This window comes from Sinohyriopsis cumingii, unplaced genomic scaffold, assembly GCF_028554795.1.
Source record: "Sinohyriopsis cumingii isolate HCF-2022 unplaced genomic scaffold, ASM2855479v2 utg000379l, whole genome shotgun sequence".
NCBI lineage: Eukaryota > Metazoa > Mollusca > Bivalvia > Unionida > Unionidae > Sinohyriopsis > Sinohyriopsis cumingii.
In genome coordinates, this window is record NW_028315894.1 from 1,219,579 (window position 1) to 1,291,667 (window position 72,089).

At 34.9% G+C, this 72,089-nt stretch overlaps 1 protein-coding gene across 7 annotated transcripts; it reads right to left on the bottom strand.

Moving 5' to 3' along the window:
• Positions 1-9,146: 9,146 nt before the first annotated feature.
• On the bottom strand, positions 9,147-43,412 carry LOC149774211 (uncharacterized). 7 transcript variants are annotated; one of them, XR_016416945.1, is made up of 11 exons: positions 42,653-43,001; positions 41,529-41,656; positions 40,888-40,967; positions 33,333-33,662; positions 32,566-32,648; positions 31,711-31,912; positions 25,337-25,462; positions 24,046-24,111; positions 20,056-20,209; positions 13,397-13,646; positions 9,147-10,917 (listed from the first exon to the last, which is right to left on the bottom strand). XR_016416945.1 is itself a non-coding variant. In XM_089945608.1 (10 exons), the coding sequence occupies exons 3-9, from the start codon at positions 41,546-41,548 to the stop codon at positions 24,086-24,088; spliced, it is 867 nt and encodes a 288-aa protein (XP_089801734.1). In that variant the 5' UTR covers positions 41,549-41,656; positions 42,775-42,848; positions 43,233-43,412; the 3' UTR covers positions 19,995-20,209; positions 24,046-24,085. The 7 variants fall into 7 exon arrangements, 5 of the variants coding, with proteins under 5 accessions (XP_089801734.1, XP_089801731.1, XP_089801733.1 ...); XR_016416946.1 differs by lacking the exon at positions 13,397-13,646; XM_089945608.1 differs by lacking the exons at positions 9,147-10,917; positions 13,397-13,646 and adding an exon at positions 43,233-43,412 and having other exon boundaries at positions 19,995-20,209; positions 42,775-42,848.
• Positions 43,413-72,089: the final 28,677 nt, after the last annotated feature.

Genomic DNA, 72,089 nt, shown 5'->3' on the forward strand with positions numbered 1-72,089 from the left:
ACACGTAGAATTTGCATCCATTATAACAGTATATTTTTACTAACTGAACTCCGACTTGAACATATTTTCTTTCAATGCATCTTCGGGAGTGTCCAGCCAGATGTGTGTTCCAACTGTAGGGAAACTTTGAAGAATATTTGCCAGACTGGATTTTGCCAAATTGTCGGCTAGATAAAAGGTTTGGGTACAAAGCATGCCTTATGAATACCTTATCTTTCGCATACATTTTAACTATTATGACCCTCTTTAGAGAGGTTTTACATAGGCTCTTTTTTGAAATTTTATATCTAAGGGTTAGCGTCAACCAACGACGAATTTCTCTCGTCAAGAATCAGCTAATTAAGTGTCAACCTTTGAGTACCGTACGTCTAATATATCAATAAGTTGATAGTAATTTGACCACTACGTAAATAACTTTGATTTCAACGCCTCTTAGATATTAACTAGCTCGTTATCTGTTGCAAGAGATTGAAAACATGAAAAGGTAATTCGTTGAGCCAATTTCGATAAATTCATGGCTAGATAGATGTATCCGTTTATTACGTCCCCTATTTAAGCATCTTTCACATGGGCCCCTTTTTCTCATTTCTTCTCCTTAGAAAGAGTCCACCCACGAAGGACGCCCTCATGAATTTGGTCGAGAGGATTCAGCGAAATAAGGTACGCTTTATAGCTATCCGATATGAAAAACACACCTTGTGCACCGATTATTCCAATACTTTGTACTGATTGTACCCCTGCTTAGAGGATTTTGATTTCGACGTCAATTTGACTGTATAGAGGTTTTAAGAAAAATTTCTCGAGCCGATAATGTGAAATCTGCGGCTCAATACATAACGATGCCCACTAGGATATTGCTTCCTCTGCCATTACTCGGATCCTACGGTTCTCCCCAACAATATTTCTGTGATTGATCTTTCTTTTGAAAGATTTGTACATATGATATTTTGACTCTTAAATGATATATTGACAGCATTCTCCGAGATAAATGGGTTAAATAGGAATTGATACACGCTGTAGTGAACCTTTGCAGTCCTTGAGCAGATTTTAGGCAAACATTTTGATGTGTGAATCCCTGATTATTCAGTTTTCATATAAACCTCTTTTCACAGTTCTTCTTTTTGGATATATTACAACATTATCCAAATATAATAAAACTTTTCGTCGAGCAAATGTAGATAAATATGGGGAAATATATGGGTGAATACCTGCATTAAACTAATTACATTGTATGAATTCTCATGGACTCTAGCATACCACTTCAAAAAGGTTTACATTGGCCCTTTTTGAGTTGTTCTGTCTGTGGATATGTTGGAACAATTAAATAAATGCAATATGGATCGATTGTATCAACATTATGCAGCTCCAGACACTGTATTTAGAGAAGTCTGATTTCAGCACCTCTTTGATGATTTCTGGCTATCGATATGTTCCATTACTGTATAGATTTATTGAGACTTCTAAGAGCAGATTTCTACAGATATGGACCTCAATATATGGTATGTATAGCACAGAACACAAGGTGACAACATCTTTAGTCCTTATGTGGACCCTAAAAATCACCCCTAACATTTTTACCTGGATCGCCTTTTAATAGTTTGTATATTGGGATATGTTTTATTCCCAAAAGTTGTATTGTCGAAGTTTGTCAGAAGCATTTGGGGAAATAGGAGTGTCTTTAAGAATGCCAGTAGCATGAAACCATTACTTTTTGTTCAAAGATTGCTGCCAAGCATTACGATGCGTTCACCTCTCCTTAAAATGATGTTATTGCAACCCTTTAGAAGCTACTTAGGGATTTGATGCTACTTTAGCAAACATTTGAGAGAATTTGTCTACCCGATTGTGTACAATATGTGGGTAAAATTTAAGGGTGTACAACACACGACGTACGTAGAATGTACCATCTTCCACCCACGTGGTCCCTAACATATCCTTGTCAAATACATTTGATATGGACCATCCTCTGAGATATTATATTTGGTCACATGTTCCATGCCAAGAAGTATAGAGAAAAGTAGTGAGAGTTTGCGGATAAATGTTATGGCCTTTATATTTGCAAACAGATATAGTGTGGATAGATTTTATCAATATTGTTCAGGAATTGAAAACTGCTTAGAGAATATTGTTTTCAACTCTCTTGTTTATTATTATAGCTCGAACGCTGGCAATTGTTTATGTCAAATTCATCTAGCCACTGCCGAGAAATTTCAGGGTAAATATATGACAATTACAAAACTAATCATCTTTTGAAATATTGCTTCTATTGGCTTAGTTTGCTCACATTTTACGTTGACGTCTTGTTAATGGCTTGATGATGTGGGTCATAATTGAGAGAAATCATTATAAGATCTGGTACAAATGCATCAGATTAAATAAGTGATCGGGGTACAGGCCTTTATGAAAATACTATGTTATTGTAGAAAGGAAGGTATTGAAAGTTATAAATAACTTGCATAAGTTATGATACTAAAGTATACATACAAGTAATCTACGGTGTAAATCAGGTCAAACTGGATTGGTTCAGGAATTGATTTGCATTTACCCAAGAAATTATATCCATACGTCTCGTTGCATTTAATATTTTTGTTAAAGAAGGAAGTTGCTAACTCTGTCTCAAGCTCAGGGTGAGAAAACTTATAGAATCGTTCTTACCGACAAAACGCTGCTTCTCACGTGGTGGAGAACTAATGACGGTTGTCCAAGCTTCCGCCGGAACAAAAGATTAGAAGCCCACCCATGGCACATACATGCATGCGATGCCCTGCAGAAAGACATTTTGAAGTCCTAACCCTCAAACAACTGGAGAAACTCGTCGCAGCCTGGACGATTGGCCGGCGTGTTAGACTGCAGCCAAGCTCTAACGTTTAATAATGCTGACTGATACTCTCCGCATGCTCATACGGGTGGCCCGCAAGACAATGTTCCATGCCCACATCGATCGCAAAGAAGTCGGTATCTTCCCGTTTCCCTTATTTGTCCCTCTCACGTTCCTGGCAATTGCTGCCAAGGCGGCTGTGACCGCGGAACATGTATCTAACTTCATTGACGCCACTAGACGTCTTAGCTGGGCTAGCCATAAATATCATCAACTTCAGCGCTGCAGGCAAGGTAAAGTTGAGGAAAGTCATAGGCCTCAGCCTGTGGCTCCAGGTGAGCGCCATTTCCAACTTTAACCGGCTGCTGCTCGCAGAACCCAAACACACTTATTCGGCGTCTACATGAGCGACGAGCTGGCGCGCATGTCATGGCGAGGTGTACAAAAGGCGTTGTAAACCTTGGCAGCTCGAAAAACTTCGAGACGCATTTGGGTAATTTTTATGGCTACTCCCTCCCGTCATCGCAGTGTTTCCTGGTGATCCCGAACGCGTGTCTCCGTCTTGCCCGATGCGTCGGCTCCTACTCTCCGCTCAGAAAATATCTGGCTGGCTGATCTGCGATGCTAAATGTTCTAGATTACGATCTGAAACCAGGTGAGCTGCTGTAGACAGCAAGCTGTTAATAAAAACCTATCGGATCACGTCATGGTGTAGGAGATGCCGGTGGAGAGCTTCGACGTTCGCAGAAAGATAGACAACGCCCTGCAAAACGGTATTGCGGACTCTGCCCAGTACATGAGCAATGTCGAGCTATTATACTGGAGCTATAGACCTGAATGACCTTAATGTGTATACCGACACCGCCAGTAGCTCATTATGCACTGCCGTATGTCAAAACTCTAAAAAGTGTCCAACTGTATACATAAGATATATTCTTCTAACAAAATGTATCGTATTAAACCTCTTATATTTGCCGCGAATTTCTCGAAATCGGCTCAACGAATTTTCTTCATATTTTTTCTACTTTTATGAAGGTTTAAAATTTTTCTACCGTTCGAATGGGTTCCTATTCAGATAATTTAAAGGAGACGTTGAAATCAACATTATCTAAGATGGAGTACAGTTAGTACAAACCATTGGTACAATCTAGTCACATCTGAGTGTTTTTCATACCCGGTAGCCATAGTGCACTTCATATTTCGCTGACTCGACAAAATTCGTCAGGACGTCCTTCGTAAATGGACTTTATCTCCTAGAGATAAACGATCACAGACGTGTCCATGTCAAAACTCTAAATAGGAGACTTAATGGCTCAAATTTATATGTAAGATGGAATATTCTTACTGCACTTGTTGTACCTTCTTTCTCTAGCAGCGAATTTCTCAAAATCAGCGCAACCAGATTTCTTTAAATGTTGTTAGAACGGTGGTCTATTTAGACTCCGTAAAAGATGGATTTAAATAATAATCCTCTATGTACGGGTTCAATTAGTACAAACTATTTATACAATCTATTAACATTTGCTTTCTTTTCCTACCCGGTACCCATTGCAAGCCCCCTTTTCAATGACTTCACTCAACGAAAAAAATTATCAGGACTTCCATTGTGGTTGGAATGTATCCCCTAGAGATAAAATAAGGGCTACTATCAAATCGCTATAAAGAGGGGACGTAATGACTCAAATGTGTACTAAGATATGATCTGCCCGACTTCCTTTATCGAGCCGCGAATTTGCCGTACTTGGTTCCACCAATATTTATTCAAATTTGTCCTACCGTATGAAGGGATGACTAACTAGACGCGTTGAAATAAAAATCCGTTTGGTAGAGGTTCAATTAGTACAAACTATTGATACAAATCTGTTAAGATTTGAGGGTTCTTTGCGTACCAGGTATCCATCAGATGACCATTATTTTGTTGTTACCTCTCGACGAGATTTGTCAGGACTTCCTTAGTAGGCTGACTCTATCCCCTAAAGAAAAAATATCAGATTAGGGTCCCTGAAGAAACGTATAAAGAGGGGAAGTAATGGCCCAAATCTATACGTAAGATATATTCTTCTTACGACATATGTTGTACCATATCTCCTTTATCTATAAGCGAATTTCTCGAAATTAGCTTGACGAACGTTCTTCGTGATTGTCCAAGAGGCATTGAAATCAAACTATTCTAAGTTGGAGTGTAATTAGTACAAGTTATTGATACAGTCTACATGTGTGTGTTCTCCATGGCCGGTACCTATACCGCGCCCCTTATAATTCTCATTCCTTTGAACGAACTGAGTCAGGGCTTCCTTTGTAGGCGGACTATATCCTCTGTAGAAAATTATAAATGAAGGGACCATACAAACTGTATAAAGAGGGAAAGTAATTACCCAAATGTTAACGTAAGATACAGTCTTATGACATGTAGATAGTCATCGACATTTCTGGTAAGATTCAGTAAGATATCAAGTTAATGCTTGCAAAGATAGTGGATAGTGATTGTGCTGTGCTTGTTAGGTAAGTTTAATTTTATATTTTTTAGAATATCTTTCGTCATCAGCCTTTACTTCATATGTCCAGTAGAAATGAAAAAAATATATGCAAACTGAATAGTCGTACAATATAGAGACCATGATTTAAATAATAAACGGCTGCAGAGGTCATGCAGTTTTGGTGACATTATATGATTATTCTCATATCGACCCCTCCCAGCAACTCCAACCATATTAAAAACATCATTTTGCCTGGAACATTTGACGGATAATTTAAGCATAAAGAAAAAGGCACGACAGTTTGAAACTCAATGTCATCTGCTGAGAGGAAAATGTTCATTTCGCTACTGAGATTTGCACTCGTTTTATAGAAAACGGTGTTGCAATGCACATAATTATTGTGCTCATAGGCGTTAGAAATTAATTAATATTCATATGACATTTTACAAAGTATGAAGTACAATAGGATGAAGACCGTTCGCTGAAAGGCCTCATAAACCAAGAACGTTGCTCTACAGAATGAAAACATGTACGATATTCAATGTATCATAGGAAGAAACTTCATATGTACTTACTATTGAATTCTGCACTTTTCTGCACATAAAACACAAACACTAACATGACTCCAATACCAACGAAATCCATTTTGTTGGCTATAGGATGCAAATCGAAACTGCTTTGTGTTAAACTCGTTTCCACTCGATGAGTCAATGTTCCATTTTTAGTGACATTTGTCGAAAGGTCAAGAAGTAAAAATAGTAATAAGAACATGATTAAGTGTTATTCGAATTCGAGTACAATTTATATTTAATACGTAGCTGAATATGAATTACATGATGTCGGTTACATTTGCAACGACAAAAACTAAGTGCATCCTAGATATTATTGGGAAATTATTTAGTTATCATCTACTATGAATACAAGCAAGGTATCGTTAAAATACATGTTATAAATTCTCAATCAAAGGACCTAAAATGTGCACTAGAGGGAGAAAACAACAGACAACACATATATGAACATTTGTTTTAAGTTTCACAGAATACAAATAACTTTGTTCTGAATATTTGTTTTATCAAACGTGACTAGAAATCTAACCCTAAAAGGATACAACCCTAACGGTACTACGACTTAAAATGAAACAGATAAACATCTCTGCCTGTTTTCGTTTTGCGTCAGGATAAGTGAAGTGAAGGATCTAGAGTAAATTTACTTTTCACACGCTCAGGTATTTATAAAGTCGTGTTTTTGTGTAGTTCATTGATGCCATTTGTTTATATGTTTCATGATGAGATTTTGATTTTGAAATATATCAGTTATGAAAATGATATCACCTCAGTGACAATAACATTTGTAACGTCACAATGGCGTTATCACATTTGGAATTAGTTCATATTCCATAGAGGATACATTTGTTGCCATGTATTAGCTAGTTAAACACGTATTTCCATGCCTAGATGTATTCTATTTTCTCATGCCTCACCTATTTCTCATTCCCGCATATCTTCCCTCTCACGCTCTCTCTCTCTCTCTCTCTCTCTCTCTCTCTCTCTCTCTCTCTCTCTCAATGTGAACAGATCATACAATGTGGCATGACTGTGGACCAGATAGATATAGAAAGGAAATACGTCTTACATTGCCTTGTTCCCGGTAGGCGTGTCAAAACTAGAGAAAGATCGCTGTTCTTTAATATAGCATCCATTACTTTTTATCTAAACATGAGAATGGAATCGTGAATCATGATTTCAGGGGAAACACATATATCTGAGGGAAATCTGAGAATATGTGTGAGATTAGGAACTGATAAATCTCATGAATACATGGCAGAAATGACAAGAACGAAACACGTGGGAAATTATAGCTTCTTCATGTGCAGAAAGTAAGTGATTAGATAAAATTATACCTAGAATAAGCACGTTTGAGAATATGTTAACTGACAATGATGATTTCATTTGGTCCTTGGAACTAGGAGAAACATGGAGCTCGAGCCAACTCACGCAGAAGGTAGTTTACTTGTGAGCGCAGGGGCTCGTATCATGGATTACAGCGTAACTATCAATCGTAGATGTACTATATAATACTGCACGCGAAGACCTTTCTTTCTCTTCTCACGTGACCTATTTAAGAATAATTGATGTTGATATTTCAAGCTTTGCTTCTTGTACTATAAACAATTTGGTACCGATTCAAACCTCAGGCATTCGACATTTTATGCCTATACAAAGTGTAACCCATTGCCACCGATATGGAAAGTCATGCCATTTCCCACTCTTTCGGCCGACATGATGACAATCGCGTGCACTTACTATGCAAGTACAAACTCACTGAGTGGAATACTGCCTCCTAACTGGTGGACTAAAATTTAAGGTGATTTGAAACAAAGAGTTTTAGAACAAAATGTATATTCCTGTCTTAAAACTGATTATGTAAATTGGTGAAGAAAATAATTATTTTCACATATCTTCCTGTCAAAATAAGTATGAGAACAAATTTAATAATTTGCCTTGAATTTAGATATTATTCTGAATTGTCCTTTTTATCCCTATCACTAGAGCTTTTTGAGAGCATTAGAGCTTCAAGATCTGGAAAAGCTGAAATCTTGTCTAATTTTGTCTGAGGCCACCGAGGTTACAGATTTGGTGTCAGATGTTGATTTATATTGATCCAATCAAACAAATGAAAAAACGCAATGTTGCAGTATTGCAATTGTATTAATAAAATGTTATCTAGTTCTCGAAAATCTAGTAGAGAAGCGAGTTGTTCATTCAGAGAAATGATACAATAATGAAATAAATATCTGATTCCGGAAATAATAGAGAAAAGGTTATATTTTCCGAAAAGAGTCTGTTTAGTCTTCCTACGAAATAACGGCGAAATAATGGCGAAAACCGATCCAAGCCTAGAAATCGGCTGGGTCTAGAGCTGCAAGTGGAAGCATGTCTTACGCCTGGAAAAAGATTCCGTCTAGAGCAGCAAGTCAAATTACGACCACAACCAAATATAATTTAGTATATTCTCTGGTAAACGCCCTACATCGTATACTTGTGGGTAATTACCAAATAATAAGCTAACCGATTTCACCATTTAACTCATTCTGTTTTAGCTACAATTTGGCAAACTACATAATACAAGTACACTCTTTAACAGGAATACATAACACAAGGGTAGAACAATTATGAACTGAACAAAAATTCCAAATCTAAATAAAAGTTGAATGGCAAATTAAAACTTTACAATTATCTTACGAACTTTGTGAATTAGCTTGCATAAATGAACTGATTGTCAATGAGGGTTCTAATATTCTTATCAAGACATTTACAGTTATAATATGTGTCAGCTAAATACTTTGAAGATAGTGTTTGTATAAAAAATGCATAATGACAAACGATAATTAAAGTCTACTTGCTCAACCTGAACAAATTTTATGAGAATAATATTATTGTTATTAACAGATGACGAAGCAATAATATTTCACTCTGTTTTGACTTTCGATGGAGAAAAATTTTTCAATTACCATATCTAAATTATTATTTTTTGAGTAGCATAGCAATATCAAAATAAGCTTGGGTGTTCATGACCCTTCACGTTTACATTTCTAATGATATACCAGATAATACATATAGACCAATTACTGCATACTGAAAAGAAAGAAAGTATGCAAATTAAGAACAAGCTTAACAAAACAGGCAATGTGTCAAACTTATACAACATTTCTGCTATTACAGTTTAGCTTATAAAAAAGCCACTTTCCTTGATTCTCTCCAGAGTCATTGCTGTCTTGCTTTTTAACTTCTTTTATGCTATCACATAATCTGGCAAAAGGTAAAGTATACACAATCAGAATCCCTCTAAAATGGATTGAAATTTGAGTTTATTTCATCATATGCCGAGCATTAAGTCGTTCCTAATGTTAATATTAATTCTTGCAAACTCAGTATCAGTAAATCATCAGTTGATTGTGCACAATAAATACAATTTAACTGTGACACAGCAAAGTGTACTTTTAATTGTTGGTCTCAATAAAGTTCGTCAACTTAGCATTCTTAACATAAACAATTTATTTTAAGTATTGTTAGGAGTATTTGATGAAATAATATTTAATCAAAAGTGATCATACAAATGTATGAAAAACATTTAAAACTATGATAAGGAAAATTAGAAGAAAAAAAGAACAGAAGACGTTTCAACGAGCGTTTGTAAGGTGAAATCTAGAACACAAGCATAATGATCTTAGCATGCTTAGAAGTAGATTCTCTGCAATATTCCTTAGTTTCTGGTCAGTTTTCAACCTGTGTGACACACACTATCTATTCCAAGTCAACATGAGCTAGTTATCAATATCTAAGGTATTTATACAACAAACGTGTTAGTCTGACCTTTAAAGTGCACAAACCATTTCCCAGTAATCGGTGAGAAGCCAGTGAATGGAAAGGTATAGGTATATTTTCCCCAGCTATGATGTCATTGCTAAAGCAATGTTAAGATTAATGAATTCCAAAATAGTCTTAAGTTAACTGAAACGGATACTAAAATAAGAATAACTATGTTGTAAAGAGGATGCATACGTCCATTTAGAATTGCAAAGGAGGCCAATAGACTAAAAAAATGGCCACGCTGATACAATTTGAACAGTTACCACCCCACAGTTCCCACGTGACTTAAAATAAAATTTTCAAGACGTTGTGACTTATGGAAGGATGGTCATACTATGGTAACACTACATGTTCTTACCCGGTTTCACAAACATGTCTACTGGTATTTGAGTTATGATCCTAATATGAAAGCAGCTAAAGTGAAGTTTGTTTCCACGAAAACATAACTTAATTTTCATCATCAAAATCTTTTTATTTTGCAGAATGAGGGAACAGCCTGATCCTTATTAATGCCCATGTACTATAACACACCTCAAACAGTGTTTAAATTATCATCTAAAAATGACATTGTGACAAATTCTTAGAAATAATTATGGTGGGCGGGTAGTTAATACTAGTTTCAGATATCTACTCATCAATATAGGACAACATAATATTTCTAAGTCTCAAAACCAGAAACATCAACATGATAGTTAAGGTTTCATGGTTATTACCTTGGGGAAGATGTTGCTTGTGGCAACGTTGTGCTAACACCTTGATATTCAACAAGATTGGACAGGCTTAGCTCTACTAGGGAGATTGGTAATATGTAGTTGTGCTTCACTGATGAATATGCACACTGGTCATGTATCTGAGACACTGTCAACGTTGAACATAGTACTTTACGGTGAAGTGGGAAATCATTATGTAACTGGTTTGCAATATCGTTCAGTGAAATATAACTCATGGACATTTTTGACTTTACTGGTACTTTTTATGGCCATTCTCAATTGCTGGGTTTGTTGAGTCTGCCCTATTTTGTTTTTCTATATTGTCACCTTTAGACTGCACAGTTGCTGTGTTCTTCCACTTTAACCTAAATTTCTTCTCCCACTTCCGGCTTTGTTTTATGTTCTCTGTTTCTTTGTGTTGTCGTTTACCATCAGTTTTGGTTAAATGTTGGAAAGCAAACGGTTCCCTTGGTATTTATATAAATGTTTCCTTTACTTTCTTTACAATCCCTCGGCGAGATCTGTGAGACAATTTTTACCTTCTGAAATATAAGACAATGAAGCATTGGATGAAATCAATTTAAAACTACAAAAAGAGCCAACATAATGCAGCTGCTTCAGTCTGCTAAGTATAAAAGCCTAACTGGTATATTTTCTTTTATTTTGCAGCGTGCTATTTTAGGACATTGTTTGAACCACACAATAGCATCATAGCTCAAACGACTTTAGAAATATACCCCACTACGATTTGCAAAAAGATTAAAAAATTAAGACATAACTATTACGTAACCTAAATTGGAAAGTATGAAGCAATTTTCAATTTCAAGTTGATAAAATGAAACTTGAAGCATTGAATAAAGCAGAAATGTAAAGGACGCAATATATTTTAGAGTTCTTGAAAAGGGGAATAACCTATATATTTTAAATAACACAAATCATCAGCGAACGGACCAGAAGCAGACATATCAAGATGCAAGTGGTGAAACAATTTAAACTGTATTCTTCGAAGACTATTTATGGACGCATTTTTGGATTTTGAAACCAAGCTGAGGCTTAGAAAATTTGTCCTAAAACACTAAATAAGACTGAAACAATAGTTGTTAAACAGAAGCGTAAAAATTAGCTGACGAACAGAATGTGCACTCTCATTATAAACTAGAAAATATACCCGATGAAGACAAGCTAGATACAATAGTAATAAAACATGACAATTTAGTGGAAAAGTAGACAATTGAGCAATCAGAAACAATAAAAAGGAGAAGAAAAAAAAACGTTAGGAGTGACACTTTTAGAAGAAATGAAAACTAAAGCGACTACAATGATATATGGTTCACTTTGCAACTATGCTAACAGAAAAATGTTTTGAACAGAGAGATAGAAATCGAAATCCAAAGAGCAAGAAAAGTCATAATTTTAGTAACAGACGAGACAGAATTAATATACATGAAGAACGCATGGGGACAGAAGTGCCAACGGCAAATACAGAAAGCTTTAAACCGATGAAGCTAAGCTGTCTAGAGAATGATACAGTATATTTAATAAACGTAAAAGTGAATGGAAACTGAGTTTCTTAGTTGTGTGAAGCAACAACACAAGTCTGACTAACAAGATTATAGCAGACAGACAGCAAGACAGCATTCTAAAATTGCTATTGCCTTTTTAAAGAATCACAAATGTGACAATATCATCAGTTGAGGTTATTTCAATTTTAAAGGGGAACAAGTACAACACAGTACGAAATCAGTTGAAGGGAATGACTTGTACTGTAGAATTGTTTTAAATGGCAAAGATACGTCTAACTCTGAAGTTAGTGTAAAAGGTAAACCTAACAAAGAAACAATATGTTTACCTAAACCATTTTCAACATTTTTAGAATAACTGGCTTACTAGTAGGACACATTTTAGTATATCCTAAAAATGGACGCATTCCTGTCAGAATAGAGATCGTAGGAGAAAACCATTAAAATAATGTTGCTGCGGACTTACAAGTAGTTCAAGCTGTACAGACTGAAAACGTTGGTGCAATGAATCAGAAAGATGGCTGTGTTCAACAATTGCCAGAACATATAAGATAAATGTTTGAAAGGTCTTCAAACTACCTAGATTAGGAAACACAAACAGAAAATATAAAATAAAATATTGAATATATTTTCTGCCCCATCAAGTGGCAAAAATCATTCAATCTTGATAAAAGACTAAATTAATACAAAAAGGTACAAAACCTTTTAACGCATATCCTTATCGAAGAATACATCCTAAAATATAAATAGCAAAAAATGAGATAAAAACATAAAAAGATGGAATAACAAACAAATGTCCACAATGTTTAATAATGCTCCGATTATAGTGTCGACTAAACCTGAATGTTTACTAAGGTTCATTTATGGGTTTTTTGAGAATTAAATATGTATTAATCACTGTCCATAACAGATGATAGCCTTCGTTCTTTATTTTGATCGCAATGGTGTGTTTTATTTCATATGAAATTAAGTTCTTAACAAGCTGAGATTTATAAAAAATATAGGTTTTGCAATGGAACAGTGTCATTTACCCGTCTTACCCAGATATGATATTTTCAGGTCTCTTGTGGAAAAAATATTTCTCCATTTTCGTGGTATTTACAAAACGTTTTGAACATCACCTCGCTAACCTGGATATATTTTTACAAAGATTAAAAATGCTAACTTAAAACGCAGTAAGGAGTTCTCTGTGTGGAATAATCATTGCAGTATGAACTGGTTGATAAACTTCAAAGCCGTATGATGTTTATAATCTAAATGTTTGAACTTTTTTGCTACCGATGATTTCTATTTATAAATAAAGCTGGTAGAACGTACACTAATGTAAATTAATTATCAATTTGTCCATGGGTCGATATAAATTCACATATTGTGAGAAAGTTCAAAATTATCACGAAAGTTAAACAAATAAAGAACTTGTAACTTATGTATCCAACATCCCAAATCCTATAGGTTTCTACCCTACAACGAAAATTCAAAGAAACATTCAAAAACAACAGACCTTTCCTGTGGCCTAGTGGTTTGAGAGTCTGCCTCGGATACGAGAGGTCGCGGTTTCGAACCCGGGCCGATTCGTACGAATGACTTATAACAATCATATGTGCAGCTACCTCGGTATACTGCTAGGATTGGTCGGCCTGGTTTCAAGATAATCTGACTGGGTGGGACATCATACTACATGTTTGCGGCATAATATCTCAGAACTCGACATCACCATAAACTGCCACACTGCATACACAGTAGCGATCTGACTGAACAATTATTAAAGCTACGTTACAAATCCACATCACAAAACACAAGCAAACAGCTGTAAATATAAAAGGGATATCATCTAATCACTTATAGTGTTTTACTATGCATAATCCCTGTTGGTCTGCTATATCTTATTTGGTTCATGTTAAGCATTTGTGATACTTGTATAATCTTCTTCAAACGAAGATACTATGATGAGATACACACAAAACACACACAGATATATATATATATATATATATATATATATATATATATATATATATATATATATATATATATATATATATATATATATATATATATATATATATATATATATATATATATATATATATATATATATATATATATATATATATCAGATATCATACATGCTAAATCAAAAAACTCAAGAGTATTAAGTGAAATCTATGGTCACTGAGGAGCATTAGTGTTAAACACTTCATGTTAAAAAAGATCTTAGGAAGAATCTCCCATCTCCAGACTTTAATATTAGTACAGAAATAAAAGTATCACCTCCCAAACATAATATGATGCGGCCAACTGAGATATATTGAAATTAACCCTTCATACAATTTTGATTTCGTTTTTAAAGTTTTATAGGGGGTTGTGACAAGCAAAAATAATTCTGAATGGGCAGATGGCTCGTCTTGTTGCCATTACATAAAATATTACTGGAAACAGGCTGATAGAAAATTATATCTTCTGAAAGAAGTGCGAAAGTTATGACGGAAAGAGAGTCATCACCAATGTTGTGCTGGATTGCCTTACAAGCTTCATGCTGAGACAGTTACATAATATTGTCACAGCTGAATACTTAGGATTACATAAGATAGAAAGCGTGACAGAGATTCTTTTGGTATGTGATGAATAAAGATGTAGAGGATTGCTGCATTCAATGGCATATATACGTCAGTAGAAAATCTTCCATCATAAACCAAAAGCTAAATGTAGTTGCACCAATGAAATGGGATGTTGTTGACTTTATAGGTACACTCAAAAAGACTAAAGAGGAAATAAATACATAATGGTCAATTGCCAAATGCGTACCCCCAAATAAAAACGATGAAAGGAAGAACTACAGCTAAAAGAGTTGATTGATAATTCTAACATTAGATTCTGTGTGATGCTTCTTAATAGGCAATCTTTTATAGGTGAACACCAGGTTCATTCTAATAGTTTTTTTTTTCCATTAGATAAACGTTTTTATATTTAGAAAATGATACTTGTGACTGAGGCTAAGTAGAGAACTATATAATATTTTAAATGAGAGGATTGTTTTATTTCATGCTTTCCGATCTAAGTACAATTAAGCTGTATTATAAGATGTGTTCAGTGAGTCAATTTAGACTGGAGTCTTATTTCAAATGGTTGAATTTATGTGTTTACTTTATCTGGAAAAACGAAAGTGTTCTGAGAAAATTCTTGTAATTGACTGGAATTTATATCGAATTAAAACCTGGAACTATATTACTGCGAATCAACAAAGGACTGCGCTACATCAACACTCTACGAGCTACCACATACAAATCATTACCTTCAGTTTCGGATTTAATTTGGAATTCTCAATTTTATTCTGGATTTTAAATTAGTAGCATTAAATTTAGCACGAGGCTGTAATTCTAGGATTATATTAGGATTCAATTCGCAATATCGTAAGTTCTTTTTTCATGTTTTCACTCTGTATTCTAGGGAAATTAAAATTTTTTTGAATTTTACAGGGCTTGGTTTGCTTTTCACTCTTCTCTGTTACGTTTTTAAGAGCATATACTTTTAAGAAGGTTTATTTATTCATCTAATGGTTTACAACTGGAAAGAAGAAATTCTGAGATTTTCTCTACCATATAGAAACTTTCTGGCGAATCTATTGAAAGCTGTGTAGTGTGCATGTCTGGAGTTTTTGCTGATGTTAACTGAGTTTGGTAGCCGGTTATGCGACCGAGTCTTCGAGATCCATACTTTGTCGCTATGGAGTTCAGCAGATAAAGCTCTAGAAGGTTGATTATTCATGCCACTGTATGGCCCCGATGATGTCTTTGGTAGAGGTATGACGGTCAAAATAAGGCTCGCAGAGGTTACTCTTATGTCATGAGCAGGGATCATTATGAGGTAACTCTATTTTAGTGATATGTCAGAGTATACGTGCATGCAACCCACCTAAGCCACTATGAAAGTGCGCAAATGGTTGCGTCCTTTTTTGCGGTTTGACTGAGAGAACGAGGAGCATTTGAGCTCATCACACTAGATTCGTCCGCTTCAGATGATATCTGAGCACACGTGTCGGTTCCTGTTTGAAGCCTCTTGGATCGTATTAATACAAATAAGAGGTGGTATGTGGACCTTTTATTGCCTACTGACGGTAACCAATTCCATCGAAATCGGGTTGCGTCATGAGAACCGCCGATGTATCTCTTCGAAACTGAAGGTATTCTGTGTACGTTATTCAGTGACTCTGCATGCTGAAGCAAACAGTGCCAGAGAATAAGTTTCAATTCAGCCATATATAGCACTGGGAAGATTCAGATAAGACAAACAATGTTAGTCATTTACGCCTATGCAAGTCAAAGCTGGACAATTAGTCTGAGCGGCCTTGTTATGAACAAGATCCTCCCTACCACGATGACAGAGCCATTTTTATTCAACCGATAAGGCAAGTAAAACGACATATACTTGTGGGACAGCGGCAGCCAAAGGGAACATGTTTTTGTATTTGCACCAGGCCATAATATCATGTCACATCTCTTTGTAAGCATTTAAGTGGGGGACCTCCTAGAAATTCCTTCCGTTAGTAAAGGGTGAATTGTTTCTGCTGAAATGATCCCGAGACAAGATCAATGAGTGAAAGGAAAGATGGTCCAGTCAAGGATGGAACTCGTAGGTCCGAGACGGGCTAAGAAGAATCTACCCGGCTAGGGACTTACTGGGTAGGTATATCGCTAGTTAAAGAAGATTGTTAATCCAGGATTTGAGACAGCGGAGAAGGGCAATGAAACTTTGCACTCACGGTCCCTTAGTTCTGTATAAATTTGGAACAAAGACAGTTGATGGTAGGCAATAGCCTACAGACCCTTTAAGGTGAGAGAAAGAGCGAGGACTAACGAAGTCGTTTGATCAGATACTGGGGAAATAGAAGTAGACGGTTTGTGATTCCAGCTGGTTGTAAAATGATCAAGCATCGCACGCCCTCATAACGTGCGAATTGGACGAAAGATAAGATTGAGGGACCGCTCTGCGTGGAGATTATGTTTTATCCTTCACAGAGAATCGGACATGACTCTGAGTCTGCATGGAATATGTCTGATCTGAATAATAATATTGCGGTTGTGCGCACAATGACGGATTGCCCAAGGCAGAATGTAAAGTTGAGGTGGCTTAGTGCTGCGCTGTTTGAGGAGCTTTATCACCTAAGAGCTGTCTGACATGATAATGTCCATTTAATTGAAGAAAGTCGCTCAAAACATACAAGATCCTATGATCAGTGTCAAGTCCGATAAGTGATGAGTTTGCCAGCTGTCGTGATATATTCCTCTCGTGAACCAACATTGCTTGCGTCAATGCTCCAGGAATGATACTATTTCACAAGATCCATTGATCATGCAATCGGTTTGAATAGAAGAGTGGCATCCTTGAGATAGCAAATCATCTGTTAAGGGTGCAATTAGAAGTAACGCAGCGAGATAAAATTCACTGCTGCTTAGGGCATTACGAGAAGCTGCAGAAATTCCATGATTGTGACCCATTTTAGTATGTGAATTAATTAAGTAAGGACGACTGTTCACCAACCTCGAAGGTGGGTAACCCTTGGTGGGCACATGTGGGTTAGAAAATCTGATAGGATAGTCAAAAATGGAACTTCCTTACAGATCACAGAAACATAATGTAAAAGTGAAATTAGATTATTCTTTCAAATGACTCGAATGGAACTGATCATATATTTCTGAAATATGTCGTCCCAATAGGCCACTGTGGAAACATACGAAGTCTTCAGAACAATGGAATACGATACTGATAACAATTCCCTCGGTATGTAAAGCGCAAAATATTCCGTAAGGACGGATGGTCTGGAACATGAAGATATACGTCGCTCGATCTTGAATGTCATTAGCAGTCCTAAACGGAACAGGTCTTTAGGAAAGCATAGTGTGGATATTGAACAATCTCCACTCTCCGTTGCACGATGAGGATCCACACATTTTGATACATAGTTGTGTTTTTTACAGTGTTCAATGTATGTCTGTCCGAAATGCAGTAGGCCAAATAGGAAGGTGCTGCCAAACTAGGAACGAAGAAATGTTAACACAGTTTGGATCGATTTATTCAACATCGTTTAAAAAAGAAAACAAACAAATTATTTTGGCGCCTTCCGAATTATTATTTGCAAGCTGTCTAGGACCGGTGACAAACGCAAGAGTGCGGGTGCGTGGATGTGACAAATATTATCATCCTTCCCCTTGATACGACTCTCTCCGAAGCTGATTAGCAGATTCTCTTCATGCATATTATTGTGATTGAAAATGGCTTTTGAGTTCTGCAACGAACAAACCCATATCTCCCTGTATCCAGCCATCAGGTCTTTCAACGTGAATCGTGGAAGCTGTACAGGGCAAGGATTACTGTGACGATAGAGGTATGGTACGTCATTTAGTTTCTTTTCCAGTTTCCATTCTCCTTAAGTACTCTATCGTGCCACCTAAGAGCAAATGCTATCGAAATATATGTTCATAGGGTCAGGGCGCAATGTCCATTGCCGAGTTTGAATGCAAGCCTTAAAAAGTGCCAGAGACGTCCGCAACGAAGACAAGAACATTATATTGTGAAATAGGTATGAAGTTTTTGCGCAAAAGATATCTATATTTGTATCCACCTTACAGAAACTGACGAGGTCACAATGACCAGAGCGTATTTCTTGTCTAACGACAGGTGATTTGTAATGAAGGCGTCGAATAGGTCCTAGACAACCGAGATAGCAAAGAACCTGGAAGCTGACTCTCAGCTATAAAAAGGAAAGGCTCTGGAGCTGCATAGGGCTATGGTCTTGGCAGATACCCTTTCAACAAATGCATAGATTTTTGCTACCTGCAGCGAAGACGGAAGGAAGAAATCGTCAAAAACAACTGACATTTTGTATCTTAAATCCAGGTTTAGAGGAAGGTATTGTCGACGGCCCACGTTGGGCAACACTATATAGATATTTTCTCGCCACATACTCTATATTTAGTCCACTCTGCGACTGAATCTGTACATGAGTTAACGTCCAAGAAGGTAAGCCAATAGTAAATGTTTAGCATCAACTGCAGGATGTTATATTTTGTCTACTTGGCAGCCTTACATTTGAACATTCAGGGTTGACAATTGTGGATTTGAAACAAATGAGCCTACTAGTAAATGTTAAGAGATAGATTGACACTATCATAAACACGAAATAGGTAATAGACGAAAACATTATAAAGGAAATCACATCTACCAAATAATTTGTATGTACATTAGTTAGTAGTCTATAAACTTTGGAACCAAGAATTTGAACAACAGTTTCTCCTTTTATAAATAGAGGTACGTTTTTCATGCAAAATTTGGTTTATATATTTGGATGAGAAAACGAAATCAATAATTTCAAACTACAAAACTTTATACGCAGCTTGAGTCATGTAGGAAGTAGGAATTAGGAATGTATGAAAATAACCTTTAAATTAGTGGAGCGATACTCAGTATGTTTTATAATTAAATGTATATTTATGTGTTTGTACTGAATATGAAAAATGATAAAGTGAACAGTTTCCTTTGTGTATCATCCTGACAAAATAGACATGAGAAAATATAGAATGAATCTATCAGGAATGATTATTTTGTTCTGGGTATAGCATCTCATCTATATCACTAGAGAGAGTCGGACACCTTGTATTGTCTGGAAAATCTAATTAAGATCACAACTAATTATCAAGACCAACGAGGCTAATATATATATATATATATATATATATATATATATATATATATATATATATATATATATATATATATAATTACATACATACATACAGAGAGTGAGAAAACGAAAGAGAAAGTAAGAGAGACAGGGTTAAATAAATTCCACAGCAAGATAAACTCTTCCCAAAATATGAATACTTTAAGTACAAGAATATAAAGAAGGAGAAGCAAAACATGTTACAAGTCGGTAGAAATATGTTTTAAATATAAAGGCAACACATGTACAATCCTAACTAGATAGTTAACATAATACGTAAATAAAAATGTGACTTTACATCTTGGCAGTACATTAATAACATGGATTTACTGAACAACAGTAACGTAGCTAGGCTGCATTTATAAGACAGGAAATCACCACATGAAATAAATATGAAGTCATTTATTAAAATATTGGAAAGTCAGCTCAGAAACATTTATTACATATAACTTGTAACGTTGGGATTTTTCCAAGCGAATCCTGTATAAATACACAGTTGACTTTATGTGCTCATCTCATATTCCATCTTGCCTGGTTCCTCGAGATATTTTACATATTCAGGGAGACATACATTCTTTTCAAATATTTCACATTTGTCTGAAACGAAAATTCATATTCGGTGTAAATTCAAGCATACGTCTTGGTCTCAGTCTTGCCTTTTCGTCATAAAACCATATATAATTATGGGTAACAATTGATGAAAGAAAGAGAAAATAATAATATAATGTAAATAGCGTTTAAAGAAAAGCGCCCGTACCATGGCTTATATAATTTTTACCATTAAAGAAAATAAAGTACAGATGGTTCCTGTATATTAAAGCGCTATTTAAAATTGTAATTAGCCACAACAAGGCTAATAAAAACGACTTTATCACAGTGAAATATAGTTATGCAGTCAACACTTAACTTAAATTCAATCGTCTGCACTGATCTATCCAGAGTGTACTGTTGTATCAATTCAAGTATGACTTCAATATTGTACGGAAGAAATTATTATACGTATTATTTTAAACTTTCTCTATTGCCTCGGATGTATACCAGTTCCAAAGAGAGGAGAATTGGATTCTCCGTTTACAGGAAGTGTACATTGATAATCAAGTCTACAATGTATGCTGTAAATTAAGGCATGAATTTCAATCAATCAAATAAGTTACACTTAACATATCTATCAAAAGAAAGAATAGAAGATGACAACAGAAACACGTGAGGGAATATATAGCTATTATTGATAGTATTCTCATAAGAACTCATCCAGTTAATACATATTAAGCAGCTCTCAGTTCATATATACTTATAAACAAATGAAGTTTCTGTCTCAATCATGTTTCTCTACCTTTTCTTACACATTCGTTTACATACATACGTAAATACATGCGTACATAAAAGCATATGAAAACACTTTGGAAATATATTCTTATTGACTGAACTCACATAAAAAGTATAGATTAGATCAACAATGTAATAATAAATTCTTCTAGAAAGAAATCAGATATGTATACACAACTATTATTAGTTTTATAATACACGTCCGTTCCAATCAGAGTAGTGCTTGATTTATCTGTTCGTATATGTTTCTTTTTTGTTTACTATTTTCTCTGATTAATACATATACATTAAACAGGGTTCAATACGTCTGTAACAGTTACCAAATTAATATCCTCATGAAAACAGGAATGGTGGGATTTAGTTTCCTTTTCTGGAACTGCATATATATATATATATATATATATATATATATATATATATATATATATATATATATATATATATATATTTATATATATATATATATATATATATATATATATATATATATATATATATATATATATATATATATATATATATATATACACATATATATATATACATATATACATACATATATATATATATATATATATATATATATATATATATATATATATATATATATATATATATATATATATATTAACCGATTATATAAATAATTTCATAGTATTACATTCTGCATGCATTTGTTAATGCAAATATCAGAATATCAGTGGATAAACCTACAACATCGCACTCATATTGTACAGACGGTATACATAATACATAGTTCTCATAATGAATGTCTGAAAACATTGATCAGTTTGTATTTGTTTCTTCCAAACGTAGGAAATATTAATTGAGAGTTCAACAGAGAGATCGAACATGTGACCGTGTTAATCTATCATCACGACAACTATTGACAAGAATACATCCTTAAATATCATTATACTGAAAAGGAAATTGAATAACATATCCCGACATGTTTTCATGTTTTTGGTGGGGAGGATCAGGTTAGAGTTTGAAACCGTAAACTAGTACAAACCAAGCTGACGATCTTTTCACCATAACATTATGAATTATATAATCATTTGAGAACTTAATAAATTATCAAGTGAGTAATCCATTTATAATAGCCTCTGCTATAGATATGCAATTTGGAAATAAACACGGGTTACAATAACGTTAACAGTCATTCTAGGAAGTGTGAAAGAAGTCTGAGTGGTTCTAAATAATTCTCATCTGATGTTTTTCACTCTTCTTTGCAAACTGTCATTTATCCAATTCATACCGTGTTTGTTTGTTTTCAAATTCGGCTTTCATTTCAGACTAGCTCAAGAAATTACGCACCAGATCCAAATTATTACAAAAAGCCGGATCATCAGCAAATACAAACGAAGAATTGCTAATGTGCAGACTTATTAGATATTTGGAATTATCTAAGTTCATTCGTGTTGATTATTTAATAAGCTAACACTGTACAATGTGTTAATTTATAATTAATATATGCTGTTAGTGTAGGATCTATCTTCCCATTCAATTGGAGAAACAAATTTGAAAATTATGCATTGTTTCACACACAACGAAAATATACTAATTTAAGCTATAATGTTTATTTGTTGGTTTTGTATTTTTATAATTATTGTGATCATATATAGTTTCAAAACATTTTTAAAGTAGTTTATATAGTTTTGTAGGAACATCATTTTTAATTTGAATCTAATCGTAAATGCGCTATAATGAATCGTTATAGATCAAACCTGAATATTTGGGCTTGAACTAATATTTGACTCTTCAAAACGTAATCCAATCTTTCTACAGAATTGCTCAGCATGGTATATGATGTTTCTGTACACAAATATTTGCCTAACCATTGCTAGTGCAGGTACTTACTTCCCTGCAAAGTGTCAGTTGAACGATAATATAGATAAAATGCTAAGAGTTAAAGTGCAAGAAATTCGCCAATGATATGACCTAAACATAAATATAACTGACACATACTCTCGTATATGCCGGTGTTGTATATAGCCATAAATCATGACCATTGGTGGGAAGAAGTATGAAAGTATTATGTTGCAGGCGCATTGACGTAATATTCGTGTTTATGAAGCATACATTATACCCAGTCTTATCACTCACAGATAAAAATATAAGCATATCACATTTTTATTAAACAATCAAAATCATTTACGTCTACTTGGATAAGCTGAAATAAACGGAGGTGATAATTGGAGAAACGACTAAAATAATAATGAAACATAGTACACTTATTTTAATACCCTTCGCCGTGTTATGCTGTATATTTCAAGCTGGTAGATCTCCCATGAAAGTAGTAAATGCAAACGCAGGAGATAGCAGCAAAACTTATGAGATTTTTAGATTAATTTCGTTACCATTACAAAAAGACTTGGTTTCGTCTTCTTTTGTATTTCATTTTTATATACTTTATTTTCATTTGTATTTTCCGAAGTCATGTCGAAGAGATCTGTCACTGTATGATGTTTCATTTGCTGCATGAATGGGTTTAATCTTTCATTTACTGTTTTAATAAGCTTTGCGACAAGTTACGAAGCTTGTAATCAGATTTACTTGAGAAACGACTTCGGACACTATATGATTAATCTTGCTTTAAATATCGTGTAGATAAATTCTGAAACCGTTGTTCTTCATCACGGAACACAGAACGTAAGGACGAAATGAACCATATGCAGCCCAACAACACATGATCTGACATTGTGCAGGACATACATTCAGTATATGAGTAAAACAACTCTACTACTAAAAGGCCAAAAGGCCATCCTAAGGAATTATCATTATTCTAAAGAGAACCATTATAGAACATTACACTTTTCCATTTCCATTTTGTTTTATTAAGTGAAAATTTATAATTTTAGTTGATTGTGGACCTTTCAAAACCTCCCTCTGATTTCGTATTAATCGAATTATCAATCGATTATAAAGTCAAAAGTCATAAGTATAAGTATGATCATTAATTTAAGGACTTGTATATGTATGTATGTATGTATGTATGGATGGATGGATGGAGGGATGGATGGATGGATGGATGGATGGATGGATCCAAATAATATGCATCTCATGTCAGTGTGTCTCACTTTATATGCTTTTGCTTAGTTACTTACAAGTTGGCAACATTAATGCAGAAGAACTTTCTATTGGAATTCACCTAAGATGACACTGTCTTTGACCTGTAATTAAGGTAATTATCAATAAACGTATATTATATGCCTCTCATCTATAAGTATTACCAATATATATATATATATATATATATATATATATATATATGCGTTACGTAATATATTACGATTCCACTATTGATATTTGCCGGTTAGAAGGGCTCTATGTCTTTTAAGCACAAGGTAATTATTATTGGGGACATTATTTCCCCTTGCCTGGTATCAACTGCACATTCAAACAATTCTTTCAAGATATTTTTTTTTCTTCACAAAATATTATACCAACTGCAAGCTCGTTGATTTTATTGCATTAATCATAGCTGCAATTTCTGCATGTTATATACAAAGCCATTCATAATTTCTAGTTAAGATGTAGGAAAATTCCGAAACTAGAACAATTTGACACAATTACAGAGGTGGCTTACACATTATTGAATTTATGTATTGTCCACTTGTACAATGGACTCGATTTGAAATAAACACAGGGCTTTTCAGGGCTATACGTGTGCTGTACTCAGCTGTACAACAAAATCCGACACAAATTGGAACTGTTTGTAGTTTTGTAAACTCGAATCTAAGTGGCAGTTGACTCATCTGCATTACAATCCCTTGGTACATTTTGCAACTTCACTAGGTAAAAAGGATTGAAAAATGAAAACCTCGGCTCGCACCATTACGCGGGAGAACCAGGTTTGTAAACCCTAATCTGATTCGCAGTTGAATCCCTAGCTGATGTTCTAACTTGTTGAAAACTAAAACGAATTGAAATTTGAAAATCTCGGCTCTTACGTTTACGCGGGAGAACCAAGTTTGTAAACCCGAATCTGATTGGCAGTTAAATATTTTGGTTGATTTTCTAACTTGGTGATATATTCGGTGTTAACAATGGTAATACTAACTGAATTTACAAAACTCTCTTATTAGCTGGCGGATTGGACATTGTTTGGGTTTGTGTCCCTTTTCCTGGATACCTTTCCACATTTGCCACGTCCAGACATACTAATTAAGAAGTATGACATTCACACATAAACGCGGGTTTGTGGGTTCACATTCACAGCCCCGACTAATTAAGAATCTCGACATTCGAGACTTAACCAGCACCAAAAGCACAAGTTGGATAGGCGCCTTTAATCTTTTATCATTCATTCATTCATTCATTTCTAATTAAAAGATTAACCGCACCTGATGATTGATTATAATTGCAATTTTCGTATATCATTTGTCAGCTACTTACTAATCATTCCATGCATCCAGATGACACCGCATATAGAAAGAAAACCAAGCATAATTGTATTGATCAAAGGAAGGTACACATTTGCAATGAGTAATGCACTGTTTTCCACTTGCACAGATGTCGGAGCTGGAAAATGGGAATGCAATTTTGAAATAAAAAAGGATATGGTTTCGAACTGTTAAGACCTGTATTAAATTTGCTCGAAAATGCATACGTTCAATGAGTAAAATGATAGATTGTTGTGATTCTCGAAATTATTCACTAATTAATTTAGAAAATACTAATGCATGCATTATTAAAAATATACATTAATCATATCTGAAGACTGGATATGAACAAATAATCAAAAATCAGAGATTGCTAGAGGAGGCTTGACGATATATTATTTCAGCTACATTGTCCTCCACTAATATGAATTTTTAGGTAGATTTGGGCAGGTTTAATGGGTCTTGATAGTGTGAATGACACAACATTGTAGAGATTATTTTATTATTTTAGCGACTTTGTTTTAACTGTGTAAGGATTATATTGAGTTAGATACATTCTTATGATACATGCAGGTGATTTTGTATACAGTATTGAGAGCTATTTAGATACTTTCAACTTTGATAAGACACAGTGACCTTCACCGAAGACAGACTAAGTTTCCACTGATATTACACGCTCATAAAGCAATAAATATTGTAATAAAGTAGTAATTTTGTTTAAAAACTAAATCAACGACAATGCAAATAGAGAGTAGCAGACAATATAGGGATCTAGGTTAGGGATTGATCACAAAGATATTGGAATTATGTACTTTACACAGAAATATGACATACTGGTCGGAATATGATAATAACACGTAACCTACATATTCTGAATCGAAACTACCATCCGAGTCAATATATGGAATGAAAAGACTACTGTCGTATACCGCTCATTACGATGCATTAACATGTAATGTTTCGTCAGTGTACGGTGGATAAAATGCTTGATATTTCTTGATGAAATAGGATCAAAGATACAGTATATAACTTCTGAATAGCAAAAACTATAAACGTCCCTCGTGCGTTAACATGTTACCAGTTTTAACATAGTCGAATAATTATTCTGAAGCTGCGTCTGCATAAAAAGTTGAGAGTAAAGATATAATAAAATCTAATATATGGAATGTGTTGCAAACAAAGAACTGAAAATACCAAGATTGCTGAATTGTAAATAATAATTATTCTCCTCGGGATGAACCTTCGTATAGATTTTGATCTGAGTTGGTGAAAACGGTGTATGGAACGATGAATGGAAATGCAATACTGACTGGACTTGAAAAAATATTTCATTTGCCTAGTGTCAGTATTGTAAACTTACTTTACTTGCGATGCGTTCAAATACCGATTTTCATAAGTTTACTTTAAGAGGGTCCATGATCATGAGGTTGTAACGAATTAATAGCCGAGAATAAAACAGTGAATTAAGCCTGAGTCTGAATCAAGGTAACCTAATTTTTGTATTCAATTCCCTCATTGAGATGCATTACACACCAGTTGTCACGAGTATAGGTGAAAAGGCTTTCAAAGAGATCATGGGTCTATAGAACGCGTAACGAACGAACAAACGAGCACATAATCTCACACACAGACTTGGAAACAGAGGAATGAACGAATAAAGAAAACAATATATCCCGTTAACATGTGAGTTGGAGGTGAGGGTATAACAGCTGGAAAAGAAAGTACACGAATCAATAATAATTTAATAAGCAGGCTATTAGAGATTTTCTGTGTACGTGATTGTTTTGAAGAGGCATTTGCTGTGTTTCACAATTTTGCTCAGGTGATGTCTATAATAATTTTCTTTTCTGTGACAATTTATTATCCTGAGAGCGTGCCAAATATATAATAATTTTGTACTGAAAATAAACAGGACGATTATTTATATAACTTTAAGGTATAATTAATTGAAACTAACTCAGTGTTTAAATGTAAGATTAAATACAAGAAGATATAGGCTGATCAGAGAAATATTTTAAGGGTGGTCTGGTGGTAAAGACGTTTATATGTTTCAGTAACTGGTAGACGGTTTTGGTAAATTTCGTGGTCGTTTGAATTCATTGGTCCGACAAAATTGTTACTGTGCCTTACCCTATTTAGGAACATGTGCCAAAATCATAACTGAATGATAGTCAATGGACACAGACACAATGAAAGCTGCCAAAGAAATATTTTAACATTATAATATTAACACAGTTTAGAAGACATTTTCTTTTCTAAAAGTAAATATAAAGCGTTTTAGAAAAAAATTGAGAAAAGTCACAATCTTTTATCGTTTACCGTAGCATAAAGAGGAACGTAATGTGGGTCATGAAATCTATTTCAGAATAGACTCTTTAGGTTAGACGCCAAAACAAGTGTTCTAAACTAGCCTTTCGGTTCGACCTTCCAGTGCAACATTCGTAAGGGACCTGGTCCATTATAACTTAGGGTATACCTATATGTTTATTGGATCTGGCCGTAAGTATTCAAATAAAAATCCCAAATCGGACAGGTTAATCTATATCACAAGTTTAGACTATTGCATTTTAATCCGAAAATCTTACCGATTCGGAAAACAATAACATAAATAATAATAATAATAATAATAATAATAATAATAATAATAATAATAATAATAGCAATAATAATAAAAATGAGGACTTTGTATAGCGCCTCATCTTTAGAAGCTCTAAGCGCTTTACAACATTAGAAAAGACCTATAAGATAAAAAACATATAATGATATGATTACAAAAACAAACACCATGCAATTAGAAAAACATAAAAAACATGCTGAGAATATTTAAGGTAGGAAACATTATTAGGTCTTTAAGTTTGTTCTTGCAGTCGAAATAAGTGAGTTTTGAGAGCACTCTTGAATGTGATCAGTGTGTCTTTGTGTCTATGTTCAGTGTGCAATTCATTCCACGTTGCTTGGCCCTGGTATGCAAAAGAACGCTGTCCATATGACTTTGTTTTCATAGTAGGAATAATGAGTATACGATTGTCAGAAGAGGACCGTACGTATCTTGCTGTTGTGTACAGAGGGGTTAGGTCGGATAGTTATGTTGGACTAGAGTCCGACAGTGAAACGTAGCACAGAGAATACATTTTGTGTTTGATTCTGGATCGAATGGATAGCCAGTGTAGGGTACAGAGCAGCGGGAAGGTGTGCTCTGTTCGTGGTACTCTAAGTATGATCCGAGCAGCCTGTGTTTTGAACTTTTTGAAGTTTCTGAAGCAGATATTGAGATGAAACAGACAAAAATGAGTTACAATAGTCCAGTCTTAAAAGTACTAATGAACAGACAAGTGTTTTAGTGGCATCAGCTGAAAGATATTTGCGAACTGAGCTGATGCGTCTGACCTCAAGATATGCAGCCTTGCATATGTTCATGACATGTTGGTGTTATGCGAGAGTACTGTCCAGAGTAACACCTAAGTTTCGTACTGATTGTGTGAATTTAATGTTGGTGTTGCTGATATTTTTTGTTTGAGGGAAAGGATGCAAATGAGAAAGTCTTTGTGTTGTGATCAGAATGGCCTCAGCTTTATCATCATTCAACTACAGCTTGTTACATGTCATCCATGATTTCACATCAGAAATGCAACTCTCTACACCTTGAATGGTAGCATCAACTTCAGTCGGGTGGCTAGATTTGTTTATTTGGGTGTCATCAGCGTACAACTGGTGAGACACTGGATGATTATCAATGACATTTGAGGGCGATTGAATGTACAGAATGAAGAGAACATGTCCAAGAACAGACCCCTGTGGAACACCATAACATAGATCAACTGGGTGGAGTCTATTCCATTTGAAGATACAAGTTGTGTCCTGTTGACCACGTAGAACTTGAAGCACAGTAAGGCTGTATCATGAATGCAAAATACATGCTGGAGACGGTGAGGTAATATATCATGGTCGTTTGTGTCAAATGCTGCAGACAAATCAAGGAGGGTGAGGACTGTAATCTTTCCGCTATCCAAGGCAGAAAGAATATCATTAACTACTTGTAGAAGAGTAGCTTCAGTATTGTGGCAAGGGCGATGTGCAGACTGTACATTGCTAAGAAGACTGTTTAGTTTACATGAGATACAAGCTGGGATAGAACAACCTTTCCTAAGATTTTATACATGAATGGGATATTATAAACTGGGCTGTAGTTCTTTAAATCGTTATGGTCTAGGGTTGGTTTCTTCAGCAGAGACTTTACAATGACAGTTTTGAAAAATGATGGGGATTCCGCGGATGAGAGAGAGACCATAATGACATCAGTTAGTGAAGACAATATTGGATCTTACACATCAAGCAGCAGTGATGTCGGAATTGGATCAAGTTCACATAACTTTGGTGCACTCTTCATCAGGATTGTACGTACGAAATCAATAGAGACAGGTTCAAATGCTGCTAATGGTTGCCACTCAAACTATGTATCCCAACTGTATGGAGACGACGAGAAAATTAAAATTATGGTGTCAAGCTTATCTCTAATGGTGTGTACTTTTTCACGGAAGAAATTTGCAAACATGTCCGGAAGGTCGACTGGAGAGAAGGTAGTTGGAAGTGGTGTAGATTTGTTCCTTGACATTAGCTTGATAGTAATCTCGAAGAGCTCTTTGCAGCTGGAACTTTCCATGATCTGGTGGAAAGCCAAAACCTCTCAGCTTTACGGCAGGTTCTTTTAGCAGTGCGAAGCTGGTCACTAACACTGCTATACCATGGAGAACACTTTTAAATTGATACTCTGCACTTGGTAGCTGGTGCATGTTTGTCCAGCAATGAACGCTGACAGTTATCGAGTTGTTCTGCGGTAGGAGACAAGCTAGTTGTTAGGTTAGCTTGGATGTCGTACATTAGTTTGGTTCTATTTATCATACGAGGTTTCTCTTAGTAGCAGATAAACCTTTGGGTTAGGGACTGATACGTCCAGATGGCATATAATGCAGAGGTGATCTGATGCAAGGTCATGGGATGCCAGAGAGGACCGCATAATGTTATCATCATGTATATGAAGAAACCAGTCTAAAATGTGACCATGTTTATGGGTGGGTTGGTTAACTGACTGTTTGAGTTTGAACACATTAATGGAATCCATGAGTTTTGACGTATTTGGGTTTCCGTGACAATCAAAGTGAAAGTTGAAATCTCCAAGAATAACCAGGTTGCCACCTATTGAATTTCCATAGCCCAGGAGATTAGGAAACTGTTCCAAAGAGAGAGAGAGAGTCAGCCAGCTTGTTTTCTTCTACTAGGAGGAGAGCGGTATAGGCAGAACAAATGGACTGACCTTTGCTACAGTGTGAGTGAGGTTTGGACTAGTTAAAACTACATGTGGTTGAGATTGAATGTTGTGGTGTGGTTAACACGTTTTATCATGGAGTTCTTTCTGGTGACTGCAATTCCACCTCCGCGAGAATTACGGGGAAACAATTTGATGGAGTAAACAGTGGGTGTTAGATCCGCACACTTGGGCTCATCGCCTGATGTTTTTAGCCATGTTTCTGTCAGGAAAAAGACGTCAATATTCTGGTCGTTGATGAAATTGACTCTTTCTGTTCGCTTTTCCGATGGTCATATTGACTGTTCATTGGATAATGCAATACGGAATGGTATATCCTGGATAGTTGACACAAAGGGTGACAAATTAATAGGGATTTGAATTAGGTTATCTAAATTAACTGGAATTCGTCTTCCTGTTCTACACCGGCCAGCTTTGAAACGTTTCCTTTTTCGCTTCTGTTTACATTTCAGTAATGATGAATATAGTCCTAGTTCGTTTACTCGAGAGCACAATGTAGTGTGGAGAGCCAAAAAGTGATCATCTAAAGCAATTTATGAGGGTCCATCGTAACATAAATGGATTGACTGGCGATTATCGCGTGATGGCAGTTTCTTCAAGAACAGTGGAGCAAGACAGCTGAGAAAAGGTCTAATTGTTCTCGTTTCCAAAACAAAGGAGATAAAGAAACACATACGAATTTAACAGCCAATACATAATGAATACAATAACGTAGATGAAAACAGGCAACAAGCACAAATATCATGAAAACGGCAATAAAAAACGGAACACCTGCTTCAAGCCGGTTAAGCGATAGCGGCCATCTTGTTACGACATCAATGCATATATTAATGGGCGTTTGTTTCGTTCACAAAATCTCGATATTTTCAATTGTGCTATAATACTTTGCAATGATATTTGGAAGATGCGTAATGTTAAAGGAGCAATGACACTTAAGTGAGCACAGGAAGTTGTTGTACTAGCTTAAAAAGAAACACACGAAGAGAACACTTTTATGGGTTAATCACGAACTACCCCAGGTCAGAACTTCGTTAAATACCTATCAAACACCGCAAGTAACTAACCTGCATGTTCGGGCACAATTCTGTTTCGAGTACCGTTTTCAGTCAGATCACTAGTGTTCCTGCTTTGAGTGTCGTTTTCGATCCGATTGATTGGGTCCTTAATAGGGAAACATAACTTCTGTGGATCAGTTTCCATGCATTTGATGCCCAGTCCCTTTATACAGCAAAATGATGAGTTTATCTCTAAGCTACATCCGTCGGTCTGAAACACAGCATTATTAATTGGTACAAGCAGTAGTCTTTGATCGAATATGTCAAATCTGGACATTACAATCATTCGCAAAATTAGCTGTAAATGTAAAATAAGCGAATATCGCCGTATGGTACTTTTGTCCTTTGAAAAAGGAATACATATATCAGGGTATATGTGAAAAAGAGAAAAAACAATATCTGAGACGTACAATTCTCATTTATTATGATTATCCTGCTGTAATCAGCGACTAGCGCAATTATGCAAATATGTACAGTAAACCGATCTGCTACTGCATTCTTTTTGTGCTATCGTTTACCTTTATAATTTATTTCAGACACTAAATATATTTTTTTTCAGTTTTATATATCCTTTTTTTCTTTTTTTTTTCTCTCTCGTGTCTATACTTTTAGGAAGGGTTTTGTCTTCCTAGAGGTTTTGTGGAATTTGTTGTTATATGTTTCGAACATACACACTGTTAGTTAGCACTATAATGTCATTATCCTGCTGCAGTGCCGTTAATCGTTACTAAATACAAACTAACTATCGACTCTTTTAAATAATATTGTCGATGCTTAAAATGTAATACTATGCAGAGATATATTGCGATACATATATGTAAAAAATAAATTTTAGCTATTATAACCCATGTTCCCTATTTATACCAAAACGTTAATAGTTTGTCCAAGGCTCCACTCTGGCGATATTGTTAGTCTTTCACATGTACACCATTGCTGTATCGTTTCTTCTTCAATCAGGAAAAAAAATGAAAGAAAATAAAAATAATTTTCGTTCGTATTATGTTAATATAGTTTCATATGTGTAACAAAATAAATATTTATAGCACCGTAAGCTGTATATATATATATATATATATATATATATATATATATATATATATATATATATATAGTATGACATACGTGTCGCAGGTCATATCATAAAATATACTGAATATTTATCGGGAAGTTTTCAATCGTATATTTGGTGCATTTAAAATGCATATTATTTTTGTTTAAATTTGCCTTTTGTAATATGTCATGGAAACATGTTCCTTAATGTTATCATATGGCTTGGAGCAATCAATTACAAGTGTTGATTTAAAGTTGATACAGTAGCCTCATACGTTGTAACTCGCACCGATTGACCTTACATACCAGCATAAAGATGCTGATTTAGGCAATGACTAGAGACAACAATATTGACTAGTGAATAATACATTAAAATATTTTGCAATTACAGCATTTGTTACGATTATGTTAATCATATTATCACCAAGCAAACTAATAAAACTTATATATATATATATATATATATATATATATATATATATATATATATATATATCCAAACTAATTCTTAGATGAGGTTCTTGATAATTTCAGATATCAGGAAGAGGGTACATTGAAGGGAGATTGAGAAAACTGATTACCTATACCTATGACATTCAGCCAGATTGAGTGCGTGGTGGTGCGTTCTTGCCACGCAATAACAGGATATAGGGTGTAACTTCCCGTGTCTTTAGAAGAGACATTCCTCAGCAAGATTCCAGCGTCACCAGTTTTTTCTATTCTCCCCTCGTATTCCGGAGATACGTATAAACCATTTTTCACAGACCTATATGCAATCAGTCTTGTGGTGTTAAAGAGCCATTGAAGCTGTCTTATTTCTTCATTGGCTTCTCTCACGTATTCCCAGGTTAAATTTGCAGTCTCGCCTGTGCACTTGTTAATTTGCGATGGTATATTAATCCATCGTATTCCTATATTTCAAGTAACATATAAACGAATTATTAAAAATAAGAGCAATACTTGTTCTCGCTTTGACGCATAAAGGTTCAGGTTGTGACCGTGGGTAAATATAATTAGAAACTTACAGCTTTAATACAACACAAAAGATTTATTTTTCGTCAGCTAAGCGGAGAAAAATCTAGACTAAAATGACAAATATTCTAAAGGTAAATCACCACTGTGACTTTCCACGACTTCATGCTTGTATTAATTGTGGTGATGAAAAAGTCCACTTAATGCAGTTTTGTTACTGATATCATATCGCGATGGAGGTAACTATGAAGTGATTTTATTTTGTGCAACATTAAAGTCTAAAGAAGGAGTCAAATATAACTGAAATATTTTGTTCCTAAGCGTGTGTTTTTGATCATTGTTCGTAATTAAGCTAAATGTTATTTGTTTTCTCGAAAAACCATGATAAACGTACTCGATATTAAAAAAACCCAGTAATGAACAATCCTAGTTTTATTCAGATCTTACCATCCACTACTGTCAAACATGGTCGACTAATTTTGGTCAGGATGAAAATAGTATGTCTTGAAAGACACTTTCTTATCAATGTTCAGGCGCCACCCTGTTTTTCACTCTCCGCTCTTATTTGGGATCTATATGTTTTAACTCTGTCTCTCAGACCTTTCTTTTGGATATAACTTTTTCTTATTTTTATGTGTGCATAGATAAAAGGCGTAGCTTGACAAACATTATATGGTGTGGGTGTCTTTCTTTTGGTTACATATTCGCAACGTTCCTTTGTATTACTTTTTTGAAAGCAAGACGGATCTATTACTGGAAAATTTTATTAATGTTTTATTGGCGTCCATTCCATAAGCATATCATCCAGACCCATTTCAAATTGAGACAGGCCACATGTAGAATTAATGAGTATGCGACCGACATAAATCGAGACTTTACTTTTCTGTTTAATTGCATTTTTTTTGTAATACGATTGCATGTGGGAACATTATCTTAGAGAAAGCTCGAGGCAAGGCTCTATCTGCCTGAACACCACGTTGTTTGACAAATTATATCAGGCAAACAATATGTTTATTCTCATTGCAATATCTGCAAAGATTACATCTAATAACAAAGTGTATTTATGTCGTATATCGAAGAGTTAATTCAGTCTTTATTCCAGAATCAACAAGTCCCCAAATTTATTCCGATAAGTAACTAATAAAGTTTCTCGCATGTATGTGAGAAGCAAATTACGGGTAATTTGAACTAATTTATTCAAAATTAATAAATACTTGCCATATTTACATGATTACTTTTTTTCTGAGGAAATACCAAAGTAATCAACCTTTTAATGTTTGTGACGTAATTTTATATTCTTTTAGTTGGGACTTTGGAGAAGCTGATAATATTCGGTCTGAATCAATTTTGCATCTGACACTTTACAATCAGATCAAAAAGTTAGCGCCGAATAAATTTAGAGAGGACTGTATTTGAAATCTTTACAACCATAATAATGAGAACGCCGGAATAATGGCAGGCATTCAAAAGTATCCACAGAATCTATTATGCGACTCTATAAGATGTATAGCTGAAAGGATATAAATCGACAATAACAAACACAAAGCGATGAATGTATCTTACATATAACCAGGGAATAGGTTCAATATAGACACACTCGAAGAAAGACTTTAAAATAAATGTAAAGAGAGATTGAAATATATAGTTGACGATTATCGAGTCTTGAAGTTACAATAATTAAAACTGTCTAACTAAATTACTACGTCAAATAAGTTAATACAGTATATTCTCTCTCAATTCGGATCAGAATATCTTGTCTTTACAACAATGTTTAGATAAATGCATTGCAGTTTATAATAATCAGACAATTCACTGTCTTTAAACAGATCATTATTTAATTTAGATTTTGTACCTACGTTTTTTCCATGGTTGATAATATAACAATCAGGTCCATTATTTTAAGTTGCAAACAACATGTTTACGTAACAAGTGTTCAGGGTCATTCTCGTTTACAGTAAGTAAATGATTTTCCTTTTGAAATCTACACATTCGCTTACGTTATAAGTCAAGTGAAAATGTGTATAAAATTGGATTTGATGAACACATAATTCATTCTTGTTTTAGATCTGTATGTTGGAATACATTTTTGGTGATCAATTTTGTATTTGTCTTGTTGAAATTAGACACGATACAAGAGAAATTATTTATTTAAAATATTAATTGGAATTACTAAATTGCTCATTGCATTTTGGATTTATACTCACTGATTCGGGTTTATTGTGAATTCATTCAAAGTCATTCTTGACCTCATCATTGTATTACATCCGGACATTCATGGCTATTGGAATTAATCCACTCTATACATTTATGCTTGTGATAAAGCATTTATGATTATTTGGGATTTTTACTTTAAACAAATGTAAGCGTCTTTTGAATTATTTATCTTTGTCCTTTAGAGAAATAAATAACTTATTATGTTACATTTTTGAAGATATAGAGATGAAACAGCAAAAGGGGGCTGGTTCGTGATTAGAATTTATTTGAAATATTCTTTTAAAAATTAAAAAATGTCTTTAAATTGTCAATTGACTTTGTTTCAGAATTTTCAAAATTCCTAGTAAAGGTTTTTATTTCAAACATTTGAAGAAAAAACAACTTTAGTGACAGCATCAAGCAAGCAAAATGCCATCTAGTGTTATGAACTCCTGTGAACGATGTCGACCAGGAAGTTATTTATTAAACTGACATATTTATTGGTCAGTCCTGTAATGAGTTGATCTTTGCTCCTGCTATTGATCAATAAGGAGGTATTGATCCCATTGATTATCTTATTACTATTCATTCTATCTATTCTAATCTGGGTGACTAAAGACAATCACTCATTGTCGAAGAGTAAAAAGATCATGAGATCTCCTCTTTCTTGGAGAGAGCTGTTAGTCTTCCTGAGGCAAAACATCACCTTTTTTGTTACTTTTAAAAATTGTGTTCTTATTTTAGGAGTCAGTAAGACTAATCACAATATCCCGAATCACTTTATTGGCTGAATCTTAAAAGTGATGTTTATAAATACAGTTTATTGTTCCAACTGGCAAATTTCATGAAATCAAAATCAGATTTATAAGGCTTTCTGCATTATATTTCTGCATTTGATAAATCACTGAGCAGAAAATTGGTAGAATATGTATGTCTCTTACTTAAGGTTAAGCCAGGTAATCAATATATATTTACCAAGGTGTGTGCATTTACTGGATGTCCAGGAAAATTCCATTGCGAAATATTACAATTAAAAGGTTTTAGTAAAAGCTTTAGTAAAGTCTTTTCACACTGAGTGGTCTTCCCAAATTTGTTCATTCTGATAAGGGTCAAATTTAATGTCTGGATTTTTCCAAAACATTATTCATGAATTAGGCACCCAACAGTTTCACTCATCTACCTATCACCTAAATAGTCATGTGGTTTTGCAAATAATTCTTCAAGTATAGGATTTTGACATATTGATGTGATCCAGGAAAGGACATTTGGATGAGGCTGTTGATTAACTGTTGTTTGCTGTTAAGGAATCAGTTCAAGTATAACTGTTTTAGTGCCCTTGAACTGGTGTTTGGACATGCAGTCTGTGTCGTGCAGCTTTGCCAATGAGCACAATTTGAAAAAATAAAGTCTAATGTTCTCTTTATAATTTCAAGTTTCAAGCAATTTTCTCAAAATGAAGAAACTACCGGTCTACTTTTTGTTCTTTAAAAGGGAGTTCGAACCTATTGCTTATGGTTACATTTAAACTTTAAAATGGATGAGTACTTTCACACTACCAATTCTAAGTCTTTCAATTTAAAATTGCATTTCCCGTTCCTATATCTTCATTTCTTTGTCTCTTTTCTCTCTCTTCTCTCTCTCTTTCTCTCTCTCTCTGACTTTAATTCTCCTATCTCTGAATTTGTATTTCCGTCTCTTCCCACTGCATTTCCATATTTTTCTTAAGAAACTGAAGCTTTCTTAAGTATTTTTTTATCTAATCTTCGCTAGCCAAGGTTCTGATATGATAACTCTATGTACACCTTGGTGTATCGAGCATATATATTTGTTTTCCGGTCTGTTAATTTCATCGATTGCGGCTGCATCCAAACTAAATTAAATAATTCAATTTTTAACACTGTTCATACATGATGGAGACAAGGGGAGCACATAGCTTGAATGGACTGATAAATGAGCAATTTTCAACAGCCGGTCCGTGTTTGTAGAAATACCTTTCAATCAAATACACCTGTCATGGCTTACCTCCGGTAAGTATTCACACTTTCAATGTTAACGTTACAAAGTATCCTGTCCAGATCGATTGCTTCCACCATTTTCAGCCGACGTACAGTATACCACTCTTACACGCTATTGGTTAGTTGACATTACATACTAAGGTATCATCAGTTCATTATATTAAATAGATGTAAATGGACAAAGCACTAAATTTGCTGTTCGATCCGATAAGGTATAGATATGATTATCATATCGTAACCTTGGCTAGCGAGATGATTCCACTGTAATGCTTTAAGTGTTATATCCAAACTTGGTGCAAGGTTGCCAAACTTGAACTTATATCTTGCATGTTTAGAAAACTTTCGTTTCAGTAAGATCATATTGCCTAGCAAGTCTAAGCAAGACGTCATTTTTCAAGGAATTTAAAACCCTTCCTGGGTTGGATTTTCAATAAACGTCTGCACCTTAGATGACATTCTGAAAGCTTGTTTCGTCATTAAAGATTTCACAAATAGGTGAAATTAAATTAAGAGTAAATATTCAGACGCAAATTGAATGTAAGTATCCAAAGCAATTTTAAGTTATTTTAATCATTTAATGAAATTCGTGTTCCGAGCGACTGTTCCGACTTTTTTGTTAAGACTTTAAGGTCTTTAAGTTAAAAAAGACTAGTGAAATCAAACAAGTTTAGTAAATTTCCATTGACACTTTTCCATGGAACGAAATGTACAAATTAAGAATAGAACCTGCGGCATTGTTAATTAAATCCCAATTTGTCCGCAAAGTCCAAAAGTATGGACTGTTCCAAATGAATTGTAATGATGTTCTGATTAATCTCGAATACGAAATGTACTAATATAGATTGGGGTGTGCCGCTGTGCTAAACGTATTGATGTATCACAATGATGTACTCCAGAATGTCATTAATTAAATTCACAAGAATCCTAAAATAATGTTTTAGTCCCAAACGTCATACTCCTAATCTGGGCAACTGTTTATACTTAAACTTAAGCGAAATACCCCCAAGGGTAAAGCCAATGTACATGACTAAAATTCTAGAAAACATGTTTTAAAAAATGATTTTAGTCAGTTAGGCCCAAACTTATATCATCAATTATGTACAAAGGTAAGTCACCCAATAAAACTTAAAAATAGCCATAAGAATTATGAAAGAGAAACAAACGATTTGATTAATTTATAACATTATTTTCAGTTATATCTAGATAAAGGCAATGCTGCATAAACCCTCTCCCTTGCACACGATTTGTAATCATATTTACTTAATAACCAATCGTCAAAATGAGAGAGAAATAATCACCTTATTGTCTACAGTCACACATATATATAGACTGACTAAAACGTACTAATATAAGGCAAGAAATGAAGATAAAAGCCGTAAGGAGGAAACGAGAAGGAGTAATGTCTTTATCAGGGTCATTCAGTATATTATGCTATTATAACATTGTCTAACTTAAAGTACTCTGTAATTTCATCAATACGATTGTGTTATTAGTACGTAATAAATCTGATAAATAAAGAGATCTCTTACATAACGGAGTTTTGTATCCTACTTTTTAAAAGCAGATCTTGATTTGAATCCGACTAAATGTACTATCTGTCTCAGATCATTGTATAGGTGTTATTTAGACCAATGCAACGACCTGGCATTGTCATTTTGCACGGATGAACAATTTAAACTGCACATCATAGCTACCCTATTATATTCCATTTAAGGTGGAGGGTAAGTTGCTTTTAAGAAAGACGACACCCAAAAGATTAGCTTCATAAACAGAGATTGTTCTCTGTACAGGTATTTTATTTTTGTTGTTGTTGTAGCGTATCGTATGTAACGCCAACAGCGGTGTTGAGAGATAATGATCGGAATGAGTCATACATTATCGGAATTTGTAAAGGCAAACCAGCGTACAAATACAAATAAAATATGCATAGGCTGAACACTGGATATACCGTATTAAGCTATGTAAAGCATACACTACTTTTATACTATCAGATTATTCTGATAAAAATAAATATGAGTAGTGCTCAGATTATTCTGATAAAAATAAATATGAGTAGTGCATTAATCAACTCTACAGTCAGTCCACATAACATAAAGTAAATGCTAAATGGTTCATTCTAGCTTCATCTTTACTACATAACGATACACACGTTAAGTTCAGCAAACAGTATATATGCTCGTAATAAGATCAATGTTCACTTATTTAACAGATAAAGGTCACTTGTAATGAGAAATAATTGTTTTAATATGTTATAAGAAAACGATGAATTTGCAAACCAGCAGACAAATGTGAGAAGTGCTTTTCCATCACACTGGATAAAAATAAGTTGGGAAGCTCAGAGTAAAATTCTGAAGCAACGCATGTAATACCGCTTTCCAATAAACTGGAATATTCGGTGCTTTTTTTATATTATTGGTAGAAACGTACATGGTTAAATAATGCATGGTAAGCTTGTATGAGTTATCAAACAATATCCCTTGTTGATGCCCATATTATTTATGTATGTTTTCTTCAAAGAGGAATTTCGAATGTAAATTCAGACATTATTTACTGCCTTACTGACACTTGCCATCATTTTCTCGTTAGACGCTCAGCATTAAGAGGTTAGGACTTGTCGGCCTGGTGTAGGAAGAATGTGAAATGGTGAAACATGACGCTACATATCTGCGGCACGATTCCCCCGTTATAGACATAATTATAACCTGCCACATTGCAGACTTCGTAGCTCTTCTAGCTTAGAAGCTGTTAAAGCTACGTTACAAATCCAAAACACACACAGACACACATACATACACAAACACAAACATTTTTCGTCAAGGTACAAGAGTAATCTCTGTCAATCACTATTTCCCTTAAATTTGTTCAGATTGTCGCATTAGTGTCTTTGTCGTCTTCTTTTCATACTGCTACAAATTATCATCTACTTCATGTAAATGTAAACAAAAAAGGGTCTTACCCTCGGTTAGATGGATTCCAAACATCACGACGAGAATGTGAATAAAAAAGAAAGTTAAATTCAAATTCCAAAGCTTAGTTCTGAAATACAAACGGAGATTGTGATTTCATCAAGCACGGAATGAATCTTTATAGTAACAATTCATTTTAGAGACTGTCATATCTGTATAAATGGAACAATTCTATAAGTTTTATGAATTTCGCATTTCTTTTGGTGTTGTTCTAAAAGTCGGAATGAGTGTGAGATTATTTTCTTAAATATATTTTGTACACAAATTCCTCTAAAAGGAATGATTTAAAAGCCTTGCACACGATAATGTAACGTGTCACTATTGCTTGTAATAGACCTGTTAGTTTTATCAAACTATATAGCTTATTAATGCCAACACTGATAAGAAGGATACATTTAACTTTAACATAGGTCCTTCTTATTTTGATGCTTCGGGTTTTCGAACACAAAAATAACAATACAAAGTTTAGCTAATTGTTATTGTAACACAATGATGTATAACATAAAGTGTTGATCAACATGCTTTGAAAGCCTGTTTTCCTGCCAATTTTCAATCACATTGATCTCTAAAACCACGTAAAATCAAATTCAGAAACCTCATTACATTTACTGTATAATAAAACATTACAAACCTGCATGTCTCTGAGCTCATCTTGTCACATTAAGTTTCGAAATCAAAGGGCATGTAGCCTTAGTCCAAAAAATGACAGGTGCAGTTGATTCAGACTCTGCTCTCTTTCATTTCTTCAGTAAGTTTCATCTGAAAAGGTTTTGTTTCTTCTGGAACTAAAGTTGCTATAATGTATTGAAAAAACATTTAGCACGGCACCGACCCACTTTTTGCTAGGAAAACGTTTAAATATACATTTTTCGTTCCCGCATTAAAACTTTCAATGTCTCCATATTATTTGTATATTCTGTATGCAAGCATATGCCAACATCCTAATATTTTTAGGAAGTCTCCTGCAGGCTATAACCAACATCCTCTTTTGTCTATCTCTTGTAATATGTATATGCTCATGTTTCTCTCTTTATATATATATATATATATATATATATATATATATATATATATATATATATATATATATATATATATATATATATACATTTCTGATACGCATAAAAAGCCAATTTATTTTTTAAGGAAAAAATGGTTCATCTTTTCTCTTATTACCCACAGTTAAGGCAATAAATATTTAATAAATCTTTGTTCTGATCGATAATATGTTACAATGTATATACTGTGTTCCATTGGCGTAAATGAAACCAAAATCACAACTCTGAATAAGCCCCATTAATGCAATATGATATGGAGAGATTTAGTTCAGAGTTCATCGAAGAACAACTTAATAAGTAGAAAAATTGCAAATGGTAATTTGACTCGGTTAATAACGTTAAATGATTGACCGAAATAGTGTAATTTGGCATTTCCTTTTCTGTTTGATTTCCTTTCCTTAATCATTACATTTATTCATATCTGTATAATGAACTGTACATATATAATCGTATATATATATATATATATATATATATATATATATATATATAGAGAGAGAGAGAGAGAGAGAGAGAGAGAGAGAGAGAGAGAGAGAGAGAGAGAGAGAGAAAGAGAGAGAGGGGGGAGAGAGAGATGCTAATAGTAGGAGAAGTAGAAAGCCTATTTCATTTTATAACCACTTTTTAAATAAGCACGTAACATTGTTATTTGTCTTACACGACCAAAGAAAGTGAAGAAATGCTATGATATACATACCACGAGCCTCTGTTGTAATAAAAACAACAAATTGATCCAGGCTGACGATAAAATCATCCACGTTCAACCTTATACTTCAGGTAAATCCCCGAATACACCAATACGCTATTGTGGCAGCTTACCTAATATGACATGTATCCACCAGGTACATTTTCTAAAAACCGCTAGATTCAACTGTGCGGAACAACGGCAATACCTGTGTAAAATATAGGCCGATCACTTTAGTGGAACAAAAAGAAGAAACTCTTTAAATATCCTCTGAAATGTTTGGCAACTATTCCAAATTAATTGAATAACACTGAAAGGACTACTTCCTGATACGTATGCAAAAATACCCGATTATAATAATGCGCTGAAGTGTTACAGATAAAAGATACCACACATGTAAGGTACGTACGCATTCACGCCGATTTAAAGCTTTATCTACACCCCTTGAAATGCAATACGTAAGACATGGCAATTATTCAAATAAAAAAGACTAACCTGACCCTGTCGTACCAGGTAAGAGTTAAATAGGCTCATGTGTGCACATATGCACTGGGGCTCGTTACAAAGAAAATCAAGGGCTGGGGATTCTAACCTGTAATAATATAACACAAGGGAAGACACCGGTCCGCACCCCTCGGCAGTTCCAACACTGCTAGTGTATCCTAATTGCGTCTGCTAATTTCCAACTTAGGCCAGTCGTAATCAAGAATAGTTCAATTTTCAAAACAGCTCGACACACTTCGTTCAATTTGTGATATAATGGAGAGAATGCAATAATTGTTCGCCGATCTTGACGTATGTACATCTACTCTACTCATAGAGCAATTTTATATTCGGACAATCTTGGATTTCACCATTGACCGAAAGGTAAGATCCGAACAAACTAATGGCTGAGGTGTTGCATTACAGACTTTAATAACCCTTTGACAATGAGAATTATATCTCTTATTTCAAAACTCTTTTTACGACTATCTTGTTGTCCAGGTTCTGCTAACAATATTAACGCAATGCATAACCTAGAGTCAGCTTCAATGTCATCAAACGGTTCCGATTTTATATTTATCCTTTAGTAATCTATCCATTTTCGTCTCCAATGTTCTAATTCTACCAGAAGCAACGATATTATTTCAGTCCAAATCAGTCCAAAACACCTTTATTTTTTCAGATATATTCCTTGGTAACTGCTTCAGTTCCACGACTTCATGTGAGAGTGAATAAACTCAAACACAGGGTCAGATAGACTTCAACAAAATGAGTAATTCAATGTTGATGTAAAATATTGCAATGTGCAGGTACCGGTAAATACTCTCCAAGCACTCGTCGCTACACTTCTTGCTTTGAAAGGACGGGCATTGAATTCAATTTTGATACTAAAGTGGGCAAAAACGATAAACATAGTATGTTCTGGGTGAAAACAGCCACTATAAAAATTCAAATATATAGTACATTTTTAAACATTTATCAAGAAACAAGGTATGAAACTTGTAGCTTTACTCCTAATCCACATTTTTAATGTTATTGTTTTTACACCTTTTAGTAATCCAGTCGTCAAAGGTTTGCTTGTCAACAAGCGCTCGCACATATTTTAATATGGGGTATATATATGGAAAAGTAAATGCCATATAAAAAAAAAAATTCTATAATCTGCCATCTGGTCAAGCAGTGGTATGTTCTGTCCAGTTCACATATGGTTTAAAGACTAAGAAGTTTTATTGAAATATAATCAAGCCAAATCAATTCTTCTTATACAATTTTGTGACATGTGTGTCTTTCAAACATGGTTAGAGATAGTGAGAGTCCACCCTACCTTAAGATCTGTCACATTGATGGTGTAGATTGTCCCGCATCATTGGAGAACGATTAGCTAGGAAAATAATCATCTATAAGAAAGTTGAAAATCGCAAAGGCTAACGGAACTATATTAAAATTATTGATAATGAATTGCATTCTAGATAGAGACATACATATACATAAGTGTCTCAATTTAGATATAAAATATATATATAGCATTACAATATTCCTTTAAGCTTACCTATTTCACGCAATTCTGTAATTTGTGTAATTTACAATACAATGTAAAAAGTTAAATATTGAATAATTTAACGAAAGCAAAAATGCTTAAAATTCAATAATTCAGACTAATACAAAAGAAACATGCTTTTATGAAAGTATTTTACTGAATTTGATCTAAGATACCAAAACATTATCCCCTGGAAATTTAAAAATATTTTATTTCTAAATTAATTATTACCGAGCATGAAGTTGGTAGCGAACTCGTATATGCAATAGTCAAGTATATGATTACAAATAAATATAAATTCATAATACAATTTAACTTTCCAATACATGATAGTAAAGAATAATATAATAATATTAAAGGAATACAAACGTCGATCTAAGATTAAAGTACTACCATAACACATCACTCTAACGTCTTAAAACATTATATTGCTACCAGAAAGAAAATATAATAAATACAGATAGTGTATTACCTTAAGAAAGCTGAATCATCGTCAAATCTGACGAAACGAACTAACTAGGAAGAGCAGCATCTCGCTTAAATGCGATGTGGGAAATCATCCATAAAAAGGACATCCCCCTTGATGCATTGCTCCTCTTATAACCATTGACTCTGTACTTTTTCAATTTTCGTCTGACATCACAGTTCATAACTTTTCTAATACCTGTTATCTGGGTGTACATACGCCAATCCTTCGTTGTAGAAGCTTTTTGCCACGAAGCACATTGTTATGTATATTTAATTTAATTATTTGTTTGTTATTGTTTTATATTCCATTAAATGATTTTGCAATGTAACTTTATTTACAGGATTTGACATCGCCCAGACATTCACTTCAGTTCTATTGGACCTGAATGTTATTGATAAACACCTGCTGACAGAAACATTGTATCTAATTTTTGACCTTGATTCAGAATCAGTGAATGTTTTGGTAAACAACATTTATTTTAATTATTTTTATTCTTTCTCATAGTCAGATCTATTAAATTGAATCAAGGCCATACCTGGCCTATCTGATAATTATCATGTAACAAACTTCAGTTTCTTTTGGAAAGATGAAATATTGACCTATATCCTGTAATCTGTTTTGCGTCGTAGTTAGTGTTTTAACTGTTGCTATGATAAAAGATAGTCAGTTGGGCTCCAAACATATATTGTGAACAGTGTGAGCTGAAATTGTATGTTGTTTAATTTCATGTGATTCTTTTCCCTTGAAATACATAAGTGCTTCTACAAACTTCTTGAATAAAAACATGTATTCGATGTTATACTAAATTCAAAACTGGAATAATAATTTCCGTGATTCAACAAGAAACATTTGACATAACAACACTTTGCAGGTTACAACAGACGTCGTCGTCTTCCATTTTCCGATTTCATCATGATTCGTGATATTTTATTACTAGGATATCTAAATTTTAGTTCTTGGGTTATTTTTGGAAACGATTCGTAAAACTGTAAGTTATTTTTTCTCATCTTTGGCATGCTATTCCAGGGCAATAAATTATTTGTTAAATTTTACAAAGCTTTTTGTCTTTACTTTTTTCCTGTTACCTTTCTTAAGAGCATAGACTCGTAACAGGAAAATTGGGGGTTTGTCCGTTAAATATGAATTTTGGCTAAAATATTTCCGAAAATTGTATTCTTTAAAGTTAAATTCCCAATGTTTTTGAATTGTTTTAAAACCAAAATAGTATTTCACATTTTATAAATATTTAGTGAAATCAACGGGATTGTTTCCAATGTCATCAAAGGTGGAAATCTTTCTTTCAAATCCTACCTAGGAACAGTTAGACAGTTTGAAAAAAGAAGAATTGCTTTAACTATCCAGAAAATATGTTCTTTCTGCGAAGTAAGAAATGAAAAACATTTTGTCCTGTATTTGGCGGAAAAGAGTGTTTTGGATAAACATGCATTGGTTCCGATCAGTAAGTGTCTATCAGACTCTGACATAAAAGTAAAGGAATTAATAATAAAATGCTAGATGTATATAGAGTTAAGAAAGATTGAACTTCAGAAGGAAGAAGTACAAATGCAGTCACAGAAAGAAGAGAACCTAATGCAGTTGCAATTGGAAAAAGAGGAAAGAAATACAGATGCAGTTGCACGCGAAGAAGTAGCAGACAGAGAGAAATCCAATTAAAGAAAGAACAAATTCAGTTACATAAATAACGAATACAGTTACACAAAGAAGAAAACCAAAGGCAGTTAGACAAAGAAGAAAAGCAAATGCAATTACAAGCTTAAAACGAAAAAGAAGAGAGGGAATGTCAATTTAGAAAAAGAGAAGTAGAGCTGGCAAGTGAAACACACGTTCCTGCTTCACATACAAATTAAAGTTTTGATGGTACTAAACTATTAGGTTAGTGCCACCTTTCAGAGAAATATAAGTAGACAAATATTTTCCTTAGTTTGCAACAAACAAAAAATGCTGAAAAGTTTAAAAATGGATAAGTCAACATTGGACTCTGTTATTGCTATGTGTATTTTTGGGTAAAGTTAGTGTTATTTACAAAGTGCTGACTATGATCTGGTTAAGGAATACATCTTAAAGGGCTTATGACTTAGTCCCAGAGACTCATCGCGAAAATAAAAAGGATTCTGGCAAAATTCATGTCGAAATTGCAAAAGAAAAAGTGATTATTTGATAGATGGTGAACAGCCAAGAAAGTTGATCAAAATTACGAAAATGTTAGACTACTTCCATTACTTGAAGAGCTCAATAATTGTGTCCATAGCAACATTAAGATTTATCTTGATGAGGATAAAGTCGAAACTTTGGAAAATGCTGTTCGTACTGCTGACGAGTATATCTTAGCTCATAAAGTTTCTTTTGTTGTCAAGTCTTCCACTTAGCAGTCGTCAGGTAAAACGGTATTTCAGCCTAACACAAGCCCTTCTAAATTTCAATGTGACACAACTTTTAGAAATCAAGCTTCTGATAAGCTTAATGAAAAATGATTATCTCTACTTACGAGTACCTATTTGTAAGAAGAAAGGACACGTTAGTTCGATTTGCTACAAATTGAAAAATAGGCATCAGAATCATTACAGACCTATTCCAAATGCTCTTGTTTCTAAGAAGTCAGGTCAAGTTAATGTATTGGAAGCAATATATTGGTTGGGTCTAATAAACCCTTTTATGATTTTATTATGGATAATTATGAACCATTCATGTCGAAGGTAGCTATATAAATCTTGGGTGATTTGGTCAATCCCATCAACATTTTAAAAATTTAAGGGACACATGAGCTTCTCAGAGTCTTTTATTATCAGATACTTTGTCTTTTTCTGAGAAGTCGCCTTCAAATGAGAGTGGTTTATTTTCAGGGAGTAGAGTGCGGCCTTGTTAATGTTCCTTTCCATTGTGTAAATTTGTCATCATTCTTAGTTTCACGACCCCTGACATTAGAACGGTGTCAGCTTTACACGTTGAGGGCATTCATTGATTGCTAGGCAACGACCTAGCTGGAGTTAAGGTTGTGGTTATTTATTTTGAGAAAAAAATCCCTGATTTAAACCCAGATTGTGTTGTTACTAGAGCTATAACAATGAGAGCTCTTGAGAATGATGTTGATCAGGAAAGTATTTATTTAGCTGACATGTATTGGACAGGCTTTAGATGTGGTAACTTTCACTCCTTGTTTGGATCAATGAAAGTGTATTGATGGCTGTGATCATCTTTTGACCATACGTTCTCTTTATTCAGCTGTTGTCGAACAGGAATTCAGATATCTCCTATTTTTTCAAAGGGCCATTAGTGAAACTGAAAACACTGAAGTGTCTGTCTGATATTATGTCAAAATCGAATTCTTCTGAGAAAATGGAGACATCCCGAGGTACCTGCTGTTGACGAGTGGTCAGTGAACTATGAAAGTGTAGTACCTAAATCGTACAGACAGGAACTTCCAAGTCTGGCACATGAAACTCCTTTGTCTGGTCATTTCTTTTTTAATAAGAATTATCACTAGATCTTGAATCACTTCTTTGGCAAAAATTATAAATGATGTTTGTAAATACCGAAGATATTGTCATACTAGTCATATTATAGAAAATCCAGTCAAAAGATACCTAAGGCTCTCCTGCAATATATTCCTGCATTTGACAAACCATTTAACAGAATAATAGTAGACTGTGTTGGTACCTTACGTAAAACCAAGTAAAGTAACCAATACTCGTTGACTATAATGTGTGCGTCAACAAGGTTGCCAGAGGCAATTCCTTTGAGGTATATTAAATCTAAAACATTAGTAAAAGCTTTGATAACGATTTTTTTTACTCAATTCGGCTTTCCCAAATCTGTCAATTCTGATCAACGATCACATTTTATGTCTGGACTATTCCAGCAAGTTATGTGCAAATTAGGCATCCACCAATTCAAATTTTCTGCCTACCACCCTGGGTAAGATTTCATCAAACTTTGAAAAATATGATTCGGTCATATTATTGCGATAAAGGCAAAGATTGGGATGAAGGCATTTATTTACCTTTTTGTTGTTAGGGAATCAGTTCAAGAATATTTCGGATTCAGTCCCTTTGAACTGGCTTTTTGGCAAAATGTGCGTGGACCATTGAAACTGTTAAATGAGAATCTTCTTTCTAACAATGGTAATGTGATCAATCTTCTTGATTATGTTTCCAACTTTAAATATACGTTGTGAAAGGCTTGTGAGGTTGCAATAACTAGTCTGCTCTCTAGTCAGTCAGAAATGAAAGTAAGGTATTATAAAAATGCAACGGAAAGGAGTTTTCATCCTGGTGAGAGAGTTCTGGATCTCTTTTCCATACCACAAAATCCCTTTCAGGCCAAGAATTATGCTCCTTACACAGTTTAAAAGAAGGTAAATGATCTAAATGTATCATAAATACTCACAGGAGGCGAAAGCAAAAACAGCTTTGCAGCATAAATATGTTAAAAGGGAATGTTGAGAGAGATAGCCAGGTTAATCATGCAATTAATTTAGTTGTACCTGTCCCACTTGGTAAGGATTTAAGCGAAGAAATGCAACTGGACTGATTTTGGAGTAAAAAATCATCGTAATTCAGAAATTATGAAATACCTGGACCAGAATGTTTCACATTTGCATCAATAAGAATGGAATGAACTTAAACAGTTGTGACTTGAATATGAGTACTTATGTCCAGATGCTCCTACAAGAACAAACTAAATTTGTCATGATGTTGAAAATGTGAATTCAAATCCTGTGAGAAAACATCCGTACAGGATGAACCTTCTCAAACTAGGAATACATGGAAAACGAAATTCAGTGTTTCCTGGAGAATGATTTCATAGAGCTCAGTAAATGTTACTGGAGTTCACCGTGTATACTTGTTCCAAAACCAGATAAAAGTTTCTGTGTATGCATTGGTTATAGGAAGGTGAACAGTGTGATTAAAACAGACTCATTCCCATTCCCAAGAATCAATGACAATCGGAAATGCAAAGTATGTTACAAAATTTGAACTTCTGAAAGGAATTTGGCAAATTTCACTGACAAAACGAACAAAGAAAATTTCTGCATTTGTGACTCCAGATGGAGTTTATCACCATAAAGTTATGCCGTTTGGGATGAAAGGTACGCCAAGTACTTTTCAGCGTCTTATAAACATTATTACCTTTGATCTAGATAAATGTGATGCTGTCATCGATGATGTCATGATCTACAACGGCAGATGGAAAGAACATTTAGCGACAATTCAGAAATCCTTTGGCAGACGCACTGATGCAAGTTTGACAATTAATTTATCAAAACCTGAGTTTTGCCGTGGTTGTGTAACATTTCTAGGATATATCATGGGCAAGTAAAACCAATATGTGCTAATGTGAAGGTTATCTCTGAATTCCCTGTGCCTGTTAACAAAAGCAACTGATGTGAATTTTAGGTATGACTGAATACTATAGGAACTTTATTATAATTTTTCCATAATTGCTGAACCCCTGACAAATTTACTAAACAATAAAACCAAGTTTCATTGGTCTGAAAAATGTGAGGAGGCTTTTGATAAGTTAAAGGCCATGATTAAGAGTGCACCAGTTCTTACAGTTCATAATCTCAGTCGATATTGATGCAAGTGTTGTTCGGGTTGGAGCAGTTTTCATTCTAGAAGACAAAAATGGTGTTGATCATCCAGTGTGTTTTTATTCTAAGTTATCAAGTAAGCCCTAAAGAAATTATTCCAGAATTGAGAAGGAATGTTTTTCTTTAATATTGGCATTGCAACATTTTGAAGCTTACATTAATTCAGCTCCTTCTCCGTATATTGTGTTTATTGATCACAAACCCCTTACTTTCATCAGCAATATGAACCATACAAAAATCAGAGATTATTTAGATAGAGTTTGTTATTACAGGAATATAATATTGACATCATCCACATCAAGAGAAAATACAATTTAATAGCAGATACACTTCCCCGTGTTTAGAAGCATATTATTTCATGTACACTTTGTATAATTCATAAGATTTATTGTTATTTGTTTATAAACCAAATGTATAGTAAACCTATGGTAGAACGAATGCTTGATTATATAAAGCTTTCCTTTTCTTTTATGGGGAAGTGTTATGCATATTTAATATAATTTTTTGTTTGTTAGTTTAAAACTAATCATTAAATGTTATTGTAATGCAACTTTATTCACTGGATTTGATATTGTCCAGAAATTCAGTTTAGTTCTGTTTGACCTGACTGGTATTGATAAACATCCAATGATAGAAACACTGTATCTAATTTCTGACCTTGTTTCAGAATCAGTGATAGTTCGGGTAAACAACTTTTTTATATATCCATTCTCAGAGTCAGATTCATTAAGTGGGATTATAGCCATACCACGAATATCTGACCATTATCATGTAAAAACAGTTTCATTTATTCTGGAAATATGAATTATTGACCCATTTCAGGGAATCTGCTTTACGTTGTAGTTAGTCTTATAACTGATTTTATGATAAAGGATAGTCAGTCGGGCTCCAACCATATGTTAAGACCAGTTTAATTTTATTTTTTGCCATTTAATTTCAAGCGATTCTTCATCCTGGAAATACTTAAGTGCTTCTACACAATTCTTGGATAACAATTTTTATTCGAAGTTATGCCGAATTCAAAGCTGGAATATTATTTTCTGTGATTCAACAAAAAACTGTTCACATTACAGAACTTCGCTGGTTACAACAGACGTCATCGTCTCCACTTTGGATTTCATCAAGATTCGAACTCAATTTCATTCAGAAATTTGTATTACTAGGACTTATATTTTTTAATTCTTGGATTATTTTGGGATTTGATTCGTAAAGCCGTAAGTTATTTTATTCCTCATTTTTCACTTGATATTCTAGGGAAACAAATTATTTGTTAAATTTTACAACGCTTGTTGTCTTCACTTTTTCTTGTTACTTTTCGCAAGAGCCTAGACTCGTAAGAACATAAACTTCAATTGATACCGTCAGCACAAGATAATTAACTTGTTCACGCAATCCTTCTATTAATGTTACTGAATATAAATTTTATGACAGAATATTTATTTATTTATTTGTATATTTATTTACTTACTTATTTATTTATTAGTCAATCGTAATCTTCGCAATAAATAATTTGATGCAATGCGAAAGAATTCACTATTCCCACATAAAACCCAAAATCGTTATCTAAATATTACATATTCGTATTTAAAAAATAAACCTGAGGAAATATTGAAATTTATTTAAGTTATATATGATTAAAGACACAGAAAAGATAACCGTTTATTTTTATAGCAGTCATCACACAGTGACGTACTGCGAAATGGATCAAACTATACCCTATACATATGGTTAGTTGAGGGCTCATGAATAATAAAATCGCCTGATAACATCCACTGAAAAGTCAAATTAGACAACTATTCTACGTTTGAGTTTGGACCGAAATAAGGAATGTCTGTTTCTGTAGTTTATAATTATCTAAATAAAATTTCTGTTTACAAAATGCATATAAATCCCTCAAAATAAAATTTCTCTGAGTTAAATGGTGTGGGTTCATCTCCGCTAGGTATATATTATACCTTTCCCAGTCAAAATCTAGTTACTAGGTTACTAGAAACAAGCTTATAAATCACTGCAGATACTTTTGGAAGCATATAATAATGAACTAGGTTATGAATTGTTCTCTTTACCTGGCTGACTTCTACAGTTGCAAACAGTAACTTCATGGACCTTTCAAAACTCAGATGACTTCTGCTGCGATATGAATAATTCTTGTATGTCGTGTGTTTAAGCAAATGAAAGAAGATCCAGTAATATAACGGGATAATGAATAATGATCATGTTGTGAAAACAAACTCAGATGTTTGCATACATGCGTTCCCGTGTTTTCTTTTTAAGTCAGTAAAGCGAGCGGTTGTGTCCCTATTTGTTTTGTTTCTTACTTTTTGTCAATCGGACTGATGTTACTACTACTAAAGAAAGATGAAATCATCCTCTGTGTCAACTTTCACTCCTCATCTTCAAGCAACCACAGTCATCTTCACCACCACAAAGACAACACAAGTGACTAATGCCGCTCTTGCAATCACTAAAACCAAATAATCTCAGCGTCTCGTCGACCAATATAATGATAACCACAACTACCGTTAAAGCTATTTTGAGAGCTTTTCCTCCTACCTTAAGTACATTTTCATACGACATCTCATACCGCTTCTGCAAACACCTCGTTGATATTCACTCAAGCGCCACCGTTTGTATCATTCTTTTTCTTTGTTATTTTTCTGCATTTATGTTTCCGCCAAAGCAATAACTACAGTTCCTTGCTGATGTATTTCAAACACCTACAACTATTTATACCATTCCAAGAATACAACCACTATAGTTGTTGCTCCTTCTTCTATGTTTTCACCACCTTTTCTTGATACAACCACTATTATAGTTGGTTCCAAGATGCGTGTTTCTCGTGGGAGAAAGAGAAATTCCGGCGTTCACTGTTGCCTTGAACCCAAATTTTATCATGCACTATATCAGAATATATTTAACAAAATATATACCAAGTACAAAAGCTTCAATGAACTAGCATGTATGTCATTTACTTGCTGACATTGACCACTGCTGTTTTTAACGCGAGCCTCAGAAAATGTGTTAACTTATACCGTTACTGGTTGTGTTAGTAGTGGCGGCGGGTATGTTGATAATGATGGTGTTGATGGCGATGTTCATCACAACGATGACAATAGCACAATAATGCAATTATTGATACTCGGCTATTTCTTCATCTGGCACATGTGGCAAAGTCTTCTCTCCGCTATGTGATCGAAAATATTTTTATTTTTATTTGGGGGAACCTGGAACTAAAGAAATCGACCTTCCAAATAGCTTTGAAGAAATATTAGATTTCCTCTCATTTCTAAAAAGAAAGGAAACTATTATATTAATTAATTTAGCTGAAAAACAATTATCGTGTGGTGAAAGAAATAACGTCTTGTTTGGAATGAAAATCACAGTCCACACATGAAAGAGAAACGATAATTTCCTAATACTTTGAATTAGAATAAAAGTTTAAACTAACTAACAAGACCTGTCCGTCACATGTTTTCTTCACATGTAAAAATCACTAGGTCCCTATTCTTCCTCTCATGATTTGGATAAATTATTTAGTGCACATCTGGAATGCAAACTAAAAAAAACAAATCTAGATCATATTACTATATACAAAGTGAATGTAGGAGACATAATATTCGCATGTACCTATTCATGTGCTTTCGACATAATGTGACACTGCTATATACATATGTTTTGGGGATACATTAATGGCTAATATATTAATGGTCAATGTTCCAAAATAGCTATAAATGTCGACATTTCAAAATACCAGTCTCTGTAGGGCAAACAGTTAAATGTAGCATGGCAGTATAAATGAAAGCATGCCAACAGTGACAAGTTATGTTCCATTTGCCATGTCCCGAACGATGTGCTCTTTCCGAACTATTTCCAGAACAACCTTATACAGAGCCGTAATCAGTAATATTTCATAATCCCAAACACTGTCCAATAACTTAAACCCGTAGGAGAACGAAGCAGGGTCCACTTTGCAATCAATCACTGCATATCAAAATAGTGTTTCTCTCACATTAAGGCCGATATATTTGCATCACTTTTCTGACGGTTGCGGTGGGGGCGTGGTCCACAATTACATTTACCTTATTATATTGTATTGCCGTTTTAATATATATATATATATATATATATATATATATATATATATATATATATATATATATATATATATATATATATATATATGTCACGTTTACCCCGACCCAGAGTAGCCCCATTTTGAAACATATATAATCAAGGTAATTCTGACAAGCCATTGTTTGATGTTAAAGATTGCCGAAGGCTAGCACTAATCCCTTACGTAAGATTGCCGTGGCTAGAAGAGGAGAGCCAGACCTAGGAGCTGCGAGGCCGCCAGTCAATTATCACCTAGTTGTAGAAACATTTGTCCAGATCAAAAGAAGTTGCCTGAAGAAGTGGGAGTGTCTTAACTTCTTTTCCCTGCAGACAGACAGCCAGGTTGACCTGGCCACTAAGACGATTGGACAGGGTCACAGCGCCATCCAATCAGAATCGAGATAGGGGAGATACCCTGATTTGGGTAGAATGATATCTCCCCGTCTTCCGGCAAGAATTAGTTCGCTAGAAAGATTGCCCAGAGGAGGATAGTGTAACTCCGAACAGCCATTCGTTATTGACGGGAATATCTTAGAACAGGATATTCTAAGTACAGACAGCTTCAAATAAGGTCAGTGAGCTAGTTGTTCGGTCTTTGCGGAATGCGACTGCATTTTTAATTGTAGGTCGTATGTATACTTTATTATTTCTAGAATCGTAGTACAAAGAATTACTTTGTGGTTTTAATATATTTGCACATTTTGAAGAAATGAGTTGATATTTGTAAAGAATTATATAGCTTGCTAGTCGTCGTAAGAGTTAATACTGTAATTCGCTATGTGGGTATTTTATAGTAGACTAGCACATGTGTTCATGTGATTATAGATTTTGCCATTGTTGAATATTTGTGTAATGTACAGACATGAGTCTGATTGTTGTCATATTGTAGTACAATGAGATTAAATAGATGTGTATATACTGATGTGCCGCAATATATTGATGTCTGTATGACATTTCGCTGATACCGTGTTATTACGCCATTGTTTACCCTGCAAGAAGTGTGTGGGAATTTCGATGTGTACGCATGCGTGACAGAAGCCGCAAAAGCCTTATCGGATGATTAACTGTTGATCTAGTGTGAGGTGAGATTCGATAAAGCATATGTTAACGCCTTGTGGTTTTTCACAGGAAGCTTTGAGGGACAGACCAGTTACAGTTTGCTCCCGTAATCTCAGATAGAGAGACTGAGGAAAGGAGAAGAAAGGAGAGAAGTCAGGAGAAGTTGAAGTCTAGGAGGAAAAGGGGAGAGAAGGGAGAACAGGAAATTGGAAGCGAAATTGGAGGAGGAGATAGTCGAGAGGGAAACGGAGTCGAAGGAGGTGTTGGAGGAACGGAAGGAAGGAAGGAATTAGCGGGGAAAAAAAGAGATGAGTAGACGCAAGGACAGGGGGAAAATCGAACTCACACTGTAAATCGCGGGATGAATTAGGCTGTCACTTGGTCGAGGGAAAGACTGGTGATTGAGAGTTTATCGTTTTATATTATCGAATTTATTAAATTGTTATTAATTGAATTTCATCTTCGTGTTCTCTATAATTTAGCCGTCGGCATTGCTAACTAAGGGCTCAGAGCTGTAAATCTACCTCGTCACTAATTTAACTTTCTAACCCCACGAGCCCGGGTGGAACTTCCATCATAATTTAATTAATAGATATTGGAAGAACCCCACCCGAATGCGTGCAACCGTCACAAAATATATATTATATATATTTAGGATTATGTTATTCCATGTTGATTTACAAGTCGCCAAATATAGAATTTGTTCCGGAAATGTTATGTACATTTTGCCAAAAGGATCATTCAACCTGCCTTCATTCGACATACGCGAGAAAAATAAATGAGTGTATAAAATGTTATTCGATATGTGGAGTCGAAATTTAAGCTTGTATGTGCATGCTTGATCGAAAAGATGAAATTAGCTCTAAACCTACATTTGGTATCATAAAATTTGTGCGGCTGATTTATAGGCTAAAGCCTGGTGAAATCAATACAAAGAATATTAGGTTGCGACTAAACATTACAATTTAGTAATTTTATGTCACATATGTACTAAATCTGTAAACTTATTCAACTGTCACTATTGATATGACTAATGTTTCTACCTTGATATGATATGCTTTCCTGCCTAAAAGAATTATGTAACAGTTTTGGAAAGTAGCATATTTTCTGCAACAGTTGCTTCATTTTACTGCTACATTGGGGTACAATTGAAAAGTCTTAATCTTGTTTACTGCCTTTGCAGTTTAAAGGTACGTGCATCTGCCCATAAATAAACATAATTTGCTAGAATCATTTTATACCATTTTTTATACAAAAGAACCTTTATTATTGCAATCATTTGTGTTTGCTGCAGTAAATTTTAAACTAATTAGTTTTTGCTGCTAACTTCCATATGCGTGTCATAACGGAGATCTTCAGTCCAGTGAACGTAGGTAATAATAGCGAAGGAATCATCAGTGAGTGCACGTTTGAAAACACATATGTAAATCGTCTGCTAAATGGAATTCAGAGAGGTGATTCGAGTGACTGGAAAGTAGAAACTTATATTCGCTTATACGTCTCTTCTCATACTGAAAAATAAATATTCGTAACAGCAGTCTGTTGGCAACCATGACAGTGTTGGAACAGGAAAACAAATCGCATAGTTCTTACTTTTTGGGGGACCTTTGCATTGGTAAACGTAAACGATAGTTTTAGGAATGGAAATATAAATTTGTTGAATGAAGCTATTGTACCTTCAGGAACGGGATTAGTAGCTTGAGATTGAGGTTGGGTATGAAGCACCGTGTTGCGAAATTTCTAAATTTGTCTTTAATACAGTAGAATACCTAGTGTCCAGTGTCAAAGCCCATCATATCATAAAACGTTTTATCTCGGTATGTTTCCGCTTCAGACTATTTTTTGCAACATTAAGCTTGCATCAGTCTCCCCTGGCAGAGACAACTGAAAATTGGTTGATTTTCAATGGACAGAACATTTATTCCGTTATCATGTAATTCTGGAGAATTCCACTTTAGTAGAAAGTGTCCTTTAACTTTATAAGTCATCGCCTGTGTGCAGGAACTGAGGTGGGGTGTGAACACATTTACGATTTCCAGCAGCCGTTGAGTTTTTACGCTTTACAAGAAATTAATTTCCATCGCCACGTTATTCTTCATCATGTCGCTATGGAAGTAAGTGATATTGAACTGTATAGATCATTTTGTTTGCTTTCCATTTTTTGTCTGTGCTTTGCAGCAACCATGAAGTCAGCGAAATAGGTAGGCAACAAATCAACTAGAATACAGAATTAATTTCAAGAACTAATGTAACTAATGCTAGTACAAAAATAATGTACTATTATTATCATTATTATATGCTCAGAATTGTCGCCGTTAACTTTACATTGTCCGAATCATGCAGTATCTTCGATATTAAAATTCTTCATATTGCACGCACGTATAGTGTATTAGGAACTACTTTTTAAACAAACCATGTACACTCGTATAGTAGACGGTTTATGTTTTGGTTGAATAAATTTGTTTGTAGATGAAATAAAGCAGCTATTTCGTCCGTTTGAAAGTATAGATGATAAAGTTAGCAATGTGGACGAGTACATTGAGTCAGAACCTTACAAAAGAAGCAAAAAATAAATTAATGTGGTAATCGCGAGATCAACAAGAAATTGAGAGACGCAGTAATTGAAAATACCGTTCTGGTTTTTGAAACATCTTTTTAGGAGAATATTCATATATTTTCGCAGATATATCATAGACAAACATACTGAGGTCATGGGCTATCGCATATATCTATCAGAGAGGTAACATGTTAAAGAATAATAGGAAACAAATTAAAGTCAAGGGTTTGGTAGGACACAAAAATCCTCAGAGCCAATTAACCAAGACGACGAAAAGGTATTTCCGCTTGGTAAATGGAATGTCACAAAACAACTTCTTTCAATTTTCCCCGTGTAACTATTTTGATACAATGCTAGGCTAGCGATAGATTACACACTGTTTGACACAAGTCATAGCTAGGGTCCCTTCAACAGCGAGAGGTAAATGATAGGGTATAAGAATGTTTTCTTTAGCTGATATTTAGAATGTTAAAAAATAAACTTACATTTATGCATCTCGAATTTCCTCAAATTGTACTTTCTTAGTCAGTTCTTCAAATCCGATCAACATGTCATGCAAAGCCTGAAACAAACAAAAGCTGTACTGGAATTTCGAGTAGACTACATTTCCAGCTGCAATCAATGTACCTTATTTCACCGAAATGAACCCATAATCGAGCCCCTCACAATAGAAACAACAGCATTTTGGTGGATTAGGCTAATATAATCCATGTTAAAGCATTGGTCCCAGGAGATGAAATTCAGTTACAAGGACTCTACATCTATTCGTAACTGGACATGGCTGTCATTGGTATTAGTGTTTAAGATTGTAATGGATTCTCAACGTAATGATGATATTGTGGAGTTTGCTACCGGGTATTGGATCGGATTATGGCGAATGTTATCATTGAGATTAATGTTATTCACTTATCGAAGAATATCGGTGTGACAATCGGGTTATATTATACGCTCAGTTATACTCTAAGCAAGGGCAAAATAGACCATTTCGGGTCCAGCTTTGAGCCATACAATAAGCAACTAATGACAGAAAGATGTCCACTTATTCAATAAGGACGCACTTGTCCGCATAATAGTTAAAGGTCTTGGCGGTGTATTTCACAAATATAATTGTAGTCAAACCCAAGTGATGCGCAATTGCTGGACACTTAAATATTTCCCCGGAAGGAAGGTATTTGGTTGGATGTGCAAGTGCATGTTGCAGCTGAACAAGGCTAGCCTGTATATCAAATGGTCTTTGCGAATAGAATATTAACAGAAGAACTGTGATTGTCTCTCAGACTATCGACAAGAAAAGCTTATCAAAGCTGAATAACAGCTGCAAAATGAAATCACTAAATAGAACCTATGACGTAATAATGTGTGTGTGTGTGTGTGTGTGTGTGTGTGTGTGTTTGTGTGTTTTAAGTTGATATTGGCCTAGGAGTTGACACAATAACTATCATAATTAGACATATCGGTTTTGCTGGAGGGGGGGCTTACTTCTTATTGTCTAAACACTAACCATATCTAGTACCCTCAACAAATAATGCTTATACATTTGGAGAATGTGGCATATAACTTTACGAGCTACCTAGTGTACATGATGTATTATATTGTAGCTATATCAAAACATTTGTTATGGCGTTAATACATCTTGTTTAAAACTCAAATTACGCGGGCTACACACGGTAAAAAACTGCTTTATTCGTATGGGTTTGTTCTCGTATAGAGTGTGCCAAGTGTTGGATATATTAATTTGTTCACGACGATATTTCAAGGAAGAATCAAAGATAGCATAGTAATAATAATATTAATAACAAAATGGAAATCAGCTTGAGATATCAGGAATGAAAAGGTTTTTCATATTTTTTGTGTCGAATTGACTGGTATAGTAAATTCAAGCGCACCATAAATATTACATAAGACGTGTTGCTACACGAACATGAACGTATGTATGCACTCCATGTATGTAAACGTATGGAGCTGCCAGGCTGCCACCTGATGTATGAAGTAGGAATTTATAAATGATGAATTACTTAAAACTCGCATAGCCATAAAACGATCAATCTTTGATTCTGGTAATAAGATAATCGGTCTGGAAACCACGTGGTACTCTCATCGTCGATAGGTGATCCAAAGGTGCAACGGTCTGAGTGCTATTTCGATACGTTATTGTCAGAGTGTGGAGTTTAAATTATTCATTCACGGCCTCGTAATGTTTGTCTTCATTTTCATTTTGCAAGTTAATACAGTTTTTCTTTTCATATTTATGTGCGTCCTTAGTTCGTATTCATAGTTCTAATTGTACGTATTACCATGTTCTTAATATCAGTGCTTCGCCAATGTCTACAGTCTGCATGTTTTGTAAATGACCACGTGCGTCCTTAATATGCATTGATAGGTCATTTTGTCTATGGAAACATGTCCTCTTTGTTCATTACGTAACATTGCCCACAGTCTCAGCTCTATGATTATTATTTACGTGCGTACGCACTACTAATAGTTAATTCTGCGAAAAGATGTCCTCTTTTTCCATGATGTACAAGTGTCAAAAGTCTCCAGTTTAACAATTATTACGTGCGTTTTTAACTTTAGGTGTATTGCAGACCATATTCTATTAAAACGTGAGTCAAATATTTGAGTAGAATTTAGCAAACAAACGTTATGTGTAATAAATGTTATGAAACAAGAAATACATTCCGAAAAGACAAAGTCATTAAAACAATACTAAAGAAACGAAAAAAACACCAACAAAACAACAACAAATGAACAAGCAAAACTATATCAGTATGAGATTTAATAATTATTTTGGTTTCATTTGGTTACCATTATATGCTCTCCGTTAGGGATCACTGCCATCTCACCTCTGTCTGCGCCGGTTCGAGTCTCGGATTCAGCTATTGTGGGCATGTGAGAAAGCTTGCCAGTACTATCTTGTGGGTCTGTGGTTCTTTCCGAGGTTTTCCCGGGTTCTTCCTCCACCATTAATACTGGCCGCCATGTATAACCTATAGTGTGCTGAAAATGGCGGTAAACCCCTCAACAACAACAGCAACAACAAAGAAAAAACATTACGAGAGCAATTTAATTGCCATTTCCTGTATTTCAAAGTACATTCTCAACCGATCATTCAACAATACACGATAACATGTGCACATATCTCCGCCTAGCGAACTTTTAACTTAGTTGCATGCTCTTCATCAGTGTAAATTAATTGTTGATATGACCTACTTAAAATAGAAATTTAGATTTATATTGTAAATTAATAGATTTTGTTATATTGGGTACAACGCAATAAATCGGTGCTGGCAAATCTTCAGTAAGGTGTCAATATTTTTATCCTTATGCATGCGTAACCACATCTTTTAATATACACGTGAGACCTGGTTGTCTCAGAAGATAAACAGAAATTCTTCGGTGAGTTCCTGATGAGCGTTTACCGGCAGTAGAACTTCAGACACTCCTAGCTAGTCAATAGTCACGCTGCATATTACATCATCAGCCCAATGTGTAGCTTTTGATACGCCGTGGCCACGTTGGGCACTTGTTAGAATTGTAAACTGTTCCTCAAAAATTGGACCTCGTCGGAGGTGACCGCGAGAAATGAGAGAGTTGAAACGGTTCCATATTGCATAAGCAACAGATGTGAGATTTGGTTAGTAAAAAGGATTAACGCAGGTCTCCACAGTGGTAATGTTTTCAACTCTACTTTACCTGCTGCAGAACTTCAGACAAACTTCATGTTTGGTGGAAGTCTTACGGGGTAGCATTACAATGAGTTTCGCCCAGAAAACAACTTGGCAGAGATCTCTGCAAAACAACTGAGAGGTAATGCATATACAAACCTCCCCTAACTTTCATGTACAAGTTACCGATATCCGGTTTGGCTATCCATGGCGAGAAACGTAATGTACAGCATTGATTTATTATTATTAGCCATCATATATTTATCAATGTTGAGGTATCATTATGTGTGGATAACATATTCTCCATGAACGTGGTACAGGCATGGCAATCGCAAGGGTAAAACAATTCTATGCTGATGCTGCATGCATGTATTTAGTATGCATCAGTTGCTCGCGTACCATGGCTTTCATAGTGGTGGAGTCAGTTGAAAACAAGAAAGCACAATCAAGTCAGAACAGAGAGAAAATCGTATCAAATTAACCACTCAAAATGTGATTATAACTTGTGACGATACAAAGGAGTTTACAAGGTTAATAATGACAAGGTGCAACCCATCGAGGCCTTCGTGAGGGTATTTCCACCAAGGACTATACGTAAGCAGCCCTTGTATATTTTGGTTGTCAAAACCTTATTAAGATCTGTATTTGAGAACAGATGGTCTACTGCTGGCGGATGTCTTTGAAGCATTACGCAAATTCGCCATGCGGGTTTATAAACTTTTTCATGCACAATGTTACTTACTAGTATAGGAAATAAATATTGAAATATTGGTACACTACAGTGAAGCAACACATCGCTGTGCCCATATGGATATGGCCAGGATTGCCACCAAAATCATCCAACCTGGACATTCAGAATGTTGTTATAAATCGGCGACACGCCATCACGAAGAACTGGAGTGTCGGTTGCTTTTATTAAATACTATGGTGATACTGACAGCAAGTGTTTTCAAAGATTGTATAGATACCCTTACAATCATGCTTGTTAACTTCAGTTACTAAATCCATATCGCTGATGTCATGTTAACTAAACAAAAACTGAAGGTATAACGAAAGATCGAATTGTTTTACTGAAGTGAATTGATTTAATACAAATTAATCTTACGTCTTAACGGCTCTTCAGGTTTGTATGTATTTACCATATCTGGTTATTTTGGTGAGGGTGGTCAATGAATAGCAATGATAAACAATCGTCCTGGCAAACGAGTAGTAACACGTTACGAACTCGATACTGGAACACCAACATCTTTCATATATATAATAGCACTATCATTTGTTGGAAGGAAGAAATTCAGTTTAAAGCAATCTACAACTGCACAGCCGGGTAAATAACCATCTTTGGTGCTTGTGTTTAACATTTGTTATTATTATGAACGCGGTGATGATGTTGCAGAATTTACCAACGATGTATTGGACTGCCTGACAGCGGATGGCAACAACAGTAACAAGTTTGTTCCACTTATTGTTGAGAATCGTCTTTAGTTTGGTGTAACCAGACCCACGCATGCGCTCAAAAATCAACTTTGCTAAGAGTAATATAGACATCGGTCGCTGACACCAACCTGATGTATCCATTTCATCAACAGGCTAGCTATAGTGATCGTATTACCACATGAAATGTAAGATGGTTTATTTCGTCGGGCGTAAAAGCACTCAGGTATTGTTTATACAACGATGACGTGAAATTCACCTGTTAACCCACCCCTATTTCATTCTCAGAAATTATGTTAAACAATCACTGACTCACATGAGAGGAGAGAAATCTCGACTCTTATTCAACAAAGACATTTATTTGTGGAACAGTTTTTGGTCGAAAGCGAAAATGATCATATCTGACACCAATCAATGATGCCATCAGTATAATTATAAGTAAACAGCGTCCCAGGACCACATAAGGCACAATAGCTGGAGATTTAAAAATTCCACAGTTGCATATTTTCTATGCTTTTATGGCAGTTGTACGAGTCGAAAATGTTACTCGGATAAAATTGCGTGTCCGTGTTGAACCTGATCAAGGCCAGATTATGCTTCGCGGTCACATTATAAATTCAAAAGCTATGATAGGTCCTCAAATTTACAGAAGAGGAAAAATAGTCAGAGCAGAAGAGCAGCTGCGAGATGAAACAGGTGATAAAACCTTTCTTCTCGTGAAATACGAAATCTTTCATTGGATAGTAGATACAAGTTGCGGACTGCCATTTTCCTAAGTGTAGCTGAAATTGTGAGCACAAAAACTGTCATAGGCACGGTAATCGGAATCTAAGTTCATGAGGCATCTTGTCCAGAATGCAAAATAATGGCTTGCTGCATTTTGCACTGGGGTTGTTAGGGACAAGTGCATGCCGACTTTGTGGCTCCAGGCAAAGACTATTGCGATACCAAAGCCTGGCAAATATCCGAACATGTGGCGAGTTATCGACCGATATCCTTGTTTTCAATCTGTTTTAAGGCACTGGAGCGCCTGATTCTCCAAAGAATTGTTCCTGACTTGGAGAATATCATAACTGTTGAGCAGGCAGGCCTACGGCATGACCGTAGCACTTGCGATCAAATCAATCTTGCAATCAACCTTGTCCGATGAGGCCAACACGCTGTTGCTGTGTAATTTCAGACCATGTCACACATTGTGAACAAGTGTCTACTAGCAAAGTTCCCCGGTGGACTGCACGCTCAGCACGTTCCTGATGACATCGTTGTTAAATGGCTGAGCATGCACTGCACACGATAATAATAATAATAATCGCAATTGTTGTTGGAATCATGTAACGTGCTGCGTCAGTGCTGGTGAAAATATTTCTTTACGGCTGCATAAGTCAATTCCTATTTATACAGAACTTGTTGCAAATATATAAAGGAGTCTCAACACAGTCAGTAAACTGTAATTATGGCTATCAAAAATAAGCGATTAGCAGGGTTGAGTTCAATATGTTGTTGACGGAAATGAAACGCATCCTTGACACTAGCTTCCAAAACGGGTAGATGGCTCACATGCATGCCTGGTTGAACGCCAGGTTACAATTGCTCTAGTTTACAATTGCCCTACGCATGCTTTCTGTTCAGACACTTTGATGTAACAACTTCTAGAAAACATTCAAAAGGTAAGCATGCACCCTGCTAATCATGTCAACTATTTATATTGGCATGGAAACACAACCAGAAAATATTGGAGAAAATATCTTCTCCTCTCTGGACATGTTTAAATGAATACAGTTTTAATTGCTTGAGCATTTTGAATGGTATAAAATATACTGATCTCTGCCTTAAAACGCAATGAAAATTTGAATGATTTTGTATGTATGTAATATGAGCTTCAACATATTCTTTACCTTTTTTCCAATTATATCTGTATGGTTCACAAAGAAGAATTGCAGACATCATATTTCTGCTAAACAATTTGTATTTTCCTTTGCATGCGTTTTTTGTGTGTAGAATTGATATATAGTTCAGATTGACATATGGACTTTGTCATCTCTCACTCTCTCTCTAAATGTATATATATATATATATATATATATATATGCACAGATCCGACAGCGTCTAAATTGCAACCTTTCGGCGACATCGTTATATACTGAACATGTGTGGGTCATGATTGTGCCTAAATAGTGAATACTGTATAGAATACTGAAAGGAATATGAAAATACACGAAAAAGTGGTAAAATAAAATAAATGAAAAACATACATTTTTTGTCGCCCATTTACTGTCGCCGAAAGGTAAAACTATGTACGCTCATGCAAAATACCAACCTTTGGGCGACCGGTCGCCGAATGGTTGATGTGTCGCCCAAAGGTTTAGTATATATCTCGCTAGGTATAATTTATATGTGTCACCTAACAGTATTATATACAGTGTATTGAAGTATTACGATTACCAGCGAGACGGAAATAAAGTGATCGCATCCGTTGGACGGTCTGAATATCTGGGTTATGCTGTCGGCATCCGTAAAATATTGGCTTATGTGATTACTTCTTGTAATCAGACGACTGTTTTAGTATACTTATTAAACAGGATGGAATAACTAGCCGTAATCCGGAATAGTGTAATGGTTTTAATTGGGACTGTATAAAGTTTTGATCTTAAAGACAGGCGTGGTTATTTAGATATAGCTCGATTTTGCAAATATTTTGTAGGAGAGATTGTTGTTTAATTTTTTATTATTTACTGTATATAGCAATCATTATGTACATGAATTTCAGATGATTATTATCGTATTTGTATTATAGGCTAGTCTGCGAATCAGTGGATTTTCCATTTAAAATATTTTTCCATAATTCACTGGAGTAAATAATGAATGGGGTCACGGGTGGCCGAGTGGTCTAATGCGCTCACCTTTATTATATCACAGTCACTACCCTCAGTCCGCATGGGTTAGAATCTCGACTCTACCTACCTGGGCATGCGCGAAAGCTTGCCAGTAGCTTCATGTGGGTCAGTGGTTCTTCCCGGATTCTTCTTCCACCACAAATACTGGCCGCCATGTAGAGCCACATAAATTGTTGTTATACACGTACACATACCAACCAACCAACCAATCAAATAAAACTGGTTTTTATCCTAATGTAATCGATAGACGTTTATAACATTATGACGAAGAACATCGAAGGGTATTTTCGTAATATTCTTAGTTTAATGGTAAACATATCCACATATCACGCAGGTGTGCCAGGTTGGAATCCAGCAACCTACTTTTCATTTTTCTTTTAGATTATGTGTATTCAACGTTGAGTTATGAAAGAACTATGTTATTACTAAGCAGTGGCCTTAGCAAATGCGGGGCTGGATTTGGATTATTTTGGCGGGACCCCTTGATTTACGCGAAGGGCCTCCTGTGAGCACTGCATTTGGAAATAAACGTTTAAACAAGTTTTATACAATATCAAACTTAACATTTCTTCCATCCATTTAAAGTTACTTTCTCTCTCTCTCTCTCTCTCTCTCTCTCTCTCTCTCTCACTCTCTCTCTCTCTCTGTACACACATATATATATATATATATATATATATATATATATATATATATATATATATATATATATATATATATATATAATTTACTAACGCGCGGGGCGCCTTGAATGCGGGGCCCAATTGGACCTCATCGGTCCAATCGGCCAAAAAGCAGTCTCTGTTACTACTACTATTTCTATACTAATGACAAGAAAAACATAGCAGAAAATCAATGGTGATCAGCTGACATCATCCAGTAAGAAAGTTTCTACTTCAATTTGTTATACAGTTTACTAGCCAATACGTTCTAGCGGAACATAAAGTAAAACCGGCTTGTATTGAGTGAATAACGGATATGTTCCATCCACAAAAAAATTAAATAAATGAAATATATCCATTGTTCACTCGATAGAAGCAAATACTCTCTATCGATAAACAGCATACCTTTATTTTTATATTTTATATATGGTAAATGGAGAAGCTCTCTGAACTATTTCGAAAGTTGTGTGGCAAGGGCACAACCCAAAGGATATATACTATCTTGATAAAAGTTTTAGACTTGGCTGACTTCCATAGTTTCAAATGTAGTCGTCACCGTCCAATTCATATACATGTTTGCTAGCTGTTACAAAAATACATCACAATAGCAAGCGAAAGTTTGAATTTTGTTTTCATCAGTACGTGTACTGATCGCAGCCGTTTCAGGCATCCTGAAATACAGATTCGTATAATGCAGTCAAAACTGCAAAGAAATACAAGAAAACTGAAGTATTCGACCATTATTTTAGCTACGATTGACCTGTTACCAAGTGAACCTGGGCAATATAGGGTCAGAACATATGGCAATTGAACAAGTCAGTTGTAAACGATGAAGAATACAAAGCCATACTTAAAGTAAAAGTACTGTTAGAAACCTTTTTAAAAACGGGAATATTGCAACCTAATGGAAGAGTTGGGAAGGGGAATTAAGAAGAGAATTAAATCAATAGCCACAACATATTGTCAAGTTAAACAAAACATAAGACGGGGAAGGCAACGAAAATGCAATAAATATTTAAATACAAAAAGTAGAGGATAAAAAATAAGTGATGAAAGTACGAAGCTTTATAAGATTAAAAATTAACTGGCACAAAATAAGGGCAGGATAATTTCCCAAGTTATATAATAAAGCAAAAGGTATGCAAATCATGGAATAAATAAGAAAAGCAAATAGCAGGCATATGGAAAAACTAAAAAAAATATAACGTCACCATACCTAAACCAACACACATAATGGGACATAGATACAGATTTTAAAAAGAACTAAACACAAATATATCGGGGGGGGGGGGGGGGCGGGGGTAAAAGAATACGCTGGGCATTTAGAATTGTCTCAAATCCCAAAGGACTCTAGGTCTCAATGCGAAAAACGTATAAAATCAAATGAAATAATTGCAGCATTCAAGCAACTCCATAAAAGAAAATCTATTGGTTCTGGTGGTTTAACGACAGATTTATATAATACCTTAAAATAGCTCTTAATTCCAATATTAAAGTTAAGACTTTTGTTGTTGTTGTTGTTGTAAGGTTTAACGCCATTTTTCAGCACACGATAGGCTATACATTTCGGCCAGTATTAATGGTGGAGGAAGAACCCGGGAAAACCGCGGAGAGGACCACCGACCCACGAAAAGCTACTGGCAAGCTTTCTCACATACCCATGCAGACAGAGGTGAGATGGCTGTGATCCTTAACGGACAACGCTTTACACCACTCGGCCACTCGGGGCCCGTTAAAGATATGATATGTTAATATATTTTTAAATAATGAAATGACGTCCACGACGAAAGAAGGGGTATAAACATTCATGTACAAGGGGAAAGGAGATGTAAAAGACATAACGAGTTGAATATTGATATCGTTTTTAACTACAGACTATAAAATATGTAGTAAGATCCTTTCTAACAGAATTAAAACATGTGTCGGAACTATAATTAACATGTTATTCATAACAAAGTTCTATCCTTAAAAACAACGATTGATTTTTTGGAAACTAAAGAGAGGAGGGGGTCTTGATCTTATATATCAAGAAAAGACTTTTGACAGAATATAGTATAGTTACATAGATGTAGTTTCTTATATATGCACGATGAAATTTAATATAGAACGTTCCGCGAGACAGGATTGTTCCTTATCGATGATATATTATGTAATAGCAATGGAAGCCCTCTGAATAAAAATACATAACAATACAAATATAAGGGAATTCAACTCCCGAACCTCAAAAAGGAGCTAAAAATGGTACAGCATGTTCGTGACTTATACAAAAATTTACATCCGATGCCTACACCTTCAAACATTTAGAAAAGGAATGTATGGACTTAGGGAAAGCAAGATAATCTAAAATTAATCATGCAAAACACTGACATTCTGTATAAATAAGTAACTGGCAGGGGAACAACACTGGACTCGAACCAGAACTTGTAACGACACGTATAATAGGTTTAGGGGTGACTTATATGTGTGTGCGGGGGGGGGATGGGTATTATAAGAGTATACAACTTCAACACAATTGGGAAAAACTACGAACTTTCTTACAAATGTAGGCATATGCAAACTTGAATATAGTGGATCGAATGCAGGTCGCTCAGACATATGTATATTAACATATGGTATATGTTTAACTAGGTAGATTTAAAAGACAGTATGATATATACCTTTGACAAAGAAATAATCCTGTTCATATAGGGAGGGAAGTTACATTACCTCCGCAGTGAAACTCATAAAGAAACGATGGAGGGATGACTAAATAATCCAACATCTTAGACATTATAAATTAGAAAATATTTGAAAAAACATTATATAAAAAAAACTAGATAAAAGGGAGTCTGTGCATTTCCAGAAAGGACAGTCAGACATACCTCTTGCTGTAGAAGAGAGAAGCCTTAAGATAGGAACTGCACGGCTTCCCCGCCAGGAATGGGAGAAAAGAAACATTCTGAATAACAAGTTAAGAAAATGCAAAGGAAAATCATGGGCTCAGGTACCCGAGTGGTCTAAGATGCTCGCCTTTAAAATCACAAAATATTCTCATCTCGCTCGCTTCGGGTGACTCGAATTTCGGGCTCGAATTTAAGAAAACATATCCATCGTTAAGTCCACCAACGCATCGAATCATATAGACAATTATAATAACAACACCAACACAAACAAAGAAACAAAGTGCTTTAACATGCGCTAATGATCGGGGTTCCTTTCCTAATTGACTCTTGCATTATGTATGAGAGAAACTTTTGTTTCGTCAAAATAGCATACCACTCAGACGTGATCTCCGATTTGTAACTTTGAAGAAATAAAGAAATGGTATAAATGGTTATCATCAGAGTTTAGACATAAGTGGAGGTAACCTCATTGTGTGTGAATTTCTAAAAATCAACCATTCTGAAGTTACGAATGATGCTGATTAACACACTTGGCCAACGTCTTTCTCATGTTATACACTACACCAATATTAAATATATGACCAAAATATCATGGGGAGGTCGGGGTGGAGGGGTTTAGATTATATGGTCTATGTAAACTTTACTATAAAACAATCCAGTGGGTAAACTGGATGGACTTCCGTCAAAAGAGATTTAATCAACTCAAACTCGGATAGAAGGTGATCTGGCTGAAAGTTTGGTTGGTTTTTTTTTGGTGGGGGGGGGACTTGATTATAAAAATCGATTATACCTAAACTCAATCCCTACTCGTAACTAATCACATTTCACTACACCCCATCCAAACCGGAGCAGACAAAAATGGCCATTTCACCAGTATCAAATATATCTGGGCAAAACGTAATGAAATTATATAGTGTTTGTCTTGATGTATAGGCACTTATATACATAAATAATATCAATTGGATATGGTCACTAGGGAAGATATTTTAGAAATTATATTGTCTCTACCATCCGAAAATAATAGTCGTATCGACATGTTTCTTTCTAACACGGCTGACATTAACAGTACTTATGTATAGACTATTTCTTCGCTCATTAATCTTGATTTCCTCCATTAAGAGATTTTGCATAAGGTATTGACTTAGGTACATGACAAAAACATTTTCATACCTACATAAAAGAATAATTTTATGTATACAAAATATACACAACACCTCCACGCACACACACACACACACACAAAACAGACACAAGGCGTTTCCTTTATAAATGTAGATATGGGAGTGTACTTTTCAAAGATACGCAGAGGCCCCGAGTGGTTTAAAGCGCTAACCATTATGGATCACTGCAATACCACCTCTGTCTGCGTCGGTTCGAGTCCCGGGTTCGGCCAATGTGGGTATGTGAGAAAGCTTGCCAGTAGCATCTCGTGGGTCGGTGATTCTTTCCAGGATTCTCCCGGGTTCTTCTTCCACCATTAATACTGGCCGCCATGTATAGCCTATCCTGTGCTGAAAAATGGCGTTAAACCCTACAACAACAACAACTACAACAAAAATACCCCGATGGTTTCCTTCATTTCGACAATCGCTATGATGCAATACGACTATCTGCGAGTGACCCTGGATGTATTTCCCCAAGGATCTAAAAACTGAATCAATTCACGTCTTATAAATGAACATTCAAATGAAATTATTAGTATCATTTGAGATTGAATATATTATATATGTATAACAACAACATGTTGTTGTTCTTGTTATTGCTAATCAAGTCAAAATTAAGAGTCATATTTTCAAAGTTATCTGGCTTGTTAGGACTCATTGGTCTTAAAATAAGTAACAGAAAGAAGCAAAACCAACACAAGAACAACGCGCTGAATGAAATACCACCTTCTCATTGGCCAACTGAAAATCAGTTATAAATAAATACAGGACATCGTTTTATTTTAACCAATGAGAGGACAGTATTCAATTCAGCGGGATCTCACATATTAAGCGGGCGTGCTCACGGCCAAGTCGAGCAGTAGCGTGGGAAAATGATTTGACATTCCTTAATGGCATGATATTAAGTCAAACGTTTGATAGGG

Coding starts and splice junctions, on each gene's coding strand:
- LOC149774211 (XM_089945608.1), bottom strand. CDS start 41,548: ATGAGCTCAGAGACATGCAG. Junction 33,663..40,887: donor TGGAATCCATCTAACCGAGG/GTAAGACCCTTT, acceptor CTTGAAATATAG/GAATACGATGGATTAATATA. Junction 32,649..33,332: donor GCTGAATGTCATAGGTATAG/GTAATCAGTTTT, acceptor TCCTGATTGAAG/AAGAAACGATACAGCAATGG.